This window comes from Salmo salar, chromosome ssa18 (genome assembly GCF_905237065.1).
Source record: "Salmo salar chromosome ssa18, Ssal_v3.1, whole genome shotgun sequence".
NCBI lineage: Eukaryota > Metazoa > Chordata > Actinopteri > Salmoniformes > Salmonidae > Salmo > Salmo salar.
In genome coordinates, this window is record NC_059459.1 from 8,086,111 (window position 1) to 8,157,945 (window position 71,835).

A 71,835-nucleotide genomic window follows, 5' to 3' on the forward strand; every position below is an offset into this window, starting at 1 on the left:
AACCCGGACAGGAAGATCACATCAGTGACTCAACCCACTCAAGTGATGCACCTCTCCTAGGGACGGCATAGAAGAGCACCAGTAAGCCAGTGACTCAGCCCCCATAATAGGGTTAGAGGCAGAGAATCCCAGTGGAGAGAGGGGAACCAGCCAGGCAGAGACAGCAAGGGCGGTTCGTCACTCCAGTGCCTTTCCATTCACCTTCACACCCCTGGGCCAGACTACACTCAATAGGACCTACTGAAGAGATGAGTCTTCAATAAAGAAATAATATCCTACCCCCCATTCCTCCACCAACAACTGAGGAACTTGTGCAATCACAAGTGAGAAGAGGTAAGTAAAAAACGGAAGGCAGGAATATCAGGTAGAATTGCATCAGACCTCAGAGTGAGTTACAACAAAGCCTGTAGGAGATGATACTTATGCAGTCAATGAATAGTTGTCTTTTTATAATTCCACAGTATAGGTACACTAAACCTCGACGTTCCTCATTCTTTCCCTCCCCCCTAGAGTTGGGTTTCCCTCCCCCCTAGGGGGGCTTCTAGGCAGAGTTGCAAAGAAAAAGCCATATCTCAGCCTGGCCAATAAAAAGAAAAGATTAAGATGGGCAAAAGAACACAGACAGTGGACAGAGGAACTCCCAGAGTCGCCTCCTCACTGTTGACGTTGAGACTGATGTTTTGTGGGTACTATTTAATGAAGCTGCCAGTTGAGGACTTGTGAGGTGTCTGTTTCTCAAACTAGACACTCTAATGTACTTGTCCTCTTGCTCAGTTGTGCACTGGGGCCTCCTACTCCTCTTTCTATTCTGGTTAGAGCCAGTTTGCGTTGTTCTGTGAAGAGCGTAGTACACAGCATTGTACGAGATCTTCAGTTTCTTGGCAATTTCTCGCATGGAATAGCCTTCATTTCTCAGAAGAATAGACTGACGAGTTTCAGAAGAAAAGTCTTTGTTTCTGGCCATTTTGAGCCTGTAATCGAACCAACAAATGCTGATGCTTCAGATACTCAACTAGTCTAAAGAAGGCTAGTTTTATTGCTTCTTTAATCAGCACAACAGTTTTCAGCTGTGCTAACATAATTGCAAATGGGTTTTCTAATGATAAATTAGCCTTTTAAAAGGATAAACTTGGATTAGCTAACACAACGTGCCATTGGAACACAGGAGTGATGGTTGTTGATAATGGCCTCTGTATGCCTATGTAGATATTACATAAAAAATCTGCCGTTTCCAGATACAATAGTCATTGACAACATTAACAATGTCTACACTGTATTTCTGATCAATTTGATGTTATTTTAATGGAATTTCTTTTTTAAAGTGCTTTTCTTTCAAAAACAAGGACATTTCTAAGTGACCACAAACTTTTGAACGGTAGTGTACATACAAACCCCTTTACACCAAGTACATTACAATGACAGAATTTGAAAGAAGCAGTTTCATTTAGTTTTTGCACTACAGAATTATTTGCCCCTCATAGTAACAATAATATTTTTTCTGACTTATCTGTTGGAATGCATCTCTAGATTAACAGTAAAGGCCCCGATGGACCAAGACCCTTGCTGCTGGACCTCTCTAAAGACCCCCCTAAAGGCTCCACTATCAAGCAACTAGGGAGAGACCTCCCTGTCTGCCTCACAGTCCCAACCCAAAAACTGATGCAGCACTTTCTCCATGTACCAGGCCACACACACACACACAACCTGATGACAGGAACATACACATGGACAGCTTAAGCTCTATGGCTGCCTGGCATAGGGAAGGAATTAGATGAAATTAGCATTGATATAATGCTGTACAGAGGGCCTACAGTGCCAGACCATTTTCATAGGTTTACTTTACTCTGTAAACATGGCCTGACTTTGGAGAGTACATTACTTCATTAAAGGCCCGCCGTCATCACATGATCACCCCAATCAATTTGCCAAGGAGCTCCTCCTAAAAGGCTCTTCGCAAAAAGTGACATCACAACTTGCAAACGAATCAGTTAGTTCAGATTAAATCTATAGAGGTCTTTACACAGCTAGATCCATTGAGCCACCTATGCTGCTACATCTTACCCAGATCACCTGTCACCCGTAGCTCTATTAAAATATACCCTCCTCTAATCTTCCCATCCCTGTGTTCATGGGGCTCTACCTGCCTCTAGGGGTGTGTATTATGTCTGGGCTGACACACACATTATTTCTTGTTAGGTGACAAGTGACACAAGATTCTGGATCAAAGGTGTTTTTGATCTGGTTATATTCTGAGTTTCTGTTTTAGCCATTTATCAGTTGACCATTGTTCTTGGTAGCTAAGGGTTAACTTGCGTTTTATCATGTTCACATTGCATCTCAACTCATTAAAGCTGGAATTAGTGAGTCGTCTGTGACCCCCCCAGGACACACCTCTTATTTCATTTGTAATGAAACTCAACACTGACCTCTTTTTCTCACTTCTCTTTTCGGGTCGAGTTGATACAGATCCAATACTAATGATGATGATACTTGTTCAGTAGGACATTTCTTAAAAACATTGTCCCTGCTACCAGACCTGTTTATCTACAACTAGCTAGCAGCTGACTACCCTGCTGTTTACATTCTACAGTAGCTCCCTCATGCCCAAGCGCTCTCTCACGCATCTTTGCGCTCTCCCACTCTCTCACAACCATACATAGTGTATATATAAACAACACAAGGAGCGGGGTGAGCCTGGGGTCATGGACGACTCACGGATTACCACTTTAAATATGCAATCGAGTTCATTTGTCCAGGGGTAGTTATGTGTTTTATATCCCAGTTGAAACTCCTCTGGAATATCGGTACCATAACCTACTCATTTCACGCCTCTGTCTCATTTCACCGGACATCCCATGTCTCCTTGAAAAGCAAGGCTCGGAGTAAATTCTCAATTACCTACATAGACCTGGCACAAGTCATTGGTGTTAACTGTTGTTTTGAGGGTGACATTTCACCCGTAGATTTATGTCAATGGTAAACAATTTTCAATATAGACAAATATTGTCTAAAATGTGTAAAAGTGGGATTTTTTGAAACTGTATATCCAGAAAAAAAAACAATATGCAAACGATCTAATGTAAAATGATTATTTCTTCAAGCACTCTTTCTGATGGATAAATAAAATCAGACATTTTCCCATTTAAACTTTGTTGTGCCGGGAGAAAGTGCAGTGATCACACTTTTGGGTGAGAAATAAACGAACCACCTTTAAAATCTTTGATATGACATGGTGTGCCCAGAAAGGTTGTTGATGTCCTGAAGATGCACCTGGCAGGTGTTTGTGTATGGAGAATGCATACTGAGGGAGAGGTTGTGTTCTGTTCACAGCAATTGGCATGATGCCATACTAATGTCATGCCAATAAGTGACTGGCAACGGACACGCTTTGGCATAACACTAGTACGTCATCATGCCAAACGCTTTGAGAATCCTAGTGCCCAGGGTGGAACCAAGTGTACTGTGAATGGGGATCAGGGAAAGTGTCCCATCATCACAAACTGTGTGTAGGCAGCATGCTGGTATTCCCAGGCATCATCTCCAGGCTCTGCTGCATTGGCCACTGCCAGCACGTCAACCCTATACCGTCTGTGCAAACGAAAATAGCCGTTGACTAGGCAGTAATGGGCGAAATGTGGCAGCTGGCTTACACAGAAGTTTGGTTTGACTGCAACACTTCCTCTCTCTGTCAATTTATTTATTTATTTGTATTTTACCTTTATTTAACTAGGCAAGTCAGTTAAGAACAAATTCGTCTATAGGCATCTCCCTGCAGTTGCCGGTAAATCTCTAGGACATAAACACCAACCCTGGCCCTCGCTGAAACATCAGCCTCACCACCTCCCTGTTGTCTGCATCATTCAGCTCCCTGATGAGGAATTCCTGTGTAACGGTCGTCGTATGGAGTAGACCAAGGCGCAGCAGGTTGAGTGCTCATATTTACTTTTATTGAACATTTACAAAACAAGAAAACCAACGAACGACAAACAGTCTTGCAGGCTACACACAGCAATGCAAAAACAACTTCCCACAAAAGACAGGTGAAAAAAGGGCTACCTAAGTATGACTCCCAATCAGCAACAACGATGTACAGCTGTTTCTGATTGAGAGCCATACCAGGCCAACAAAGAAATACACAACATAGAAAAACCATAGAAATACAAAACATAGAACAATACCCAAAAACCCCGGAACACATAAAAACACCCCTCTTACATAAGAACATATCCCAACAAACTCCGAACCACATAAAACAAACACCCCCTGCCACGTCCTGACCAAACTACAATAACAAATAACCCCTTTACTGGTCAGGACGTGACATCCTGACTGAACAGATGCACACATAGCCTATTATCACTAAGGCAGAATGTGATATTTCTCTCCACACCCAACTAAAGGTATTTTTCATGTGTATGGTCAAGGTCTACGATTCATTCAAAGCCAATTCAAACACTACTTTCTATTGCAAATTCATGAAATTAGATCAGGTTTCTAAAAAGGTAATATGTGTGGAGAAATACCAAAAACCAAAATGTATTCAGCCACCAATTATTTTGTTCATACATTAACTATTCAACTATTCAAGAAAAAAAACTATATTTTTGTTAAATATATAGGCATTTTCAACATAATACAAACCAGAGAAGCAGCTATTCTATCACGTTGGAGAGCAGAAAGCCATGCAAAGGGGGAGTGACTCTAGGCTTGTTGGGGGTGGGGGTGGGGAAGGGGGAGAGTTGTTTGAAAATAGCCTAACTGTTGATGTAATACGGGAAAAATAGGTATTTCTCCTTTAAATGTTTAACAAGTAAATAATGGAGCGCAATATGAAAACATGCAAACCAAATCACATGTGAAATGCTGTACGAGGAAGGACATTGTTTGCTATACACATTCTCATGGTTACAATTAACTTGCAGTGCTTTGTTTATTTACACCCACATACAAGTTGCAGTTTTTAAATTAAACTGAACCGGAACATGGACTCTGTCCTTTATCAATTTGTAATTAAAGGGATTCTCCGGTACTTGTGTATCAGGCTCCACTGAGGAAGAAGGAAGGGGAGGATTATCCTACTCAGTGAATTTAACAAATAAATAAATAGTGAAACATTAAAGGAATCATTTTTAGATAAAACTATACTACATATATTCCCATATCACCAAATAACTGATTCAAACTCATTGTTTCGCAATGAAGGTCTACAGTAGCCTCATGAGCACTTTCTAGGGTAGCACCATGGTGTAGCCAGGGGACAGCTATTTTCCATCCTATGCTGGGTACATTGACTTCAATAAAATCTAGGAGGCTCATGGTTCTCACCCCCTTCCATACTGTACACATACACAGTAATTATGATGACTTCCAGAGGATGTCCTCCAACCTATTAGAGCTCTCGCAGCATGAACTGACATGTTGTCCACCCAATCAAAGGATCAGAGAATGAATCTAGTACTGAAAGCACAAGCTACATCTAGCTAGCACTGCAGTGCATAAAATGTGGTGAGTAGTTGACTCAAAGAGAGAAAAAGACAATAGTTGAACAGTTTTGAACAAATTCATTTCCAAAAACATTAAGGAGAAGCAGCAGGGAGAGAGGGAGCTAGCTATATTTCATTGTATTTTTTTCCACTTTCACTTGCTTAGCTAGCTAGCTAATGCAGCTAGCTAATGTAGCCTACTCAAACACCCGGCTCAAACAGAAAGGAATGCTATCTATGTTAGCTAGCTGGCTAAGGCTATCCAACACTTGAACTCTTCCAAGTCAAGGTAAGCTTTCGGTTTTATAAATGTATTGCCACTGGGGCGGGCTGGTGTATCTGCTAAACTGCTTGCTGTACACTGTACTGCATGATTGTAGCGGTTTTACTAATGCATTAGTTCTAGTAGCTATGTTGACTATGACATTAGCTCATATGGTGACAATGGTGTAGGCTGTGTGTAGTGGTTCTGGTATCAAGGTTTGGCTTGGAAAGGTTTTTTCGCCTGCTCACAGAGCTGTTGTGAGAGGAGGAAGAGAGCGCGTAGATACGAGAAGGAATTATACAACGAGCAAAGGGATTATGTTGTTTGTATGTGGCTGCTATGAAAGTGAACTGTGTGTGCAGGTGATCAGGGGTGTATTATTTCTGCCGATTCTGTTAACGTTTCTTAGCAGGAAGCAAACAAAACAGGGATAAATCTACCTAGAAACTCTTGTTTGCAACTGTTGGACCTATGAGTACAGGCAAGAGTGTGCAAGGCTGTATTGAATGTGTCACTGTCTGTCACCTTGATTAATCCAATTTGTCTCTCGACCTGTGCACCTATGTTATAAACTTTCAATCGTAGGCTAGGTTGTAGTAACCTATTGAGGTAAGACAGTAAATCTGCTCATAGATTATGCATGTATGAACTACACATTATCACATCCAGCCCAAAGCAAGAGGTTGAAAAAAATACTTAGCAGTGGCCAAAGTTCTGGTGCATGTCTTTAATTATGATTGAATTCATCATCCCAGCGTATGAAGTAACAGGGCATATTCCATAAACTGCATCCTGTGGCCTTCAGAAGGTTGCTTCTCGTGTTGCCCAGTCAATGAAGTCACCCGGATTTGGTGCTCCTGCTCCCACATTGAAGTCCGCAGTACTTGTTCGCTGGTGCCTCAGAGCCCCCTGTGACAGCACTGCAATTGTCCTGGGCCTGATGATTCCAGTGTCCTTCAGTGTCTATCCACAGCTTAGAATGGTAAGACTTAGATACATTACATTAATACTGTATTTACTGTGCATTTTTCAAAACCCAGACTGCAACTCAACATTTATTCTTCTGCTTTACAGATCAAAAAAGGAAACTTGGAAAAAGAATTACCATGACAGAGGGTATCACGTCTGATGCAGGCGCAGTTGATGAGCTTATTTCTCGAGTCAGTTGTTCGAATGGAGCTAGCTAGTGTGTTCATGTTTCGAAGTTTCAAACATGTTCTCAAATGCCATTGAAATGGCAGCAGCGGTATGACAACCAGCACATTCATGAGCATGAAATACGACTTTCCTCAGTACGAAATCCTCAACGACCCACTGTGCTGTCAGACTCAGCATGCTCATGGGGCAGATATTGCTGGTCCAAATGTCAGTCGTGAAGCTAATAGCAGTGATGCTATTACTGTGTAACTCCGGTAGGGCAACAGCTGAAAAATAGCACACTTGGAAGTGTGTACCGGTGCTCAACCAGTCGGCAAAAGCCAACATCACCCACGATAAAGAATGGTTGATTGTCATGGGCAATGAATTCCATTATCTTGGCATTAATGGATTTCGCCTTCCGAGTTGTCTCGCTGAAATGTTCTTACTCTTTCAAATGCCTGCTCAACTTGTTGACTGCTCGATCCACACAGCAGACATTGTGGGCTAGGTTAGGAATGCTGTGTTGCATATGTAGCGCAACATTTTACGTGACGTCATTACGTCATGTACCTACGTTATTTAGGTATGCACGTCAGCTTTGACATCAGTTTTGCACATCTGCGTTAAACTAGACATTGGGCCGATGTCGATGTTGGCATTTTTAGCTAATATTGTCGATTCCGATATCTTCACCGATATATCGTGCATCCCTAGTTCATAACACACAGTCAGTTAATGTTAGGTTCTGAACAGAAATTGTAACGTTTAATCTAAAATTGCTATTTTGATCATTCTTTGTAACGGTACCCTGATGTCCCAGATCAGACTTACTTTATACAGTATTTCAAATCCTATGCACTTACCCGAGAAGAGAACTGGTAATACGGACCTGAAAATCATCTGGACAGCTGGGCTGCTCATGCTACAATACCAACACGCAAATAACCCAGAAAGTCCAAAACAAGAAATGCATCAGTAAACATATATCCAAAATTAAGTTGCTGGCGTCTTTACTAAAATTGCATTGGCCAATACAGTACTGTAATACTGTAATATGCCATTTACGTAGCAGACACTTTTATCCAAAGTGACAACAACCCACACATTTTGGTATGTGACCCCAGTGGTTATCGAACCCACAACTCTGGTGTTGCTAGTGCAATGCTCTTATGAACTGAGCCACGTGCAGGACCACTTACAATACATAAGTACAATACAATACATTATTATAATGCATGTGGAAGATGTATGATTGCCATCCCTATGAGCGTATCCAGGGCCGGTCCTTGCCGTTCTGCCGCCATAGGCGAAACCAAAACATATGCCCCTGCAAAACTAGAATAGTCCCAGACGTTGAAGCTAGGTTCAATTTAGGTTCTGAATAAAAGTTGAAAATACGTATTTTGCAGATGTTGACATTTTTTATTTTCAGGATGTTGAATTCAGGCTCATTTTTGATCCTGAATGAAAGCTGAAAATAAGTAATTTATAGACCCCTATGTTTGGGCCAAATCAAGGCTGGTCCAGACCGGACAAAATCTCAATCTAACATGGACGTCTATGATTGGTTCAGATTTGATCCGGACCGGACCAACAACCAATGTCGGTGAATGTGGAAATCAAGTCCAGAACTGCACCAAAAAAAGATGTCCAAAAGGCGTCGGTCTGTGCTTAATGAGGTGTAGTCTATAGTGTTGCATGAAATGGAATTTTATGAATGTCCATCTACGGTACCAGTCAAGAGTTTGGACACACCTACTCATTCAAGGGTTTTTCTTTATTTTTACTATTTTCTACATTGTAGAATAATAGTGACGACATCAAAATGATGAAATAACACATATAGAATCATGTAGTAACCAAAAAAGTGCTAAACAAATAAAAATATATGTTATATTTAATATTCTTCAAAGTAGCCAACCTTTGCACACTCTTGGCATTCTCTCAACCAGCTTTATGACGTAATCACCTGGAATGCATTTCAATTAACAGGTGTGCCTTGTTAAAAGTTAATTTGTGGAATTTCTTTCCTTCTTTATGTATTTGAGCCAATCAGTTGTGTTGTGACAATCCAGGGGTGGTATACAGAAGATACCCCTATTTGGTTAAAGACCAAGTCCATATTATGGCAACAACGGCTCAAATAAACAAAGAGAAATTACAGTCTATCATTACTTGAAGACATGAAGGTCAGTCAATCCAGGAAAATGTTAAGAATTTTGAAAGTTTCTTGAAGTGCAGTCGCAAAAACCACCAAGCGCTGATGAAACTGGCTCTCATGAGGACCGCCCAGAGTCAGTCGCGGTTCTAGCTTGGGGGAACCCCACGGAGCCATACATTTGTGTTGGAACAACACAAACAAATAACATTTAAAATTATATAAATATAAAAATATATACAAAAATAAGACTCATAAATATCAAAAATAAGTAACAAAGACAAATAGAAACAAATTGTAGTATATAAATAGAAATAAAAAAGAGAATCGAATTATTACACTATTACCCTATTGCTAAGAAAAAACACTAAACACATAAAACTAAATTGCACAAATTGTAACGGCTGTCATCGTAATGAGACCAAAATGCAAGCGGGATGTGGATACTCATCTTTTTAATGTAAAGAATGAAGCAAACACGGAAATACAATAAACAATAACGACTCACGACAGGCTAACAGGCTATACATACAAAAATAATAGCAGTGCTAGCGCAACAACCCACAAACCCAAGTGAAAAACACACACCTAATATATGACTCCCAATCTGGAACAACGATAACCAGCTGTCCCTGATCGGGAGCCACACAGACCAACATAGAAACATACAACCCAGAACAAACATACACAGACATCTTCTGCCACGTCCTGACCAAAATACTACACAACTACACCCTCTGCTGGTCAGGACGTGACACAAATCATATATCAAACAAATACACAAATAGAATAACACACTTATAAAGCAGAGAACCTGATTATTACACTATGCACTTCAAACAAGAAACACACAAACTAAATTGCACAACTGCCATCTAAACCCTGACCTTTCTTGCCTTCCTTGATGCAAAGTCATCAATTACATCATCATAAGAAATCTGCCCAGCAATTGCATGGTTAATACTGATGACAGCAAGGCCACTAAGGCGTTCCTGTGACATGGTGGACCTGAGGTAGGGTTTGATGAGCTTCAGCTTCGAAAAGCTCCTCTCTGCTTCAGCTACGGTCACTGAAAGAGTAAGACAAATTCTGAGAGCAGTCCACAAATTTGGATACATTTCTGAGAGCTCCCTTTCATGTATAAATATCAGCAGCTCAAGCAGGGTCATTGTCTTCGATGGCAAGTCAGGAAAGTTCTTCAGTTCCTGTGCAAGCTCTCTGCCATCCAAGTCTGAGTGTTCTTTATAGTGCAGTGTCATACTAAGGGCCTCACATTGTTCTGTCAGCTCCTCATTTGAGAGACTTTGGAAGGTTGACAGCACTCCAAACTTCTTTCCCACATGTTCCAATGGGGAAAATCTTTCCTGAAGGGCTGTTGTAGCATCAACAACGACATTGAAAAATGTCACCTCCAGCTTCTTCAGGGCATCACTCAAAGGCTCATCAAGTGATTCGTATGAAAGTGTTGCTTTGTGGACCTCAGACTTTTTTGTTGTAGAACGGCCGCTACATTCATACCCTCGCAAATATCCTTGGCTGACGTTTGTGCAGCCATAAAGCCCTGTAGTTGCTGAGACCTCTCTTTGTCTTTCTGAGAAGACTGACAGCAACATCCACATGCATACTGGGAGACTGCATCAGCTTGCTCACATGTTGGATCTGGCTCAAGATGTTATACCACACCACTGTACAGATGCTGAAGCGGTATGATCCCACCTCCTCTGACAAGGACTGAGCCTCAATCTTCATCACAGGGTCTTTGATTTGATCCCTCACCTCAATCAGCGACTCTCTCACCGCTGCTGCCTGATACCTCAGTGGCTCGACACTCTTAACTTTACTCTCCCACATCTTCAAAGTGATGTCCACATGTTTTTTCAGGATGGCCCATCGCTGTGTGGAGGCTGAGAACAAGATGTACAGTTTGTGTAAGATGCCAAAGTAACCTGTGGCATTGACAGAACTTTTAGCAGCATCAGCCACAACCAGGTTCAATGTGGATTCATTTGGATTCATTTACATTTTAGTCATTTAGCAGACACTCTTATCCAGAGCAACTTACAGTAGTGAATGCATACATTTCAATTCATTTCATAAATTTTTTATTTTTTTTGTATTTTTTTTATCCGTACTGGCCCCCCATGGGAATCAAACCCACAACCCTGGCGTTGCAAACACCATTGCAAACACCGTGCTCTACCAACTGAGCCACAGGGAGGCTCCAGGAGTCGTTTCCAGGAGTCTGGCTTGGACGCCTTTGTTTTTGCCTCTCATGTTGGCCCCATTATCACAAGACTGTCCTCTGCAGTCCTCAAAAGGAATTTTTAGCTCCTCTAATCTTTTGAGAATCAGCGATGCCAAATGTTGGCCCATCCTCTGACTCCAAAAGCCCCATACAATGTTCCTTTATGGGGGGCTTCTCCTTCAGTGACACAATTCTAATCACAACTGACAACTGTGGCTGACATCTAATTGTTTGTGTTTCTGCTGGTCAGAGGGAGCAGGTGCTCCGCGTTAAATGAATGACGCATCGATGACGAACCTTTGTGCATCACTGGGGCCAAGCTTCCTGCCATCCAGGACCTCTATATCAGGCGGTGTCAGAGGAAGGCCCTAAAAATTGTCAAAGACTCCAGCCACCCTAGTCATAGACTGTTCTCTCTGCTACCGCACGGCAAGTGGTACCGGAGCGCCAAGTCGAGGTCCAAGAGGCTTCTTAACAGCTTCTACCCCCAAGCTATAAGACTCCTGAAAAAGCTAATCAAAGGGCTACCCAGACCCCTCTTTTACGCTGCTGCTACTCTTTGTTTATAATCTATAGTCACATTAACATAGTCACATTAACTCTACCTACATGTACATATTACGTCAGCTACCTCTACTAACCGGTGCCCCCGCACATTGACTCTGTACCGGTACCCTCTGTATATAGCCTCACTGTTATTTTACTGCTGCTGTTGAATTATTTGTTACTTTTATTTTCTATTTTTTACTTAACACTTATTTATTTTTCTTAACTTCTTAAAGCATTGTTGGTTAAGGTCTTGTAAGTAAGCATTTCACTGTAAGGTCTACACCTGTTCTATTTGGCGCATGTGACAAATAAAATTTGATTTGAAGATATGTGAATTGTTTCGCTCTCAAGAAAAGGGCGCCATTGAAAGGAGTGATTACTGGGGTAGCGGTAAATGTGAACGTTGACTGAATGGGAAGATTCCCGGTGTTTGTGATTCTCATCGTTTGGTGCAACACAGACAGGGTGGTGTTAGAAACAGAAGAGTCGTTGCCTGTTCTTTTGAGTTTTGATGTTGAGTCTTTGCCCGACAAAGTGATGTTAGGATATATAAGTTATACATTGTTTTTACAGGTGTCAAGCGTATGGGCATGTGGCAGCAGTGTGGTTCCAAGGTGTGAGAATTGTGCAGAAGGGCACGAGACAAAGGAATGTGTAGCATTTTGGAAAGTAGTGGTATGTGTTAATTGTAGGGGTGCCCATGGAGCTGGAGATCAGAAATGTCCAGTGCGAGAGAGGCAGGTTGAGGTTTCCAGGGTTAGAGTAGTGCAGAAGTTGTCAAATGCTGAGGCAGTGAAGAAAGATGGGTCAAGGGATCCCAAGGGGAGTAATAGATCTGTACCAGTACAGAGGGAAAGGGAGATACCTAGTCAGTTGTACAACTGAATCCCTTCAACTGAAATGTGTCTTCAGCATTTAACCCAACTCCTCTGAATCAGAGTGGTGCAGGGGCTGCCTTAATCAACATCCACGTCTTCAGCACCCGGGGAACAGTGGGTTAACTGCCTTGCTCATGGCCAGAACGACAGATTTTTACCTTGAAGCTCAGGGACTCGATCCAGCAACCTTTCAGTTACTGGCCCAACACTCTAACCACTAGACTATAAGCCAACAGGTGCTATATGCTTCAGTAAGATTGGATTGTTTGCGTTTTATAGCAATGATTATCAACTGTGCTGCATGGATGGAATGTAAGTCGCAGAACATTTTGGTTGTGGCGGCAGCTGCAGAGGTATTTGGGTGTATGAAACTTGACGTCAGAAGAGTTACAGGGTGTGTTGAGTGGTGGTGTCCCGTCCTTTCACGCTGTTGGCATGAAGTAGGACTAGATAGATTTAAATAGTGGAGCAGGGTGGTGGGTTTTTAGTGAGTGTTGGGTTAGATGGTAGTGTATTTGTTGATTTATTTTAATTGTAAAACTTTTTTTAAGGCAAAGTATAAGGAAGTTATATTCCAGTCTGGTAGGTGGAAGTAATGCAACATTTATTGAATGCCAGCCACCGTTCAACCTAATCAAAGAAGAAGAAGAAGAAGAAGAAGAAGAAACAGCAGCAGCTCACATGGCAGGGGCGTGTTTGCCATGTTCATGACAGCCTGCGAGCTGAGCGCTGCGCAGATTGCCAAGCGTGATCAACAAAATCAAGACATTTGCAGAAACTGGCGAAAAAACCACAGCATACTATTTCTCTGCAATATGTTTATTTTTTTTTAAATATATATATATATATTCAAAAAGCCAATTTTACAAGGGATTGCAAATGTGTTTTACCTAGCTACATAAGTTAACTGCCATTACGCAGCCTACCTGCGCAAACCATTTGTATGACGCCCTAAAGCAACGTCATAATACAAGATGGCAGCCACCGTTGGGAGACTACTAAAGACCTCTGTAAGTTCATTTAAAAATATATGTTCATGTTACCAGTAGTAAATGCAAACTGTATAATGGCAATTTATAATTTCGTTGAGCAATATAAATTGGCAATGCGAATTGTAAGAAGAGTTGCAATGTGCCTCATCTGAGAGCTTGACCGCAACGTCACTGTGACTGCGTGACCGTCTTCAGAACAGATCCCTCTGCTCAAAGGCTTAGCAGCTAATGCCAAATTAAGTAAAAACTCTAAATATACAATCATTTGTTATACTAAGTGTCTAATGCTCTTCAGCGCCAATAACAGTTGTCACGATGTGCAATCTATCTCTCTTGCCCTCTTTAACGTCAGTGTTAATTTTGGCCCTCTTAAAACAAATGTTATTTAGTCTAGTCTTATTCGATTTGACCAATATATATATATATATATATCTCTCATTAAGTCTTAGGGCCATTTTTTGGCATTTGAATAATGATTTAATCTAGGTATTTTCAAAATCACAAACAGTGGGCCATTTTAGTCAACTAAATGCCCTTTAATATTTGTCACATTTTCACATCACATTTGTATTGCCTCGTTAACCTATAGTAAACACACAGTGCCTTCAGAAAGTATTCACATCCCTTCACTTTTTCCACATTTTGTTGTGTTATAGCATGAATTTAAAATGGATTAAATTCAGATTTTTTTTTGTCAATGCCCTTCACACAATACCTCATAATGTCAATGTGGAATTATGTTTATTAAATTTACAAATGAATAAAAATGAATCTTAAATGTCTTAAGTCAATAAGTATTCAACTAATTTGTTATGGCAAGCCTTAATAAATTCAGGAGTAAACATTTGCTTAACAAGTCACATAATAAGTTGCATGGACTCACTCTGTGTGCAATAATAGTGTTTAACATGATTTTTTAATGACTACTTAATCTCTGTACCCCACACATACAATTATCTGTAAGGTCCCTCAGTCGAGCAGTGAATTTCAAACACATATTTAACCACAAAGACAAGGGAGGTTTTCCAATGCCTCCCAATGAAGGGCACCTATTGGTAGATTGGTAAAATTTTAAAAGCAGACATTGAATATCCCTTTGAGCATGGTGAAGTTATTATAGTGAACAAAAATGCGACAATTTCAAAGATTTTACTGGGTTACAGTTCAAATAAGGAAATCAGTTAATTTAAATAAATTCATTAGGCCCTAGTCTATGTATTTCAAATAACTGAGAATACAGATATGCATCTGTTGGTTGCATCTTTATAAAAAAATAAGTAGGGAAGTGGATCAGAAAACCAGTCAGTATTTGGTGTGTCCACCATTTGCCTCATGCATAGCGACATATTTTTTGCATAGCGTTGATCAGGCTGTTGATTGTGGAATGTTGTCTGTTCGTCCACACGACACCATACACGTGGTCTGCGGTTGTGTGGCCGGTTGGACGTACTTCCAAATTCCCGAAAACAATGTTGAAGGCGGCTTATGTTAGAGAAATTAACATTACATTTCTGGCAACAGCTCTGGTGGACATTTCTACAGTCAGCATGCCATTGCATGCTTCCTCAACTTGAGACATCTGTGGCATTGTGTTGTGTGACACAACTGCACATTTTAGAGTGGCCTTTTATTGTCCCCAGCACAAGGTGCACCTGTGTAATGATCATGCAGTTTAATCAGCTTCTTGATATGCCAAACCTGTCAGGTGGATGGATTATCTTGTCAAAGGAGAAATGCTCACTAACAGGGATGTAAACCAATATGTTCCCAATTTCAGAGAAATACGTTTTTTTGTGTGTATTGAACATTTCTGGGATCTTTAATTTCAGCTCATGAAACATGGGACCAACACTTTACATGTTGTGTTAATATTTTAACTGTAATTAAACTTTGGATGGTGTATCAATACACCCAGTCACTACAAAGATACAGACTTCTTTCCTAAATCAGTTGCCGGAGAGGAAGGAAACTACTCAGGGATTTCACCATGAGGCCAATGGTGACTTTAAAACACGTACAGAGTTTAATGGCTGTGATAGGAGAAAACTGAGTATGGATCAACAACATTTTAGTTACTCCACAATACTAACCTAATTGACAGAGTGAAAAGAAAGAAGCTTGTACATAATAAAAATATTCCAAAACATGTATCCTGTTTGCAACAAGGCACTAAAGCAATACTGCAAAAAAATTGGCAAAGCAATTCACTTTTTGTCCTGAATAAACATTGTTATGTTTGGGGCAAATCCAATACAACACATTACTGAGTACAACTCTCCACATTTTCTCCGTACTTATATATATTGCAAGACCTGAAAATGGTTGTCTAGCAAAGATCAACAACAAATTTGACAGAACTTGAAAAATTTTGAAATAAAAATGGGCAAATGTTGCACAATCCAGGTGTGGAAAGCTCATAGAAATTTACCCAGTTTACAGCTGTAATCACTTCCAAAGGTGATTGTAATATGTATTGACTCGGGGGTTGAATACTTATGTAATAAAGATATAGTGTCTTACTTTTTATTCATGTTTTACAAATGTTCAAATTTTTCTGCCACTTTGACATTACAGTATTTTGTGTAAATCGTTAACAAAAAACGACAAATCCATTTTAATGCCACTTTGTAACACAACAAAAGGTGGAAAAAGTCAAGGGGTGTGAACTTTCTGAAGGCACTGTAATCACTGACTTCCATGTGCACAAACATACATCGCCTTGTCCTACCAACATATTTTTCTGCATAACATCCTATTCTCTTCCCAACAGCAGACATATGAAAATCATATTCAGTATAACAATTATCTGGCCATGTCAATTCCTAATTCAGCCTACATAGATATTACATACAAAACAAACAGACGTGTAGCACAATCACCAGATCCGTCACTCGGTCGCTTTGCCGTTGTTATCAACGGTCGACAGACACCGCAGCCACATTGATGTCCAAAAGTAGAACGGGAGTTAATGACTGTTCGCTCAGTGATACAGTCAAGTCACTAAATCTTGAGTCACGAGTACCAATGGCTGAAGTCCGAGTAACAGGGCTCGAGTCCTGGTCCAAGTGCTCAAGTCTGTGGACTGTCTATGTCACGGAGTCCACATTAACTCAAAATATAGTTATTTACCCAGTCAGATGTAGCGTAGTGGCAAGAAGAATTGTCAAATTGTTTGCTATCCCTTTTCTTTTCTTTATGTGCCACCAAGTATTTGCATATAGGCTACTGGTAATGTTACCAGGGCCATGCTCAGTTGCAAAACGTTCTCGAACGTTGCAGATAGAAATTCCATGAATAGAGCAGACGTTATTCCCTTTTCAACATGTCAGAGAGGCATGTTTGTTCTACGTAGCATTTTTCAATCTGAACGTTCCAAAACGTTGCGTCCTTCTGAACGCGCCCCCAGGTTATTAGCTATAGCTAACTAATGAGGTAACATGATTGAAAAAGGTGCAGCCTAAACAAATGGTTAACGGTTCTGTCCGCAAGTAGCCTAGTTTTAGAACGGCCCGCTATAGGCTTTATGAATGTAAAATGCTGCTGGCCAATGCACAATAGAAAAAAACATAGCGCAGGTATTATGAGTCATATCTTTTTATGGTAAGGGCTAGAATCAATACGTTTTCTCTGAGGAAAAGAGGGACAATTGGCTATATTGACACCAAATAACCTTGTAATAAAATGCAGTGGGGAAAGTGGGAGGTTTGAGCGAGACTACAAATTAAAAGACAGCCTACTTTTCTATACTCAAGTGAGAGAAAAATATATACGTAGCCTTGCTGTTTTACTATTAAACTCAATGCTGCTATTGTTTTTAATTTCGTAAAGAGACGTGTTTCTTAACTAGGAAAAGGGTATCTAACTAGAAGGCTCGTGGTGACTGGTTAGCTACGGGGAAGCAAGAGTCGCCTTATTACTTATTACAGAAAGTCTCTCCAAAAACTCATATCCAGTCCATTTAGTAGTCCGATTTTAGTCCCACAGATAATTTCATCTCGTTTTAGTCAACTGAAATGAAAAATAATTTGAGTTCATTTATATTTATTTTCTGGGTCTATTTTAGTCAGTCTCGTAAATTGCCACAGAAAAATACATGTTTGCCGGATATTTTAATCCATTTTTGTTGATGAAATGAACACTTCACATCAAGGTAAAAGTTGCATCTGGAGGACTGAAAGCAGCTTTGCCACATGGAACTTCAGTGAGCAAGGCCTCAAGAATTCTCACCTGTCCTGCACTGCAGAAAGCCTGTTTATCCACCAGTAGGTATTGACTGTAGACCTTCAGGACAGGGAATGAAGTTGATCAAAGTGAGAGAGAGATGCACTTCTTGTCATTGTGATGTAAATATAGAATCAACATTATTCATTTAATATCTTTCTCCCTATAGGTACTGCTAAGTGGGCTCCAGCTGTCACTCAACATGCACCACATTTTAAAGCAACAGCTGTCCACAATGGCGAGTTTAAGGAGATGGGTCTAGATGACTTTAAGGGCAAATACCTGGTTCTTTTCTTCTACCCACTCGATTTGTGAGTACCGCTATTCCTCTGGAAAGACAGGAATGAATTGCTTTGATTAGCTGCATGTGGTGTACACAGTAGACAATCTGTGACTTTATTCATCTTCAGAATTTAAGGAATTATTTAGCGGCCTATGCTCTTTGCACTACAGATACCTAAGCAAGAGATTGTGGATGTGACATTCAATATATGTTTTTGTAAACATTTCTTTGTCTCCTTACAGCACATTTGTTTGCCCGACAGAGATCATCTCGTTCAGTGACAAGGCCAGCGAGTTCCATGACATCAACTGTGAAGTGGTGGGCGTGTCAGTGGACTCTCACTTCACCCACCTGGCATGGATAAACACCCCACGCAAGGTACAGTGGATGTACATAGACTTACCATTATTCTATATACATACAGCCGCTAGTGAAAGTCAACACACCCCTTGCACAGTCTTCACATTTTTGCTACCTTAAAATTCAATCTAAAAAGGGAATATGTAGATTTTTTTGGGTTTCTAATTAATGAAACATTTAAAAACATAAGATGTCTTCACACCGTAGAGTTACTTGGTGGAAGCGCCTTTGCCAGCCATTACAGATGTGAATCATTTTGAATAAGATTCTGCCAACTTTGCACAAGTTCTGTAAATTTGATTGGGAATCATTAATGGACAGCAATATTCAAACCTTGTCTCTGATTTTCAAGCAAATTGAAGTCAAATCGGAGACTGGACCACTCAGGAACACTCGACACCTCTTGTAAAGCCATTCTGGTGTGTCTTTGAACTTAAAGGTCCAATGCAGCTGTTTCTTTCTCAATATCAAGTAATTTCTTGGTAACAATTAAGTACCTTACTGTGATTGTTTTCAATTAAAATGATCAAAAATAAACCAAAAGAGTTTCTTAGCAAAGAGCAATTTCTCAAGCAAGAATTTGGCGAGGACTGTCTGGGAGTGGTCTGGGTGGGGAGGGGAAAACTGAAAAACAGCTGTTATTGGCAGAGAGGATTGGAACTCTCTTGTCTATCAACTAATTTACTGCCGGAGGCAGGCCAAAACTCCATCCCAACAAAATAGGCTGAAATGGTGCTAATAGACAGGCACTGTACCAATAGATCCTACTGCTCACCTACAAAGCCCTCCATAACTTTCTGACCTGCTCCACACACACACACTCCCTCCCACTGTCTCTGCTCCTCTGACTCTGGACTACTCACCATCCCAAAGACAAGACCATGGGGGACTGGGCATTCAGCTCCACTGCCCTCAAACTCTGGAACTCTGCAACTCTGACTCCATCACCAGTTTCAAAACCAGCTTTCAGAACCCACCTGTTCAGTCTGGCTTTCCCCTCAACTTAGCTTGCCCCCTTACTCAGCCCTAGCTTAAGCTAAGTAGCTTCTATTTCAATTTGAATTGTTTTATCCCTGTTTTTCGTTTTTTACACTCTTTGCTCTACAGTGTCCTTGTTTTTTTTTTTTGAAAGGTGCTTTAAATCCCATATAGTATAATTATACAGACAGTGTTCCATAGAGACACAAACAGCAGTTGTGTGGCTACATGCTAATCATTTGTCATGGCGTCTTATTCTCAGGCTGGAGGTTTGGGTGAAATCCACATCCCCCTGCTGGCAGACCTCAACAAACAGGTGTCCAGAGACTATGGTGTACTTCTGGAGGGCCCTGGCATTGCACTGAGGTACAGTAACTATGGGTGCGTCCCAAACGGCAATATACAGTGCATTCGGAAAGTATTCTGACCCCGTCAATTTTTCCACATCTTGTTACGTTACAGCCTTAATCTAAAATGGATTAAATTGCTTTTTTCCCCCTCATCGATCTACTACACACAATACCCCATAATGACAAAGCAAAGACATTTTTTTCGAAAGTTTTGCAATTTTATTACAACAAAAAAAACATAAAAATATGACATTTACATAAGTATTCAGACCCTTTACTCAGTACTTTGTTGAAGCACCTTTGGCAGCGATTACAGACTTGAGTCTTCTTGGGTATGACGCTACAAGCTTTGCACACCTGCATTTGGGGATTTTCTCCCATTCTTCTCTGCAGATCCTCTCAAGCTCTGTCAGGTTGGATGGGGAGCGTCGCTGCACAGCTATTTTCAGGTTTTTCTAGAGATGTTCTATCGGGTTCAAGTCTGGGGTATGGCTGGGCCACTCAAGGACATTCAGAGACTTGTCCCGAAGCCACTCCTGCTTTGCCTTGGCTGTGTGCTTATGGTCATTGTCCTGTTGGAAGGTGAACCTTCACCCCAGACTGATGTCCTGAGCGCTCTGGAGCTTGTTTTCATTAAGGATCTCTATGTACTTTGCTCCGTTAATCTTTCCCTCGATCCTGACTAGTCTCGCAGTCCCTGCCGCTGAAAAACATCCCCAAAGCATGATGCCACCACCACCATGCTTCACCGTAGGCATGGTACCAGGTTTCCTCCAGATGTGACACTTGGCATTCAGGCCAAATAATTACATTTTGGTTTCATCAGACCAGAGAATCTTGTTTCTCATGGTCTGAGTCCTTTTAGGTGCCTTTTGTCAAACTCCAAATGGGTTGTCATGTGCCTTTTACTGAGAAGTGGTTTCCATCTGGCCAATCTACCATAAAGGCCTGATTGGTGGAGTGCTGCAGAGATGGTTGTCCTTCTGGAAGTTTCTCCCATCTCCACAGAGGAACTCTGGAGCTCTGTCAGAGTGACCATTGGGTTGTTGGTCACCTCCCTGACCAAGGCCCTTCTCCCCCGAATGGTCAGTTTGGTCGGGCAGCCAGCTCTAGGAAGAATCTTGGTGGTTCCAAACTTCTTCCATTTAATAATGATGGAGGCCACTGTGTCCTTGGGGACCTTCAACTGTGGGACCTTATATAGACAGGTGTGTGCCTTTTTCAAAATCATGTCCCATTCATTGAATTTACAACAGGTGGACTTCAATCAAGTTGTAGAAACATCTCAAGGATGATCAATGGAAACAGGATTCACCTGAGCTCAATTTCGAGGGTCATAGCAAAGGGTCTGAATACTTATGTAAATATGTTATTTGTTTTTTATTTTTAATACATTTACAAACATTTCTAAAAACCTGTTTTAGCTTTGTCATTATGGGGTATTGTGTGTAGATTAATGAGAAATCAGTTAATCAATTTTACAATAAGGCTGTAATGTAACAAAGTCACTTTCCAAATGTACTTTCCAAATGCACTGTAGTGTATAGGATGTGTTCATGTTACAGTTGAAGTCAAAGTTTACATACACCTTAGCCAAATACATTTCAACTCAGTTTTTCACATTTCCTGACATTTAATCCTAGTAAAATTTCCCTGTCTTAGGTCAGTTAGGATCACTACTTTTATTTTAAGAATGTGAAATGTCAGAATAATAGTAGAGAGAATGATTTCTTTCTTTCAGCTTTTATTTCTTTCATCACATTCCCAGTGGGTCAACAGTTTACATACACTCAATTAGTATTTGGTAGCATTGCCTTTCAATTGTTTAACTTGGATCAAACATTTTGGGTAGCCTACCACAAGCTTCCCACAAATAGCTGGGTGTATTTTGGCCCATTCCTCCTGACAGAGCTGGTGTAACTGAGTCAGGTTTGTAGGCCTCCTTGCTCGCACACACTTTTTCAGTTCTGCCCAAACATTTTCTATAGGATTGAGGTCAGGGCTTTGTGATGGCCACTCCAATACCTTGACTTTGTTGTCCTTACGCCATTTTGCCACAATTTGGGAAGTGTGCTTGGGGTCATTGTCCATTTGGAAGACCCATATGTGACAAAGCATTAACTTCCTGATTGATGTCTTGAGTTGTTGCTTCAATCTATCCACATAATTTTCTGTCCTCATGATGCCATCTATTTTGTGAAGTGCACCAGTCCCTCCTGCAGCAAAGCACCCCCACAACATGTTGCTGCCACCCCCGTGCTTCACGGTTGGGATGGTGTTCTTCAGCTTGCAAGCATCCCCCTTTTCCCTCCAAACACAACGATGGTCATTATGGCCAAACAGTTCTATTTTTGTTTCATCAGACCAGGGGATATTTCTCCAAAAAGTACAATCTTTGTCCCCATGTGCAGTTGCAAACCGTAGTCTGGCTTTTTTATGGCGGTTTTGGAGCAGTGGCTTCTTCCATGCTGACCGGCTTTTCAGGTTATGTCGATATAGGACTCGTTTTACTGTGGATATAGATACTTTTCCTCCAGCATCTTCGCAAGGGCCTTTGCTGTTGTTCTATGATTGATTTGCACTTTTCGCACCAAAGTACATTCATCTCTAGGAGACAGTATGCATCTCTTTCCTGAGCGTTATGACGGCTGCGTGGTCCCATGGTGTTTATACTTGCGTACTATTGTTTGTACAGATGAACGTGGTACCTTCAGTCGTTTGGAAATTGCTCCCAAGGATGAACCAGACTTGTGGAGGCTTTCAATTGTTTTCTGAGGTCTTGGCTGATTTCTTTTGCTTTTCCCATGATGTCAAGCAGAGGCACTGAGTTTGAAGGTAGGCCTTGAAATACATACACAGGTACATCTCCGATAGGCTAATTGACATCATTTGAGTTAATCAGAAGCTTCTGAAGCCATGATGGAATGTTCCAAGCTGTTTAAAGGCACAGTCAACTTAGTGTATGTAAACTTCTGGCCCACTGGAATTGTGACACTGAATTATAAGTGAAATAATCTGTCTGTAGACAATTGATGGAAAAATTACTTGTCATGCACAAAGATGTCCTAACCAACTTGCCAAAACTATAGTTTTAACAAGACGTTTGTGGAGTGATTGAAAAACGAGTTTAATTAACTCCAACCTAAAAGTGTTTGTAAATTTCCAACTTCAACTGTAAATACATATTCAGACCATAAACTGCCTCGAGTAAATCAACATCGAATTTTAGACGCTGTATATCATATGGATTTCTACTATGACATTTAATACTTTTCCATTGTCTGTTTGTCAATCAGGGGACTGTTTATCATTGATCCAAATGGGGTGGTGAAGCACATGAGTGTCAACGACCTGCCAGTGGGCCGCTGTGTGGACGAGACCCTGCGTCTGGTGAGGGCCTTCCAGTTTGTGGAGACTCACGGTGAAGTGTGCCCTGCTAGCTGGACCCCTGACTCTCCTACGGTGAGGCCACTCCCCTTCACGCCCTCCGACGTCAGAAATAAATACAAGCACCAAAGTCTTGGTCTCATCAGTTCTTCTTTTTCAGATCAAGCCAACTCCCGAAGGTTCAAAGGAGTACTTTGAGAAGGTCAACGACTAGAGGACACACTTCACAGCTTAATATTCAATAAATTATCCACAACTGGAAAATAAAATAGATTCACCAAATATTTTCTATTAGGTTTAGATTAAAAAAAAGGTGCATTTGTGTTCAAAGCAATCAGAAATAAAGACTAAGTTGTCAGAGTTGAAACATTTCATCCTGTTAGCTAGCTTCATGAACTTAATGTAATAAAGTTTCCCTTTCATCACATTGCAAATATTGAGCCTACATGTGTTTGCATGGTTCTAAAATTTAAAAGGTGAATGAATATTGTAAAGAGATTAGAGGTCTGACAGTGTCAAAATAAGGAACAAAAGCCACCACACCAGTTTTATTCTACTGATTTTAAAAAGTGTGATCATACAAAGACTGTATTTTCCCAAAACAGTGTTCAAAGAATGTTGCTTCTGGTCTTTGATAGTTGAAAAAAAGAAAGGAATCAGTTACAATGTATAAGCCAGACAATGTAACCATTTACAAACCATGCCTGTATAACCCCTGTACATAAAGATGTTTATTTCGTTCATTTTTTACAGCAAGTTAATTAATATGCAGGTTTAAAATGTCTTGACATATAGTACACAACATGAGGTGCCAAAAATCAACTTCAGTATTGGAAATGAGAAAGGTATTGCCACTTCTCATACATTAAGGTACATACTGTATTTACAGCAACAAAAAGTTTAAAACACTGCAGCACTGTATGTAGCTATGAACACATCTAGTTAAGTGTACATAAATGTCACTTCTGTGGAAACTAGCACAATTGCCTCTTTGTCTGACATTCACGTTTCAGGTTATGAAAACCAAAGATAACGTGAGGGACATGGCTGACCAAAGAATGGGGAGCCGTTTAAAGCATACAGCAAACCAAATAAACAGTCAGTTTGTCATCTCACTCTTTGGCAAGCAGCCAGCACATACTTCTTTGAATTTGAGACTGCTACATGAGATGTCCACAACCAGGGAAAGTGAAAGAAATGTAGATATATACCGAATGGCCAAACAAAATGAAATTTGATAAGCATATGTTTCAATGGAAACTTCATGCAATTTCAGGCAAGATAACAGCGCCACCCTCCCCATCCCAAGCACCAAAACAGAAAAAAACTAAATATATATTTTTGTTTATAACCAAATGATTTAAAAAAAAGCCCCCCAAAAAACCCTGTAGTAAATCTGTACAACCAAAATACATTTGAGATCTACATCTAAAGTTACATTATTAAGGTTATATACACTTTTTCCCCCTATCCATATATTATCTTTACAAGTAGACTTCATTCAAACCCAAACATTAAGAAAACATAAGCCTAAGTGGGAAATTGAATCACATCAAACATCCATTTAAAACAATCTGTCATTTATACTGTACTTCAAAACTAACTGTTGATCACTCGTTCCTTTCGCAAATGTTTTTTTCCCCCATCTATACAGCAAACTTCAGATCTAAAATATTTATCTTGGTTGGTTGATTTTAAACTACTGTATTTGGAAATTAGATCGAACCATTCCCATATTTTGACTAACTCGGATAAGTTAGTATAACATCCAGTATATGTTAAATGTCTAGTGTAGCTAGTAAAAATGAATGTGAAAGTCAGAATACAATAATATAATGGAATTCTGAGTGACAGTAATACAAAATAGAATCAAGTCAGAGCATGGACGCAAACCCAACTCTCCAATATTCTAATACAATAGAACAAAGGCTTTCGATATGGCCTCTTCACTGAAGAGAGCTAGACTAATCCATAATAAAGATCTTTATGTTCTCTGGTGGTGGGTGGGACTGGATTGGAAAGGAGAAGCCATGTTACGTTTTGAACAGCATGTGCTTCAGAACGTTGGTTGAATGCAATTGATAAAAACAGAACCGGTTAGAATTTTCTTTTTCCCGCAGTTTTGCTCTTGTACAATCTTTGTTTTGCAACATTCAAATTCATTCAGAAAAAGGAGAACTACATTTGTACAAAGTGAGATACCGCAAAAAAAAACGTAAAAAAAAAACTTAAAAAATGTATGTTGGGGAAAGCGTCAGCTGATCTGTGGATCCCTTGCTTGCATCTGTCCTAGTCAATTTTCACATTTGTGTAGATCTTCCTCACGAAGGCACTTGTTCCCACATACCCAACAGCTCCTACAAAAGATATTGTTGTAATGTGTCATTGCATCAATAACCATGTAGGTTTGCCACGCTGAGCTACATTTAAAGATTATTGCGTTTACGGAATAACCTCCAAAGCCTAAACTGTAATATCATAAGAATTCCAATACTCGGATCAAATCAGATGCTGTGAAAAGATAAGTAGAACTCACCACACATAATTCCCAGAGAAGAACTAAACACTGCCATGTAGCCAAAGTAAAAGGATGTCTGGAACAGACCATACATCCTGAAACAGATGGGACAAAACAATTGTCAGCGGAAGTAATACACAGGAAGACACTGCTGAAACATCTTTCATACACATACAGTACTGTATGTGGGGATGGGCATTTGAAAAAAAATGTCTATGTTCGAGCACTTTCATGAAAATATTGGAGTACTCGCATGTTAGCGTGAAATGAGGCTGAAGGCAAAAAGTTTGCTGCATACTATCCAATTACACAACTGAAAACAAAACTTATGGTCCAAATGCAGATCTCAATATCAAATCATTTCAGTGTAACAAGTATCTTATTGTAATTGTTTTCAATAAAAAAAAATATATCTTAAACGGGAAACGAAGATTCTTAGCAAAGAGTAATTTCTCAAGCAAGAATTTTGATAGGACTGTCTGGGAGTGGTACCTGAGTGGGTAGGGTAAAACTGAAAACTAGCTATTATTAGTAGAGAGGTTTGGAACTCTTTCTTATTAGTCTATTAACTTAATCACCAGGCAGCCCAAAACTCCATCGCACAGCAGGCTGAAATTTCAGGTGGTCTTTTCAAACAGCTCTTACACTAAATGGGCATGATCATAATTTTCACAATTTCACAGTATTATTCCAACCTCAGATGGGTTAGCTGACAACGTCACGAAAACGATTCACACGCTTCAATGGGACAGTGAAGTCCGTGAGTTGTGATTCTGGATGGCCAGATATCTACCAACAATGACAAGAAACTGCCTTGTGGGGAATCGTAAGTGACTTGTTTTAGCTAGTTTCATCTAGTTCTTGATACCATGTCTTGTTTTTAGGTGTTTTAACTATTTCATGTCAATGCTAATATGGCTAAAATTAGCTAGCTAGCTAACCAAACAACTAACAATGTATTTGAAAGACAAAAAAAAGTGCCCATTGTGCAAATATACTTATGATTTCAATAAAAATGTTCACTGTACCTGACATAGTACAAACAATAAACACATCTCAAGAGTGAAATTCTGTCAGTGATTATATATTTACCTGCTAAACAGTTTAATTTGTACATTGAGTATTTGAATTGAGTACTAGCACCCATCCCTAATCTATGACAGAATGCTTTAGGGTTACACAGTCTGTTTTCTACAGTCAACAGATGATTTACTTCAGTTGTGTACAATATGTATTTTATATAATAAAAATTATATTGGAACTCACTTTGTTTTGAAGAAATAGTAGTAAAAGGAGTACATGTAAACATAAACTGCAGTGGATGCAGCAGAGAGAAAGCTTGTCCATTGCCTGAGAGGAGAGAAAACATGGAGAACTTAAATTAAAAAGCACAGATACCATAGCCAGCCTGAGGATAGTGTGTTACAGTATATTTTGTGTTCAGGAAAATCCTCAATTCAGCTGTGTTGTAGTTCTTAAGCTAGACATGCAATTATACTTACGCCTAATCACACCAAGTGGTGTATAAGGACCCTCCATTTAATTAATGGAATTAATCAATTTAATTCATTAATGATTCATGTAATCATAGAGACAAGTACATTCATTGCTGGCTCTGTCTTTAACTCACCATCTGTAGTCCTCAGCATTGAGGAGGAAGTAAGTGCAGACAATTGTGACACACACGGTGACAATGCAGAGGATAACCAGGACCAGCATCATGAACCCGTATACGTAGTAGATCTTGTAGGCCCAAAATGAAGTGAAGATGAAGTACCTGGAAAATAAGAAGCAAACAATGCATTTCCACTTCCAGCCATGCACAGGTTTTATATGGTGAATTATCGATCTGCTAAATGCAGACGTACAGGTAACTGCCAAAACAAAGGAAACATCAACATAAAGTGTCTTAATAGGGCATTGGGCCACCAAAACAGCTTCAACGTGCCTAAGCATAGATTCTACAAGTGTCTGGAACTCTATTGGAGGGATGTGCCAGCATGCTTAAAAAAAAAAAAAAAATCCATAGAATTTGCTGTTTTGTTAATGGTGGTGGAAAATTCATAGACGCCGCTCCAGAATCTCCCATAAGTGTTCAATTGGGTTGAGATCTGGTGATCGAGACGGCCATGGCAGGGTTCACCAACTGGCGTCCGCGGGCGAATTTATTTGGCCCCCCGAAGTTCTTCGCAAAAACATTGTTGGACATAAAAGACTGAAAAAATTAAATCAAATCGGCTCCAGGTGATTTTAATCTAGGAAATCTGTTCCAAAGTATTTCCACGCATAATATAGATATATGTGTGACCGTCTACAAAATGTAAGCAAGGTGTGAAATGATTATGTTTTAGTCAAATATTATATCTGTTTGGGCTGCTTGCGGTCAATTTACAGTCTACAAATTGTTTGTAATTATGTTCCAGCCTCCTGACCATCCGCTCAATACAAAAATTGGCCCGCAGCTGAATCTAGTTGATCCCTGGCATATGGTTTACATCATGTCAAACTCATTCCACGGAGGGGCGAGAGTCTGCAGGTTTTTGTTTTACTGGATTGATGAATTAAGGTCGATGATTAGTTAGGAACTCCCCTCACCTGGTTGTCTAGTGCTTAATTGAAAGGAAAAAACTAAAACCAGCAGACACTAGGCCCTCCCGTGTAATGAGTTTGAAACCCCTGATTTACATTGTTTTCAGGCACATCAAATTATTCAGTGACCACTCGTGCCCTGTGGATGGGGGCGTTGTCATCCTGGAAGAGACCACTCATCAGGATAAACATGAGTCACCATAGGTTGAAGGTGATCACTCAGAATGGTTGTGTATTTATTTGCATTTACCTTTCCCTCTAAGGCAGGGTATCCTAACACTCCTCGTGCCCACCCCAGATGTTTCATATTTTTGTTTTAATCCTAAACTGGCACACCTGATTGAATTAATCACCTAATCATCAAGGATTTGACTATTTGAATCAGGTGTGCTAGTTTAGGGTTAAAACAAAGGTGTGAAATGTCTGGGGGGGGGGGCTATGAAAGGGTTGGGAAATTCACCAGAACCCTAATTTACTCATGTATTTCCTTTATTTAGGTAGTTACCTGTTTCTAGTATAGTGAGGCAGGACTTACATTTCAATGAAAATTGAACCAAATGGAAGGATTCCTCCCAGACAGACAATGACAGCTGGCTCCATGAACCTGGAAAATGTGATCATTTACAATCAACCCCCAACACTAACAGAGTGTCACCAATAGTCTACAATCAGAGATAGGAGATAAGGAGAAAACACAGTCCATATCAGCACCCAAATAAACAAACACTTGGGCCTCCAATAAATATTTTAAAAAAATGTCACACATACATAGCTATAATTCAGTAATGCTGTACAAAAAAGATCAGAGTCATAGATACCATTTCTTCTCAGGGATTGGCCGTGGCACGGCATTGACTCGACAAGGAAAGTTGGGCTGGCCAGAGAGGTTTCTTCCCAGAATGGTCCCCACAAGATTGAGTGGCAGGATAACAAACAAACAAATACAGCAAACAGCCACCTGATAACAAAATGCAATAGTAGAATCCATGAGAAAGGTTTCATAGTGAGAGCAAACAATTCCAAAAAGAAACTTTTTAGTTAATTTGATTTACACACTAATAGGAAGACGGAATAAATCGGCATTTCTAGGAGAGAACATTTGCTAGTTGTTTAGGCAGGTGTTGGCTAAGCGGAGGGAGTGGGCGTCTACACTCTAAACTCACCATGGTGCCAAAGGGGATGGCTCGGGAGGCATGATAGTACATGGCGATGAAGTTGATGAAGAAGGCTGTCCCACACACCATGGCAGGGATCAGGAAGGCCCCGATAAACATCTGTTTAATCCATCGTCTGCCTATAGGATCAAATATCATCAGTTATCATAAGGGTGCACATTATGGGTGAATTACAATAATCCACCATGTGTTATTTACACAATCACACTGACAATGTAGCCTAATTTGTCAATACCCATGTCAATAGGTTTCAAACAGTATTATTCTACACCAGGTATTACAAACAATGGTTTGACAACCCAAGCTGCATGTTCAGGTTAAGAAAATGTCATTGGTGACAATATTCTGTCGGCAAAACTGCCCTTGCAGAGTGCAGTAACAATAGAATTGTGCTGTGTAGGAACTGAGTTTCTATTTTTAAGAAAAACCCTTACATACCTCCTTGTTTTGCATACAAACTTCCGCCAAAATAGCCATTGACGGGAGAGGTGGCAGCATACACAAAGATGGCTGTGCTCAGCATGGATCCTCTCCTGTAGAGACAAAATGCGAAGCCGCAGTGTACACACACACACACACACACACACACACACACACACACACACACACACACACATTAGACAGCAGTGAAGAAACACACTATTAGGTTTCTATCTGTAGGTGGCGCTCATCACTTACTCGGTGTACAGATCCTCAATCATGGCCACGATGATGACGATGAAAGAGACCGAGAAGATCTGGCATCCAGAGCCAATAAGGGAGGAGAAGATCATGGGGTGACTGGACGGCCGGAACACGTCTCCATGGACCTGCTTCCACCCATACTCATCCCCCAGGTCCCTGTCCTGCAGCAGGAAGAAGCGGGAAAGGGCCAGGTGTACATTAAGACAAAAGGACATGCAGCTAGCCAAAATCAGACGAAGCACTGGAGCCTAAACTGTTACAGCAAAATATTAAAGTGCATGTTGTTCAATGTAAGTTCCTGTCATTAATGCTACCGAGGCCATGAAACGTTACCATGTCATCCATTTCCTCCTCTTTGCTGTATCTAGCATAGTCTTTTCTTAGCGTTCTCATCAGGATCATGGACACCAGGCCAACCAAGAAGATAACCATCATGAAGGAGTTGAAGATGGAAAACCAGTGAATCTAAAGAAGAAAAAAATTGTTTCATTACCACACCACGGGGAATATCAAAAATACACAAGCAGAACCCATCCCTAGATTCTTCTGCTTGATTATAGAACATGACACCCTTGAGAATTGTTCAAACAGGCTGACCACTTTTCCTGTATTGTGCAGTTCAGTGCAAAATTGCATTATTTTTCTGATAAGAAGAAACTTACTCGGTGTTGGAAAAAAGATGGATCAAGATACTTGTCAAATCTGTCTTCAAACTTCACATCTGACTTCTTCCACTTCACCTGTGGTAAAAAAAATAGTTTTACTCAATTGTTCCTTTGGCGAATGAGCCACGTATGGATGACGACGTAGGTGACCTTACTTTATGTAAAACAATATAAAGCTCTGTGTGGGAAATTTCACCACACTTCAAATACGTATTCAACCCTGTCTATAATAGAAAAATAGTCCCATTTCCCCATCTCTGACAAGAAAATGCAAATACTTACAGAGTATGACATTGCAATTCTTGTGTTGGGCACAAGCTTGACTTTGCCTTCACTTGTCAGGTTGACATCGACAATACGGTTGCCATTGAAGCCGATCTCCAATTTCTTGTAAGTCCACAGATAATGATCCTCTCCATTTTCATCTGCCTCACCGACAATTCCTAGAATATAGAGAGGTGTGGGATGAGTGCACTGCTACCAGAAATGTACTGGTAACTTGGCAAGTCTGGTGTGGAATGCAGTAAGCAGATCCAGGGCCAAAGTCTATATTTATTCATTCTCAGAATATTCTACACAAAACTCTGTCAAAGTAGAAAAAAAAAAAAAAAGATTTTTTTATATAAGTAAAATAGTCGTTGCATAAGTAGTGAGCCCATTTGTTTAAGCAAGCCTAAATTCAAGAGTCAAATTTGGCTTAACAAATCACATTTTAAGTTACATGGACTCACTGTGTGAAATAATAGGGGTTGACATGATTTTTGAATGACCCTTCCTCGGTCCCCCAAACAAATCAAATTTTATTGGTCACATACACACGGTAAGCAGATGTGTAGCGAAATGATTACGCTTCTAGATCCGACCGTGTAGCAGTATCTAACAGGTAATATCTGACAATTCCACAACAAAACCTATTACACACAATATAGTAAAGGAATGGGATAAGAATATATAAGTAGAAAATATATGGATGAGCAGTGACAGAGCGGCTAAGATGCAATAGATAGTGACGGATACAGTATACATGAGATGAGTAATGCGAGATATGTAAACATTATTAAAGAGGCATTATTAAAGTGACTAGTGATCCATTTATTAAAGTGGCCAGTGATATCAAGTCTGTAGGTAGGCAGCCGCCTCGCTGTGTTAAACAATCTGATGGCCTTGAGATTGAAAAACAGCTTCTATCTCTCTGTCCCAGCTTTGATGCACCTGTACTGACCACACCTTCTGGATGGAAGCGGGGTGAACAGGTAGTGGTGGTTATTGTCCTTGATGACATTTAACATAACATTTGTAAAGGTCCCTCAGTCAAGTATTGAATTTCAAGTCAACTACAAAAGACCAGGGAGCTCTTCCAATGCCTCATAAAGGAGGCCAGTGATTGGTACATGGGTAACAATAACAAAATCAGACATTGAATATTTCTTTAAGCATGGTCAGTTAATAATTATGCTGTGGATTATGTATGAAACCACCCAGACACATGAAAGATCGTCATCCTTCTGAACTGAGCAGCAGGACAGGAATGAAACTGCTCCAGTGATGTTATAATGAGGACATTGGTGATTTTAAACAGCTACAGAGTTAAATGGCTGTGATGGGAGAGGGTTGAGGACGGATCAACAACATTGTAGTGACTCCACAATAATGATCTAAATGACAGAGTGAAAAGAAATATACAAAATAAAAAAAATTATTCCAAAACATGTTATCTAGTATGCAACAAAGCACTAAAGTAATACTGCAAAAAGGAATACACCTTTCGGCCTAAATGCAAAGTCTTATGTTTGGGGCAAATCCAACACGTCACCGAGTAACTCCCACCTTATTTTCAAGCATGGTGGTGGCTGCATCATGGTATGGGTATGAAGAGGGCATGACAATGCCTCTCGCCTCTAGGGAGGTGGAAAAGTTTTAGGATGGGCCCTCAGATCCTCGAAAAGGTTATACAGCTGCACCATTGAGAGCATCTTGACTGGCTGCGTCACAACTTGGTATGGCAACCGCTTGACATCCGACCCCAAGGCGCTAGAGGGCAAAGTATGTCTGGTGAGTACGCAGGCCATGAAAGAACTGGGACATTTTCAGCTTCCAGGAATTGTGTACAGATCCCTGCGACATGGGGCCATGCATTATCATACTGAAACATGAGGTGATGGCGGCGGATGAATGGCATGACAATGGGACTCAGGATCTCGTTACGGTATCGCTGTGCATTCAAATTGCCACCGATAAAATGCAATCGTGTTCATTGTCCATAGCTTATGCCTGCCCATACCATAATCTCATCGCCACAATGGGGCACTGTTCACAACGTTGACGTCTGCCAACCGCTCGCCCACACAACGCCATACATGTGGTTTGCGATTGTGAGGCCGGTTGGACGTACTGCCAAAATCTCTAAAACGACATTGGAGGTGGCTTATGGTAGAGAAATTAACATTTAATTTTCTGGCAACAGCTCTGGTGGACATTCCTGCAGTCGGCATATCAATTGCACACTCCCTCAACACTTGAAGACATCTGTGACAAAAAACTGCACATTTTAGTGTGGCCTTCTGCCCCCAGAACAAGGTACACCTTTGTAATAATCAGCTTCTTGATATGCCACACCTGTCAGGTGAATGGATTATCTTGGCAAACGCTCACTAACAGGGATGTAAACATATTTGTGCACAACATTTGAGAGAAATAAGCTTTATGTGCATATGGAAGATTTCTGGGATCTTTTATTTCAGCTCATGAAACATGGGGCCAACACTTTACATGTTGCGTTTATATTTTTTGCTCAGTGTATCTGCATTTACCGTTTTTGCACTCATCACATACGTTGTTGCTACTGTTTATGATCGGTCACTTTATTTCTAGTTATATGCACATATCTACCTCAATTACCTTGTACCCCTGCACATTGACTCGGTACTGGTGCTCTGTGTCTATAGCCAAGACTCATTGTGTATTCATTATTGGGTGTTTAACTTTTCTATTTTTTCTCACTGCATTGTTGGGAAGGGCCCGTAAGTAAGCATTTCACTGTTAGTCTACACTGGTTGTTTTTAAGAAGCATGTGACAAATATAATTTGATTTGGATGCTTGACATTGGAAAATACTGGGGAGTTCCAGAATAAAAAGTATACGGGATAAAGCTAAGTACATGCAAAATCCTTGAGGAAGACCTGCTTTACACCAGCGACTGGGAGAAGAATTCATCTTTCAGCAGGACAATAACCTACAACACAAGGCCAAATCTACACGGGCTCTGCTTACAAAGAAGACGGTGAATGTTCCTGAGTGGCCATGTTACCGTTTTGACTTAAATCTGATTAATCTATGGCAAGACAAACTGCCATCTAGCCATGATCCCCAACATCTTGACAGAGCTTGAAGAATTTTGAAAAGAAAAATAACAGAGTGTTTTGTGTAGATGAAAATAGTTTAAAAAAGTGACAAATCATTCTCACTTTGTAACACAAAATGTGAAGGAATCCAAGGGGTCTGAATACCTTTGCAAGGCACGGTATATAATGGCAGCTGTTTAGCCAATGTATACTACAGGACCAAGAGTATATGGACACCTGCTCGTTGAACAGCTCATTCCAAAATCATGGGCATTAATATAGAGTTGGTCCCCTCCTTGCTGCTAGCCTCCACTCTTCTGGGAAGGCTTTCAACTAGATGCTGGAACATTGCTGCAGGGACTTGCTTCCATTCAGCCACAAGAACATTAGTGAGGTTGGCACTGATGTTGGGCGATTAGGCCTAGCTCGCAATTGGCGTTCCAATTCAATTGGCGTTCCAAAGGTGTTTGATGGGGCTCCGTGCAGGCCAGTCAAGTTCTTCCACACCGGGGCCTCCCGAGTGGCGTAGTGGTCTAAGGCACTACATCGCAGTGCTGAGGCACCACTACAGGCTCAGGTTCGATCCCAGGCTGTGTCACAGCCGGCCGTGACCCCCATGAGGTATCTTACAATTGGCCCAGAGTCATCCGGTTTAGGGGAGGGTTTGGCAGGGGGGGATTTCCTTGGCTCATCGTGCTCCAGAAACTCCATGTGGCGGGCTGGGTGCCTGCAAGCTAACTTTGGTCGTCAGTTAGATGGTGTTTGCTCCGACACATTGGTGCAGCTGGCTTCCGGGTTAAGCGAGCAGTGTTAAGAAACAGCGCGGCTTGGCAGGTCAAGGACGCATGACTCTCGACCTTTGCCTCTCCCGGGTCTGTTGGGGAGTTGCAGCGATGAAACAATTGGATATCACAAAACCGGGGAGAAAAGGGGGTAAAAAATAATAAATTGTTCTTCCACACCAATCTCGATAAACCATTTCTCCATGGACCTTGCTTATTTTGTAAGTCGCTCTGGATAAGAGCGTCTGCTAAATGACTTAAATGTAAATGTGCACGGGGGCACTGTCATGCTGAAACAGGAAAGGGCCTTCCCCAAAACTATTTCCACAAAGTTGGAAGTACAGAATCATCTAGAATGTCATGGTTTGCTGTAGCGTTAAGAATTCCCTTCACTGGAACTAAGGGGCCTAGCCCAAACCATGAAAAACAGCCCCAGACCATTATTCCTCCTCCACCAAACTTTACAGTTGGCACTATGCATTCGGGCTGGTAGCGTTCTCCTGGCATCCGACAAATCTAGATTCGTCCGTCGGACTGCCATATGGTGAAGCGTGATTCATCACTCCAGAGAACGTGTTTCCACTGCTCCAGAGTCCAATGACAGCAAGCTTTACACCAATCCAGGCGACGCTTGGCATTGCGCAGCCTTCCCTGTAGCTCAGTTGGTAGAGCATGGTGTTTGCAACGCCAGGGTTGTGGGTTCGATTCCCACGGGGGGCCAGCACAGAGAAAAAAATAAATAAATAAATAAATAATGTATGAAATTGTATGAAATGTATGCATTCACTACTGTAAGTCGCTCTGGATAAGAGCGTCTGCTAAATGACTAAAATGTAAAATTGCATGGTGATCTTAGGCTTGTGTACAGCTGCTCAGCCGTGGGAACTAATTTCTTGAAGCTCCCAACGAACAGTTATTGCACTGACGTTGCTTCCAGAGGCAGTTTAGTAGTGAGTGTTGCAAATGAATAGACAAAAACATTTTTTGGGCCTACCACTTCGCGGCTGAGACGTTTCTACTTCACAATAACAGCACTTACAGTTGACCAGGGCACCTCTAGCAGGGAAGACATTTGACCGATTTACTTTTTGGAAAGGTGGCATCCTATGACGGTGCCACGTTGAATGTCACAGAGCTCTTCAGTAAGGCATTCTACTGACAATGTTTCCCTATGGAGATTGCATGGCTATGTGCTAAATTTTATACACCTGTCACCAATGGGTGTGGCTGAAATATCTGAATCCACCAATTTGAAGGGGTGTCCACATAAATAGATACTTTTGTATATATAGTGTATGATTGTTTCCCTTTAAAAACAGGTCATAGACCATGATTGATGTCTTGGTTACCTGTACCAAGTTGAAAACATAATAAATCTGTAGTAAGGCTAGGCTGATTCACATTACAACTATAGGCCCAATGACAAGATCTGCTGTGAACCCAAATACAATGAAGTCCAGGAAAATGTGGTTTGTAGGCACCATTCAATGTAGAAGACCTCTATGTTTAAGACCTTCCTCAATACAGAACTGGGCCCTTCTCAGCCATGGTGAACTAGGCTTTTCCATAGATAACCTTTGTAATGGTCAAACTACTTGCTATAAAAACCAGTGTGAGGCAACAGATAAGCCCAGAAAAGTAGAATGTTCGAAATCAACATTTGGATGCTTTCTTTTCAACTGCCTCTGGAGCATGACTTTGAATCCTCGTAACTAAATTACAGGACAAGTCGCAACAGGCTGTGTAGCAAGATCACTCACCCCAGATGGGTAAGTCATCAATGTACATTTGGTACCAATAGTGATTCTTAATGGCATATACAAAGGCATCCCGTTTGGCTTTGTCCAGCTCGATTTCACAGTACGTTGTTTGCATGACTTCATCTGTGAGAACAAAACATAAAGTGTTGGTATTAGTATGGCATAACACACTACAAGAAGAAATGCAAGTGTAGGCTGCTTTTGGATCTAACCTCATGCTAGTTAAGAATATATTGACTACTCCAACTCAAACAATGCTGATCAAATAGTGACTAATAATATGACTCTTTATTAAAAAGGTACAGCTTCCTGTGGGTGTAGCTTTTTGGATACCTTTGAACTTGATGTCTAGGCCACTGAACTCCAGCTCGACTCCCTGCAGAGCCTCTCCTAGCGTTTCATGGTAGTGGCTAATGGTCTTTTTGGTGCCCACACAGAAGGGCAGGGAGAAGTACTTGTATGTTTCTTGTCTGTTGTGGTAAGGCCCCACCGTATTCATCCATAACACCACCTCTTCTTTATCTGTGTACTACAAAGGGGAAGAAAGACATTACACATTTCAAACATGCTATATTTGTTTTACTTGTCGTCAGATGGCACCATTCGGTATTCTATTCAGTCAACATGGTAGTCTATTCCAAGCAGCTTCCATCCATAAAGATAATCAGGTATCAGCTGTCTGTGACAAAAATACATAAAGTTACTATTTAATGACCCATGTCAAAACCAATGCACACATGACATACAAGCACGAGTCAACAGCAACGAACTGCATACAGGTCTTTTCAACCTGAGTGACAGCTATCAAGTTCAAGCACTGTCGTTAGTCGTTTTCATCTTGACAGTTATGGGCAGAGCACAATGTAGATACAACAACGTGCTTTATCAATGCAAAAACTCTACTGATCACATTTACACTGACAACATGGCATTGGTAACTAAGGATGTCTGCATGCAGCTAGCTGGTTGTGTAGTCAGTTAACGTTACCTAGCCAGATTTTCCTTCAGCGCTAAATGCGGATGCAAACTTATTAATAGATGGCTACGGTACTAGATCAGGTTGAAGCATGATCCAACCACAAATCAAGACGTGCAAAATAATGTCATTCCCAATTGTACCAGAAAACACGGAAGGCGGTTTGCGTTTGTCTTGACCATTGGATGTCCTACATAGAATGACAGGCCTGAATAGCCGGATATGCAGTCTTCGCACTGACATACTAGCTAGTTGGCTAGGGCATATTCCTAGCAGATATTTTTGAATATTTAGCTAACTAGCAAGTAAAGCAACTAAATAACCAAATGCTATGGATGGCTTGTTAAGCAAATGATTGCCCTCAATCAGATGTAGCTAGGCCTACTACTATGCACGGATGTCACTGGCTGGCTAACTACTGTTTGCTAGCTTCTTTACTTGCTAGTTAGCTTCTTTACTTGCTAGCTAGCTTCTTTACTTGCTAGCTAGCTTATTTTCTAGCTAGCTTATTTTCTAGCAAACGTTAGCTAGCTAATGTTACGTGGTCCCCTACGTTAACTTGTTCGCGAACGTTAGTTCTTGTATTAATTATTTATCAACCTTTAAAGTGTTTAACCTAAAATATTAACTGCATACATTATTCCTCGTATCTCAAATATAAGCTAATCGGTTGAATAATATAGCTAACGAGCCACAACGTCCATTATTTTCACCACCACACACAAGGCTTCTCATTTTCAATCGGCCTCAAATGATCTTACCGTGTGTTCGTGTTCATCTGCCTCGATCGGCATTAATAACTCGGCAAACGAAAAAAAGGCCACAACTGCAATCTTCCACCTGGAAGACCCCATCCTTTTCTGGGGGAAAGTTTACAGATTTGGGATGTTAGCTTTCTTAGGGCTATCCCACCTTCTTCCTGGTTGTATGACAGTGGCAGTTTTTTAGGATGCTCTTCAGACGCATATGGCGTAAATTGCATCACGAGCTCACATCGCATTCGCATGTGATTGATGCGAACATGTCACATGGCTTGTACTCGCCAATCAAAGTCGAAGACGATGAAGAAATCGTTGAATAATGTAACTCCGGTTGTTGGCTTACACGTTCCGCCACTTTCAGCCACGTCATCCGACTGCGAGAACCAGAATTGCCTCACCTTTGTGTGCATATAACCTGAAACCTGGTCCACTCAAGTGTGCAACTGCAGCCCGTAATTCGGGGCGTTCCTGCATGTGGCCATCCTTGGATCTGCAGGAACGCCCCCCCCCCCCCGAGAATCCCATTGGTTCCTTCATGAACCCCGCAAGCAGAAACCCCCCTTATGAATGTGGGTCAAAAGGGAAATAAAAGTATTATCTGAGTTTTTTTCACTCACGCATGGCAGGTCCGTTGTTAACAGAACTGCGAGAAAACATTGCCCGACGGGTGGGGCGAAGGACACTGTATACCGGTCGCCCCCCGCCTCCCGCTAGTACAGCAGGTGGGAGGCTGGAGCGACACAGTGTGCTAACTAGCTAGTTTAGTTATACACATTTTTGCTACTGGTGTTTAATAGCTATTGGTAGCTACTGTTGTCGCCTCGCCTCTTCTTCTGCAGGGTTAATCGGCAGTTGGCATCCAATGTTATGGTGCATTACCGCCATCTACTGTACTGGAGCGCCCCTGCCTCCCGCCTATGTACTGGAGTCATAGCTTAAAAATGGACCAATAGACGTATAAAGAGAGGTTCCTGCAGATGCAGGAATGCCCACATGCAGGAACGCCCCAAATTGCGGGCTGCAGTTGCACCCTTCTTGGGCCACTTCTCATGTATGATTATTGCAGCGTTGGAACTAGAAAACTCAGCAATTTTCGACAGAGTTTTCTAGTTCCGACTAGTACTTGAACGCGGCATACACTGGTGATATATAACTAATTTAACAGATTTGTCATCATCATCATCATATCTGCTTGGAATGCTAGGTACATCTCATTACATCATGTGACATAAAATATGTATAACTGTATCATGTTCCACTGTAGGGATTTGTGTCTCTTTTAGTCTTTATCTCAGACTTAGCCAGCCATGTAAAACATCCAACAAGGACTTTTTAATTTATTTGATTTAACCTTTATTTAACCATGCAAGTAAATTAAGAACAAATTCTTATTTACAATGTCGGCCCAGCAAGATAATAACACGGCAGCAGCGCAAACATTGTTAGGCACAGACAACAGCACAAAGACAAAAAATGGTAGAAACAAACACACATCAAGCGAAGCAGACACAAATTACAGTAAGAGTGTCCATGATTAAGTCTTTGAATGTAGAGATGGAGATAAAAGTGTCGAGTTTGTGTTTTTTTCCAGCTCGTTCCAGTCACTAGCTGCAGCGAACTGAAAAGAGGTGTAACCCAAGGATGTGTGTGCTTTGGTGACCTTTAACAGAATGTGACTGGCAGAACAGGTATAGCATGTTTGTTTTGTCATTTAGCAGACACTCTCATCCTCAGCGATTTACACAAGCAATTATGGTTAAGTGTCTTGCTCACGGGCACACCGACAGATTTTTCACCTAGTCGTCTGAGGGATTCAAACCAGCGACCTTTCGGTTACTGGCCCAACTCTCTTAACCGCTAGGCTACCTGCTGCCTATGTGGATGATGAGCGTTGTAGTAGGTATCTCAGATAGGAGGGGATTGAGGACTAAGAGGGTTTTATAAATAAGCATCAACCAATTATCTTGTGCCAGGTATGCAGAGATGGCCAGTTTATAGAGGAGTACAGGGTGCAATGATGTGTCTTATAAGGAGCATTGGTGACAAATCTGATGGCCGAATGGTAAAGAACATCTAGTTGCTCAAGAGCACCCTTACCTGCTAATCTATAAATTATGTCTCCGTAATCTCAAATCAAAAATATAATACCATTTTATTTTTATGCATTTTTTATTTAACCTTTATTTAACTAGGCTATTTGTCACATGCTTTGTAAACAACAGGTCTAGAGTAACAGTGAAATGCTTACTTACAAGTCCTTTTACAACAACGTAGAGTTAAAGATAAAGATACAAAATATAGTGAAATAGTGACATGAGGAATAAATACACAGTGAATAACGAATAACAATAACGAGTTAAAAATACCGTGGCAATATACAGGGAATATTAGTCAGTGCAAGAGAGTCAATGCAGGTAGTCTGGGTTGCCATTTGATTAGCTATTTAGCAGCTTTGTTTAGCAGTCTTATGGCTTGGGGGTAGAAGCTGTTCAGGATCCTGTTGGTTCCAGACTTGGTGCACTGATACCACTTGCAGTGCTGTAGCAGAGAGAACAGTCTATGGCTTTGGTGGCTGGCGTCTTTGACAATTTTTTGGGCCTTCCTCTGACACTGCCTGGTATAGAGGTCCTGGATGGCAGGGAGCTTGGCCTCAATGATGTACTGGGCCATGCTCACCACCCTCTGTATCGTCTCGCAGTCAGGTGCCTTGCAGTTGCCATACCAAGCGGTGATACAGCCAGTCAAAATGCTCTCAATGCTGCAACTTTTTGAGGATCTTAGGGAATGTGCCCTCTTCACAACTGTGTGGGTGTGTGTGGACCATGTTAATTCCTTAGTGATGGACACTGAGAAACTTGAAGCTCTCGACCCGCTCCAATACAGCCCCATCGATGTTGATGAGGGCGTGCTCGCCCCTCCGTTTTCTGTAGTCCACGATCAGCTACTTTGTCTTGCTGACGTTGAGGGAGAGGTTTTGTCCTGGCACCACACTGCCAGGTCTCTGACCTCATCCTTATAGGCTGCCTCATCATCATCGGTGATCAGTCCTATCACTGTCGTGTTGTCAGCAAACTTGATGATAGTGTTGAAGTCGTGCGCGGCGATGCAGTCGTGGGTGAACAGGATGTACAGGTGGGGACTAAGCACACACTCCTGAGGGACCCCCGTTTTCATGGTCAGCGCGGCAGATTTGCAGTTGCCTACCCTTACCGTCTGCGGACAGTCAACCAGGATGTCCAGGATCCAGTTGCAGATGGAGTTGTTCAGTCCCAGGGTCCTGAGCTTAGTGATGAGCTTGACGGGGACTATGCTATGGTGTTGAATGCTGAGCTGTAGTCAATGAACAGGATTCTTATATTCCTTTTGTCCAGATGGGTGAGGGCAGTGTGTAGTGCAGTAGAGATTGCATCATCTGTAGATCTATTGGGGAGGTAATCAAATTGGAGTGGGTCCAGTGTGTCTGGGATGATGGTGTTGATGTGAGCCATGACCAGCCTTTCAAAGCATTTCATGGCTGTAGATGTGTGCTACGGAGCTATAGTCATTTAGGCAGGTTACCCTAGCGTTCTTTGGTCTGCTTGAAATTAGTTGGTATTACAGACCGGGTCTGGGATAGGTTGAAAATGTCAGTGAAGACACTTGCCAGCTGGTCAGCGTATGCTCTGAGTACGTGTCCTGGTATTCCGTCTGGCCCCGCGACCTTGCGAATGTTAACCTATGTAGCCCTTTCCTGCAGTCAAATGACCTAGTGGCCTCTTAGGTGGAATGTTATTAATATTTTTCATAATTCAATAATTAATAAACTTTTCATTTTGTTAATGCTGACAATCCAGTGTTTCTATGTCAAACGGTTTTGTTCTATTTCAGTCTTCTGTGATGTATATAAAGTGTTATATAGTGATGCAAACTCAAAATTGAATACATTTCAACTCTATATCTGAAATGGTACAGGTACTAAAAAAAATAATACAACAAATTGTATATTTTCGTATCAAAGTAGATTTGTTTAAGACCACAAAGAAACACTCTGTGTGACCCTGATTTAGCCCACTGCAGTAAGAGGTCTTACTCACATTTAAAGGGCTTACTCACATCGGCTACAGAGAGTGAGATCATACAGTCATCCGGTACAGCTGGGGCTCTCATGCGTGGTTCAGTGTTGCCTTGGTGAGCATAGAAGACATTTAACTCGTCTGGTAGCCTTGCGTCACTGGGCAGCTCTCGGCTGGGTTTCCCTTTGTAATCCGTGATAGTTTGCAAGCCCTGCCACATCCGTCGAGCATCAGAGCCGGCGTAGTAGGATTCGATCTTAGTCCTGTATTGATGCTTTGCCTGTTTGATGGCTCGCTGGAGGTCGTAGCAGGATTTCCTTTAGGAGGCCGGATTAGTGTCCCACTCCTTGAGAGCGGCAGCTCTAGCCTTTAGCTCAGTGCGGATGTTGCCTGTAATCCATGGCTTCTGGTTGTGGTATGTACGTACGGTGACAGTGGGGATGACGTCGTCGATGCACTTATTAATGAAGCCGGTGACTGATGGGGTAAACTTCTCAATGTTGTTGGATGAATCCCGGAACATATTCAAATCTGTGCTAGCGAAACAGTCCTGTAGCTTAGCATCCACACCACTTCCGTATTGAGCACATCAGTGGTACATCCGAATTTGAGTTTTTGCTTGTGAGCAGAAAGCAGGAGGATAGAGTTATGGTCTGATTTGCCAAAGGTAGGGTGAGGGAGGGCCTTGTATGCGTTTCTGTGTGTGGAATAAAGGCAATCTAGATTTTTGTCACCTCTAGTTGCACGGGTGACACAGCAGATGTTCTGATTTTACACATTGCACTCTTTGAGAGAGGTAGTTAGCAAACCATGCCAAAGACCCTTCAGAGACACCACAAGAATGTAATGGTCTACTGTTTTGAAAACTTTGGCAAAGGCAATAAAGATAGCAGCACAACATTGCTTAGAGTCAAGGGCAGTGGTGACATCATTTAGGGCATTTAAGGTTGCAGTGAGACATCCTTAACTTCAGGATTGGTGGGTCCCTTGCGGGACGGTTGAGACAGGTTAAAAAGGTGAGAGATAGGCTTAGCGATAACAGAGGATGCAATCTTAAAGAAGAAAGGATCTAAACCATCTGACCTAGATGTTTTCTTAGGGTCAGGTTTAAGGAGCTCCTTTAGCACCTCAGACTCTGTGACCGCCTGCAGGGAGAAGCTTGGCATGGGAAACAGAGGGAGGAGCATCAGGGCTAGTCATATTAGAAGGGTTGGGAGATGAGGAAGTGTTGGACGGGCAAGGAGGTGTGGATGAGTCAAATAGAAATACTGACTTAATGAAGTGATTAAAGAGCTCAGCCATACGTTCCTTGTCAGTAACAACCACATCATCAACATTAAGGGACATAGGCAGCTGTGAGGAGGAGGGTTAATTATCCAGGTATCTCTGTCACGCTCTGACCTAGGAGAGCTGTGTTTTCTCTGTTTAGTTAGGTCAGGGTGTGATAGGTGGGTGGGCATTCTGTTTTGTTTTCTATGTTTTGGCTGGGTATGGTTTCCAATCAGAGGCAGCTGTCTATCGTTGTCTCTGATTGGAGGCCATACTTAGGCAGCCTGTTTTTCCCTTTGTTTTGTGGGATCTTTATTTTGTACTGCTTGTTATTAAGCCTACAAGACGTTACGGTCGTATTCATTGTTTGTTCCTTTTGTTTGTAGTTTTCTGAGGTAAATAAATACTACGATGAACACTTACCACGCTGCACTTTGGTGCACTCCGTTTGACGATCGTGACAATCTCACCATTTTCCAGAACTTCTTGTGGTTGGACCCAGAGAGAACAGCTCCTTAAAAGTAACTGACTTTGGCCTTTCAGATAGCCTGAGTGGGCGCTTATCCAAAAAAAAAAAAAAACTCCATTAATTTTCCCATAGGCTTTGTCCAATGAACCATGGTGGCGTTATAGTGCCTACAAAAAGACAGCATTACTATTGCTCTCTATTGGGGCTATCAGCAATAGACAGGCCAGGGTGTACATGCACATTTCCAGATATCATCAGCAGTAATACAATCAGGGCACAGCAGAAGACAGGGAGAGCTTTGCAGTGTAGATTTTTTATGACATTTGAATGTGCATCAGATGGCAACAAGATCATATTGTACAGCAATTTCATCAGGTAACATGAATACAAAGCCGGCGAGAGAGGGTTAGAATAGGATGGAAGGCCTTGTCTGCGTAACCAATAGAGTCAGAGTCGTGAGTTTGGAAACAAACATTCCCACTGGGCACAGGCGTCAGTTCAACATCTAGTATTGATTTGGTTGAGTTGTCAACTAACGTGAATTGAAATTGAAATCAACAAACAATTTCACCCCGTCATTAGATTTTGATGAACATTTTTGCTAATTTAACCAGTTTTCCATGTTGATTCAACATCCTCACATTGAATTATTTGGTTGAAATGACATGGAAACAATGTTGATTCAACCAGTTTTTGCCCAGTGGGTAGTCTTTCCCACGGTCGGGTAAACAAGCAAGTTCATAATCAACAAAGAAGCAGGAGTCATGGAGTAAGATTCATGAGCATCGATCAGGTTTTACTTGTACTTGCAAACATGATTTTGGAATCTGGGGATAATACTAGCCAAAAAGAAAAGTTTTCAGCAGTAACTTTTCTGTAATCAATACAAAGAATTCACCTAAGTTTGACACTTTAAACATTGATTAGTCATCATTCTTCACATGTGTCATTCATAAACCGACAGTCAACAAATTAATTGCTTCCATCTCAGACGTTTTGTAATTTGCATAGGCTATAGCTAGATAATAATGCATTGGATAATAATGCACCCCCCCCTTCGGCTAAGTAACTGCTTAACTTTACTAACAATGTAACTTTTATCTGATATTAGGTCAATGATTGGACCATGTGATTGAAGGTCACCCTACTGATTTGCCATAAGGTAAAGAGACACATTTATGTGCAAACTGTGCATCTAGGGTTTGCAGTCCTCTAGATATGTTGAAACACTCCAAAGGCTCTTCTGCACAGGTCACTGGATTAGGGGGCCAACGTATGTACAAATTCCCTGTAACAATATGGATAAAAACATTTTTACCTTTATTGTTAGAATTAAATTATTTAGAATCAGAATAAATTATTTAGAATAAATTATTTAGAATCAGCAATTTCTATTTTGCCAAATAGAAATTGCAACTGAATAGTTGACAAGATTTTCTAACCTGATGATGCCTGGCAGGTGAGGGTCTTTGTATAATCCATTGTGATGGTACCCAAGGGATCCGGCGAACGGTATCATCTTCACTTGATTTTCTGAGTTCTGGGCACTCTGTGCTATTTCATACAGCTTGATAGGAACACAACAAAGAATTAGGGGTGGAAACTTCCTTTATTGTAAATATCATGTTTCCAGGAACTCTTCTTGATATATACTCATTCAACCCATACAGATAATATCAGAAATGTTGCTTGGGATACTATGGACAGATGACAATAGAGGAATTATTGTCAGTTACAGTAAAAGTATCATGCCACACCTGCTGAGCCATGTGGATGGGCACTATGTGGTCATCCTCTGCATGAAGGATCAGAAGACGACTCCTCATCCTCTTCAAGCTGTGGAGAATTGATGAAGCATCACTTTACATGAACAGTCAACCTCAATCTCTCAGAACGATTCTCAAACACATTTGGTTGCAGTGCATTCAGAAAGTATTCATACCCCTTGACTTATTCCACATTTTGTTGTATTAAAGCCTGAACGTGATCAAGACTAAGTAGATGATTGTGGACTACAGGAAAAGGAGGACCATTCTCATCGACGGTGCTGTAGTGGAGCAGGTAGAGAGCTTCAGGTTCCTTGGTGTCCACATCACCAACAAACTAACATGGTCCAAGCACACCAAGACAGTCGTGAAGAGGGCACGGCAAAACCTATTCCCCCTCAGGAGACTGAAAAGATTTGGTATTGACTCTGTACCGGTACCCCCGGTATATAGTCTCGCTATTGGTATTTTACTGCTGCTCTTTAATTATTTTTTTTATGTATCTTTCTTAAAACTGCATTGTTGGTTAAGGGCTTATAAGTAAGCATTTCACTGTAAAGTCTACCTGTTGCATTCGGGCGCATGTGACAAATACAATTTGATTTTAATTGAATTCAACATTTCTTTCACCCATCTACCCCATAATGACAAAGTCAAAACATATTTTTAGGAATGTTACCAAATTTATTTAAAAATTAAATACAGAAATATCTAATTTACATAAGTATTCACACCCCTGAGTCAATACATGTTAGAATATATATATATATATATATATATATATATATTAGAATCCATATTCCTTGCCAATGACAAGCATACCCATAACATGATGCAGCCACCACCATGCTTGAAAATATGAAGAGTGGTACTTAGTGATGTGTTGGATTTGCCCCAAACATAATGCTTTGTAATCAGGACATGAAGTTAATTTCTTTGCCACATTTTTTGCAGTTTTACTTTAGTGCTTCATTGCAAACAGGGTGCATGTTTTGGAATATTTTTATTCTGTACAGGCTTCCTTCTTTTCACTCTGTTGTTTAGGTTAGTATTGTGGAGCAACTACAATGTTGTTGATTCATAGTCAGTTTTATTCTATCACAGCCATTAAACTCTGTAACTGTTTTAAAGTCACCATTGGCCTCATGGTGAAATCCCTGAGCAGTTTCCTTCCTCTATGGCAACTAGGTTCGGAAGGACCCCTGTATCTTTGTAGTGACTGGGTGTATTGATACACCATCCAAAGGGTAATTAATAACTTCACCATGCTCAAAGGGATATTCAATGTCTGCTTTCTTTTACCAATCTACCAATGGGTGCCCTTCTTTGCGAGAAATTAAAAAATCTGTGTTTGCAATTCACAGAAATGAGGTAGTCATTCAAAAATCACATTAAACACTGTTATTGCAACTTATTATGTGACTTGTTAAGCACATTTTTACTCCTGAACTTATTTAGGCTTGCCATAACAAAGGGGTTGAATACTTATTGACTCGAGACATTTAAGCTTTTCATTTGAATTAATTTGTTAATTAATTTAATTTCACATTATGGGGTATTGTGTGTAGGCCAGTGACATAAAATCTCAATTTAATCAATTTGAATTCAGGCTGTAAAACAAGGTGTGAATACTTTCTGAAGGCACTGTAACAGTTAGTTATTTTGATTTGATTTGTTATCGCATATTGCAAACCTGTATTAATAATCTCAAAATAAAGGATGATAAGTACACTGAAAAGTTGCATAAACCAAAATAAATTTACAACAAAATGTTTTGTTTTCATTTGAATCTAAATCGAGAAAATACGTACTTTTCATCATTAGGGAAGATGATATTGTTTTCTGCCATTGTGTCCAGGAAAAAGTACTCAAAACCTGGGAACTTCCAATAAAACTGAGGACACAAGGAAAATTAAAGAGGAAGAGAAGTGCAGTTTAGTACATTAATAAATTCTAAATCATGGCATTTTAAGATGTACTGTACCACCATGGAGAGGAGGGTATGTGAGTCTTACCCAGGCAAACGGATGATGGGCACCCCCCTGTCGAATGTTGGTGTATGCTCCCTCAATGATCACACCATCAACAACAATCCCTGATTAAAGCAAAATATTCTGAGTCTAAGTACATCAGGTCAACTTCCATGAACTGAGTCACACAAAAAACATTCATGAAATGTGTATTGTACTGTAACTAGAGGGTATAAAAAGTTGAATGGGTTCAGTAAAGCCTACCTTGTTCAATTAGTTTGACTGCAGTGTTAGTGGCCACTCTGTGAGGGGTAAAATGGTGTTTACTGATCATGTCTCGTACTTTGAGTCATTGTCAAAATGTTCTGTCATATTTCTAATTATTGATTGGAGTATTTCAATCATCACTGTTAGTGGTGGTAGATAAGTAGTAGTAGTAGTAGTAGTAGTGACAGATTCTCTAACTTAAACATCTCACAAATATATATATTGTGTATGAGGGGTGGAACAAGAACAAAATGAAACAAATAAGTGTTAATTAAAAAAATATGTTTTGTCACATACACCTGATAGGTGCAGGGAAATGTGTTGTTTTTTACAGGGTCAGTCATAGTAGTACGGCGCCCCTAGAACAAATTAGGGTTAAGTGCCTTGCTCAAGTGCACATCGACAGATTTCTCGCCTTGTCGGCTCGGGTATTTGAACCAGCAACCGTTCGGTTATAGCTAGGCGAACAGTCTCTTGTACGGACAATGTTACTTTTCAAATCAAACAAACAGTTAAATATGATATGATTTAAATCATGAAAAGCCTACCAGTGGAATGAAATACATATCTATTTGGAGTGTAAGGCAAAGGTAATAAAACGTACAGGTCAAGCTAATCAAGGTAAATGTAAAAATGCTAAAAGTAATCATAGGTAATATTGTGTTTGCTTACTTAGTAACAGACACAATATTACCTTTGATTACTGTAATGTAATTTTAATGTTTGGGCTTTTCTTATAACTAATTTCTGTGTTATATTCATGTGCTGTTCTATAGACCAATTTCTGTGTCCAAATCCTCACTATCAGTAGCTGCAATTTGGCAGTACGCCCAGACCTTGTTTTAAGAATGAAAGATATCTCAGTTTCAAGGTCTCAGATTAGAGAGGAGAAGCCTGGTCAGGTATTGGTCTGTCACATGTTATGAACCAGTATTGGTTTGTCACATGGATGAAACAAAAAAGGATAATGATTAATTAATTATGCTAAATCATGCAAATATAACTTGTCTGTGTATAGCCGTATATGAGACAACTGCTGGGTCTGCCCAGGTAGAGCTCGTGATTGACATGTGTACTATGGATCATTGAGTTGGTTGGAACCTTTCCAGTGCGCTGACAATAAAGAATGATTCATTTCAGATTGACTTTGAGTGTCCCTGTGTAAGAATTTCCGCGACATTACCTTTACAGATAAAGGATCGTCATTTGAGCCAGTTTGCTACATCAGGATAATAATCCTGCAGTAACAGGAAATGTGAATTATTATGTGGATTATAATTAATGGACATTTTCTAGCGGTTGATACATTTTTTGTTAGGTCAGATCAAGTCTGAAATTTCAAAGTGGAAATCACACTTTAGAAGTCTTTATAAAACTGAAATACACTACAAGTTTGCATTGCAGGAAAATTCTCAGCAACAAAACAGTGATCAAATTAAGAATCCTACATCTGTACCTTTGTACCTTTGCCTTACACCCCAATTTCCTTACATTGTGAGATGTGCATTTAATTTGAAGGTTTTTCATGATTCGAATCGTGGTTATATGATTTAACTGTTATTTGTTTGATTTGAAAGCTCACATTGCTCATTTAAGAGTCTCCAGTGTATAGTTTAAAGCTTGCTTGTTTCATTCGATTTTTTCCCACCCCTCATAATTGTGTGAAACTGTGCATCAGATCTGGGATAACTACAGTGCATTCGGAAAGTATTCAGACCCCTTGACTTTTTCCACATTTTGTTACGTTACAGCCTTATTCTAAAATTGATTCAATCTTTTTTTCCCCCTTATCAATCTACACACAATACCCCATAATGACAAAGCAAAAACAGGTTTTTAGAAATGTTTGCAAATTTATTTAAAAAAAATCAAACTGAAATATTACATATACATAAGCATTCAGACTGTTTACTCAGTACTTTGTTGAAGCACCTTCGGCAGCAATTACAGCCTCAAGTCTTCTTGGGTATGACGCTACAAACGTGGCACACATGTATTTGGGGAGTTTCTCCGATTATTCTCTGCAGATCCTCTCAAGCGCTGTCAGGTTGGATGGGGAGCATCGCTGCATAGATATTTTCAGGTCTCTCCAGAGATGTTCGATCGGGTTCAAGTCCGGACTCTGACTGGGCCACTCAAGGACATTCAAAGACTTGTCCCGAAGCCACTCCTGCATTGTCTTGGCAGTGTGCTTAGGGTCGTAGTCCTGTTGGAAGGTGAACCTTCACCCCAGTCTGAGGTCCTGAGTGCCCCGGAGCAGGTTTTTATCAAGGATCTCTGTACTTTACCTCGTTCATTTTCCCATCGATCCTGGCTGGTCTCCTAGTCCTTGCCACTGAAAAAAATGCTCCCAGCTCCATGCTTCACCGTAGGAATGGTGCCAGGTTTCCTCCAGATGTGACGCTTGGCATTCAAGCCAAAGAGTTCAATCTTGGTTTCATCAGACCAGAGAATCTTGTTTTAGGTGCCTTTTGGCAAACTCCAAGCAGGCTGTTATGTACCTTTTACTGAGGAGGGGCTTATGTCTGGCCACTCTACCATAAATGCCTGATTGGTGGAGTGCTGCAGAGATGGTGGTCCTTCTGGAAGTTTCTCCCATCTCCACAGAGGAACTCTGGAGCTCTGTCAGAGTGACCATCGGGTTCTTGGCCACCTCCCTGACTAAGGCCCTTCTCCCCCGATTGCTCACTTTGGCTGGGCGGCCAGCTTTAGGAAGAGTCTTGGTGGTTCCAAACTTCTTCCATTTAATAATGTTGGAGGCCACTGTGTTCTTGGGGACCTTCAATGCTGCAGACATTTTTTGGTACCCTTCCCCAGATCTGTGCCTCGACACAATCCTGTCTCGGAGCTCTACGGACGATTCCTTCGACCTTATGGCTTGGTTTTTGCTCTGACATGTCTGTCAACTGTGGGACCTTAAATAGACAGGTGTGTGCCTTTTCAAATCATGTCCAATCATTTGAATTTACCACAGGTGGACTCCAATCAAGTTGTAGAAACATCTCAAGGATGATCAATGGAAACAGGATGCACTTAAGCTTAATTTTTAGTCTCATAGCAAAGGGTCTGAATACTTATGTAAATAAGGTATTTCTGTTTTTATTTGTACATTTGTAAAAGTTTCTAAAAACCTGTTTTCATGCTGTCATAATGGGGTATTCTATGTAGATTGATGAAGAAAATGTTTTATTTAATCTATTTTAAAATAAGGCTGTAACGTAACAAAAGGTGGAAAAAGGGAAGGGGTCTAAATACTTTCTGAATGCACGGTATAGTTTTAACTATGCTTTGTGGAAAGTAACTAGTTTTGGGGGGAATAAATAGTTACTTTGACTACATCTATTTGAATAGAAATCACAAAAAAATCACTACTTTTTAAAACTATTTGAATACAGATATGAGAAAGTACCCACTTTTTAAAACTATTTGAATACATTTCTGAGAAAACAACTACTTAAAAAAACATTTGAATACTACTTTTCAGAAACTATTGGAATTGGCTGCCTTCAACTAATGGCACAGTTGTGTGGAATTGCATATAGAAAGAGAATGAATAGAACACAATCTCCTATGCTATTCCAATCTGACAGTCATATTTGATCTACACAATACATTTATATATGAACATTCTGTAAATGTAAATTCTCCTGAATGTCCACTGCCTCAGGTGTATATAATCAAGTCAAACCAATTAACCAATTATATTTAGTAAATATGTATAAATAAGTTGTGAGTGACTCTTTCAACATGCCACTGAAAAGGTTGAAAGCAGCAATTCATTTTATGATACCTGATAATCCTGAAGAGAAATTCAAAGTTTAAATTCAAGTTGGATGCTTAGCAAAAACAACTTTGAACTTCTTTGTCCATCTGAGGGGAACGGTTCTTATTTCAAACACACACTATACCATCTTTAAAGGGATACTTTACTCTGAATTTTACTCGAAATACAAACTAACATGATTTTCCACCTACCTTGGCTGTAGTTAATTCAAGAAGGCCGTTTTGGGATATGTTTTATACTTAATGGAGCAACATTTATTAGCATGTTGTTACATGATACTTTGGTAATTGCATTGTAATTACATAGCAATGAGCTGAGCATTTTTGAAAGTACTGTACACAGGAAAAGTGACTGTTCCTTATTCCACTTATGTAATCACACCATTATTATTCAATTATAAAGCAATTTCCAAAGTTCTATGTAACAACTATGTTGCTATTGTAATAATCACAAAGGTACTAGTACTATACATGTATAAGAACTTGATGTTTAGTGTTACTGTATTACTTGTCTCACTCACTGTGAAAATACATTTGTTAGTCATTTTGAAGCTGCAAAAGTGGTATGCTCAAATGTTGAGGTGATTGATTCCATGTCCCTCATGTATTTAATTCTAGGCTATAAATGATATTAAGATTCATATCTATATCGGAGAGCCCTCCAAACCATGTGCTAATGATGATATATTTAGACTAATTCAACTAACTGTTCTTCATCAAATACTTGGCAGCCATCAAATGCATCATTTTTTTCAAATACCTTCAAATATTATTTGGTTTTCTGAGAGGTATTCAAAATACTTGAAAATATTATGTTTTTTTTGAGACATGTATTTGAATATTAAAGAAAATAGTTGCCATTTAGTTGATACTCTACATAAACTATATTAGACTACCTTGAGTATTTGAAAAGTTAGTATTTTAAAATAAACTTCCAAAAACAACTATGGTTTGCCCAGGTCTGCTGCGCATTGACATAAAAAATCATTTCTACTCGCTTATCTCATCTCTACAAACTGAACCATCCACCTGAAGGCACACATTGGGTCACTCACCCAGTGCCAAGGGAGTGTCCCCATAATACCACCAGACTGCTCCCACTGTGGGCTTTTACCCACTGGTACAAGTAGAGGGTGTCAGTGGTTAGACCAACTTCAGTGGGCTCTCCGGTGGAGTCCCCAAAACCTGTTAGAGTTTCTTATATCAATGGTTGTTCACTATGCAAACATACTAGACTATGTATAAGCCTATCATGTCATGTCTGTCTGCCTGAGGTAAACTTGATGCAGATTTGTGCAATGATTTGTATATGACCACAAGGGGGAAGTCACAGCGAACCCACGCCAGAGGCTGAGCTCTACTGCAGAGTAAGGAATTGAGACTTGGTTATCGGACTCTCTTCACAGCAAGCAAGGTAAAATAACACTGTCACAATACAAAATGTAGACTAATGCTAGGTTATCAAGGATGTGTATAATGATTATAAACATTTATTCAGACTAAATAAATAAAGCAAATATGTTTCAACAGTCTAGTCAAATGTAAGTTTAACCAACCTCTGTAGTCCAAAGCCAAAACATGGCAACCTATTGCACTCAGCACCTGTGGACACAAAGGCCAATCACCAATTTATCAATCACCAATGTCATTTTTCTGCCATGATGAAGTAACTTTTGATGTAGTCGACAGTCACTTACATGTATTAATCCCACACGGTGACTTGCTGCCCTGTTTGAAAGAATGTGTACTTTTAGATTCAAAGTGAGAACAATATCATTGTATAGGAATCCATTGTTCTTCCTACCTTGTGCCTCCATTGCCATGGAGATAAATGATAATCGGAATTCCAGCTCCCAAAGAATCTTGGTACCATTCCAAGTCCTTTCCCTGTGCCTCCTTCCACTGACTTTCAGGGATGGTGTGCCTTGAAGGTATTGTACAGTGACAACACTTGTAAGTGACAACATTAGGAAGTGACAACACGTGGAAGGGACAATGTATAGATTTTGATGTTTAAAGTTCAATGCTGTCTTTATAAAAGCTATACTGTCCAATGGCAGTGAGTGTACTTCCGAAGTAAGGTAGGTCGGCTACATTACCCTGCTCACAAAGTAACCTGGAGAAAGCCTACTCACCAAACACCCAATGAGATCCCTTGCTCAGATTTAAGGTACATGTTCACAGTGTGGTTAAGATACAGGTCAGCTGGCTGGCTAAGGTTGACAAAGAATGGGACGCTGACTAAAAAAAACAAGGAGAGAAGCAGACGATATGTTATACGATTTGTTATTCCTGATTTGTCCAGTATTTTGGAAAATGATCATGATTAGCTTACACTCACCTCTGTGAGAATACACCAGGTGTTTTATGATGTCAGGGAACAGTCGCATCATGAAAGGCACAGAAACATAAATGACACATACGGCCAGGAGACCTCTTTTGACCCACCACAACAAACGGGAGCGAGGTCTGAGAGATAGAGAGAGAGAGACAAAAAGCGTCAACATTGCAATGACAAAAGGTCCATGCTGTGTCAGCAGACCTTACTGGATATTGGCATTGAAGCACATTTTAGGCCAATAATAGGGCGCAATAGTTATGGAGTCTTTTTGTAGGCGCTAATGGAGACTAACTCCGCTATGGCTCGTTGGCCATAGCCTATGGAGAAATAAATGGGATTTTGGATAAACACAGAAAATAAGGTCTGTGGCAAACATAAGCTTAGAAGATCTTATAAGTTTTGTTCTATGAGATAATATTCAACAACTAACATCACTTTTTGAATTTTGAAGCTTACGTAATTAAAATAAGCACATAAAGGCTTCATAATTAATAAAGGTCATGTTAACTGGCTGATATTATCTGATAGAACAAACCGAATAAGATCTCCTAAAGGCCTCTACGAAGCCGACGGAGTATCGCAGTGTCATTTTACGTCACAAAATTGGCTGCTCCTTGTATGCACAAGTGCGCCCCAAGAAATTTGGAACGCAGCGTATAGCTCCTTGCGAAGACTTGAGGGGCAGTATTGAGGAAGTCTTGCAACGGAAGTCCTGTCCCTGTGTCTACATCACAACCCGTATGGTATTTATAAACACGGAAGCAATGCTTGCTTTTATTTTCGACTGTCGCTACACTCAATTACAGTGCGTTCTGAAAGTCCTCAGACCCCTTGACCTTTTCCGCGTTTTCTGACGTTACAGCCTTATTTTAAAATGGATTCAATTATGTTTTTTTTCCCTCATCAATTTACACAAAATACCCCACAATGACAAAGCAAAAACTGGTTTAGAAATGTTTGCTAATTAAAAAAAAAAAAAACTGAAATACCTTATTTACATAATTATTCAGACACTTCACTATGAAACACAAAATTGAGCTCAGGTGCATCCTGTTTCCATTGATCATCCTTGAGATGTTTCTACAAGTTGGAATTCAATTGATTGGCCATGATTTGGAAAGGGGTACAACTGTCTATATAAGATCCCACAGTTGACAGTGCATGTCAGAGCAAGAAATAAGCCATGAGGTCGAAGGAATGGTCCGTGGAGATCCGAGACAGGATTGTGTCGAGGCATAGATCTGGGGAAGGGTACCAAAGAATGTCTGCAGCATTGAAGGTCCCCAAGAACACAGCGGCCTCCACCATTCTTAAATGGAAGAAGTTGGAACCACCAAGGCTCTTCCTAGAGCTGGCCGCCCAGCCAAACTGACCATTCGGGGAAGAAGGGCCTTGGTCAGGGAGGTGACCAAGAGCCCAATGGTCACTCTGACAGAGCTCCAGAGTTCCTCTGTAGAGATGGGAGAAACTTCCAGAAGGACAACCGTCTCTGCAACACTCCACCAATCAGGCCTTTATGGTAGAGTGGCCAGACGGAAGCCACTCCTCAGTAAAATGCACATGACAGCCTGTTTGGAGTTTGAAAAAAGGCACCTAAAGACTCTAAGATCATGAGAAACAAGATTCTCTAGTCTGATGAAACCAAGATTGAACTCTTTGGCCTTAATGCCAAGTGTCACATCTGGAAACCTGACACCATCCCTACGTTGAAGCATGGTGGTGGCAGCATCATGCTGTGGGGATGTTTTTCAGTGACTGGGACTGGGAGACTAGTCAGGGTTGAGGGAAAGATGAACGAAACAAAGTACAGAGAGATCCTTGATGAAAACCTGCTCCAGAGCACTCAGGACCTCAGACGACCCTAAGAACACTGCCAAGACAACGCAGGAGTGGCTTCGGGACAAGTCTCTGAATGTCCTTGAGTGGCCCAGCCAGAGCCCGGACTTGAACCCGATCGAACATCTCTGGAGAGACCTGAGAATAGCTGTGCAGCGATGCTCCCCATCCAACCTGACAGAGCTTGAGAGGATCTGCAGAGAAGAATGGGAGAAACTCTCCAAATACAGATGTGCCAAGCTTGTAGCGTCATACCCAAGAAGACTCGAGACTGTAATGGCTGCCAAAGGTGCTTCAACAAAGTACTGAGTAAAGGGTCTGAATACTTATGTAAATGTATATTTGCAAAAATGTATACAAACCTGTTTTTGCTTTCTCATTTTGGGGTATTGTGTGTAGATTGTTGAGGATCTTTAAAAAAAAAAATTTTTAGAGTAAGGCTGTAACGTATCAAAATGTGGAAAAAGTCAAGGGGTCTGAATACTTTCTGAATGCACTGTATGGCGTTGTGGACAGCCAAGAGACCGAGCAGAGGCCAAATGGCCCATCAACAGGTGGTTCATCATCTCCCCGACCTGACTCATCACTTCCCTGGCCCTTCTCACCAACGCACCTTCCAGATGCGCCATCGCTCTCTGACCTCAGCCCCATCTGCCCGACCCAGCTCCAGTGGCCGAAGAAGAAGACAGTTGAGAGTCCTTTGGAAGCTGAAATAATGCAACGGCAACAGAGTCCAGCAAGTGCCCTCTGACGCCATTGAACCATGGATGGCGCATCTTCCTCCTGACAACCATATTGCATTTGTCAGGGACATGACATTGAACTTTTTCAGGATCATCTAACAGTACCTTGAGTCCGCGCCGTCCGGTTCCGAGTGCGACAGCCTAAGTCTCAACCCAAAAACTGAACTGAGGTCTCCCCAAAAACAGATGTTGGGTGCTCAAGACATTTGTGTAGATGTTGGTGGTGAACACGTTTTTCTGTATTATATATTTTTTCTTATTCACAAGTTATGTTGGTGGGTAATTTACATGTTAAGGTGGTGGGTAATTTACTAGTTTGCCTTTGCAAATTTCCTCTCTTGTGATATTTTGTTCATCGAAAGAAATAAATTTCTAGCAAAAGGTCAGCAAATCTCTTTATCTGGTTATTTATACATACGGCAGAAAATATTGCTGTATTCTGAAGCAGTCACTCAGTAAGCTTGTAGCGCTTCGTAGCGCTTTGTACATGGGCTATGTAGGGGTCTGTTCTTATTGTCTACAGTTGGACAGCCCTTCTCACCCATGTGCCATAGCAGGGAGGTCCTCATTGAAATGGTTGAAAGGCCACTACACAGCTTGTACATAGCCATGTAGATGAGGTTATTGTTTACAGCTGGACGGGCATTCTAACCAACGTACCATAGCAGGAAGATCCTCATTTGAAATGGTTAAAAGGCAATTGAAAATTCAAGCCCCTTGGGTGTTGCCATAGAGTTACATTAGAAGTGCCCATCTAAGAAGGCTCAAGGTCATTGGCCACAGATAAAAAGACGTCAATTCACGTTACATCTACCATAGCTTTGATTGGACTGACGATGTCAACATCATACTTCAAAACCTTAGTTAGCAAGCTATAAGTCATCATCATGAACCAAGTTGACAATCTATTGGCAAATCCTTTTCAATCCTTGTCATATGAAGAGAAGTTATGAAGAGAAATTATAGATAAAATTAATTGGTGCTCATCGGTCATTAAACAAACTTTACACAAGTAGGAAATCGCAAATTCAACGAGTGGTTTGGAAGGAATCAGTGGCTAACTGCAAGCATTGCAAAGCAATCACTAGCCTACTATTCAGTGGTGTGGATGTGTGAGCCAAGTCTGGGATTAAGGGTCACTTTTCCAAGCTTAAAAAGGATAAACATTCAACCTTGGCCATGCTGTCAATCCAGCATGACTTCTGCCGCGTTCAAAACTACTGGAAACTCGGAAATCTCAGACTTCAGTGAGTTCAAGACAACTGGGAACTCAGACTAGAAAAATAAGTTTTGAATGGTCATCCAACTCGGAATTCCAAGTCGGGAACTCTGGCCTCTTTCAAGAGCTCCGACCTGAAGATCACTGACATCATGATTAGACCTTGTTTTATTCCGAGTTCCCAGTCTTGAAAGCACCATAAATCCAGAAAATGCTAGACTTTGACGACAAAGATTGATGACAAATTTGCCCACGAAGGACAGCCGTGCCACCTTCCTGTTCAAGTGAGCACAGCACAACAAGGTGAGTCCAAAAATGTATTGTATGCTGCTGCATAAATTATGTAATATGCCAGGGAGACATGTATACCATAGCTAAGAAAGTAATGCTGAGTGTATGTTTCTTATTTTTATTTATCCATTATTTAACTAGGCAAGTCAGTTAAGAACAAATTATTATTTACAATGAGAGCCTACTGGGGAACAGTGTGTTAACTGCCTTGTTCAGGGGCATTATGACAGATGTTTACCTTGTCAGCTCTGGGATTTGATCCAGCAACTTTTGGTTACTGGCCTAATGCTCTAACCACTAGGCTACCTGTTATGTAGTAAGCTGTAAGTAACCCATGATCCTCACCCTAATAATTTAGTCCCTTTCCTCCTCATAACTTAGCCTATTGTTCTGACTTGGTGGTGCACATGTAGCCTATAGCCTGTTTTAGAGAAATGTCATCAATGAATATTGTAAGAGCTTTCATTGTCTGCTTATATGCCCTCTTTATTTATCGTACAGTTCTGACTTGGTGTACAGGGAGAATACTGTAAGAACGGCCCATGTTCTGAATTCTGTCGCTGTACATTTCAAAAGTGCTGAACAAATACCTATTTTGACTGTCCATCCTAGCTCGCTCATTAATGTCTTCATCTAAATTACGGATTGCCTCTCATCCACTCGTCGTCCCCTTATGCCATAGTTTGTACATCTCAATTTTCAGTAGAAACAACATTTGTTTAAGCAAGTCAGTCATATCAGCAATGTTTTTTTTAAGGCAGTAAATGAGGCTGAATGAATTGTTTCGCTGCCAGTGTAGCTGTGGTAACGTGTTTGGGCTGCTGTTGGGACGCTGCTGTTGGGACAGCTTTATGTAGGCCCTAACCGTTTGAGGGCACCGTTTGTCACCGTTATAGTTCAATTAATGTATTGTTTAGTGTTGTGTTGTATAGTGTAGTGGCTTTGCTGGCATGCATCAACAAAAAAATTGTGCGTTTGCTCCACAGAGATTTACATTATAAATCGCCACTGCTCAGACCTTATTTTCATTCGGCCTTTATCCCAAAACCTCATTCATTTCCCGCATAGGAATGGCTGAACGAACCCGAGGTTTCATTTCTGTTTTTTAGGACTACAAACTGGCGTACTCCTAACAGGCTTATTTATTTACTATACTCTAGTCGAGAGCATAACTTTACGCAATTTTACCTCGGCTGCGCACTCGATGACACACAAGCTTCGCCTCCGGCAGTCTTCTGCTTCTTGGAGTCACGGTCGCCAGTCCTCTTCCTCATCCTGAGACGTTTACTAAACTGTTTACTATAATGAGCCTCCAGTCCTCTGCATAATCAATGCAGCCGGTAAAAACACGGTCGTGAAACAATATGGTCTGATCTAGATGGACATCTAGGCTTTGTGACTAACTACTGTACTTTGTCTTTGTCGCCTACTGTATGTCTGTTCTTTTGTCGAATGCTGCGTTCGTAACCAAGTGGGAAGTTAGCACTATAGTGTTAGATAGAGAACTCTAGATGATAAAACCTGTTTGTCATTGAGGGCTTCCACCATTTCCCACTAGCAATTTCCAGTTAGAGGGCCATACAAATAGATGTTTTCCCCCAGGCCTATGTTGTAAACAGCGAACCAAAGAGATATAATCTTTATATATGTCCTATGATGGCATTTGTGAGCACACAAGCAGCACCATTGAGGTTATCTCCATTTCAAAGTAGTCCGGTTTCTTCTTTTACTGCTTCTATGAGTTGGTAAACAAACTGAAAGGTTGAATACTGCCACCTAGAGTGTGTTATTTGAACAGTTATGAAGCCAAGGATCGCGATTTACTACCACCCACAATTATGGAATATTTGCTCACAAGTGTAATTCATTGGCTGATCCCTTATGATGACCCGGATGGAATAATGGGATCATTCCTTCCAACATAGGGTTGTCCCACCCAGTTGACTACTTTACAATGGTTTAAGCCCTCAATGGCAATGTCCATGTGAAAACATGTTTAATCTATCTAGTCTACTCAGACTCTAAGGTGGCACATTCCCACTTCCCAATTGGTTATGAATGCAGCATAACTCATAGGCTCTATAATATGTGGTCAAAGAGGGCGGATAAAGTCAGTTCCTGTCTGCTTAAGGGGGTGGTTCTCCCATAGGCACCAATGCAATAGCAGCTGGGTCTGGTCTTTTTAGTTCATTGACCTCCTTTGTAACAGAAAAAAATGAGGGAGTGGGATGTCTCGCTTCCTCTTCCGTCTCTGATGTGGGTGAAAGTACTGTACAGTAATCCCACATTGTTGATAAAGAAATGAGGGAGGAGTAAAGGTTTAAGGTGACCCAGAGTAACCTATGTACAAGCCACACAAGAACAACTCCGGTCAACCTTATGAATTTATAAATTAGAAATATGTGTGGCAATCATTGAGAGTAAGGAAAACAGTCTTTCATAGAACACAATCCCAAAGCCAAAGGCATATTGCATACTTCAGTTTGTACACTAGATGGGGATTTAAAATCATTTTGTTAGAGGGATCTTTTCACATGGCACATATACAATTCAGTCGTATAGCTACAGTGTAGGCCTATACTACTACTACTACTACTACTACTACTACTACCACCACCACCACCAAGTCAGAAAACTATTTCTTGACCATCATTTTTAGGCACTGGCTCAAACCACACTATTTCTGTGTGAAAGCGCATAACTTGCTAAATGTAAATTCTGCCAGCCAGGGGCTTTTTACAATAAAGGCTACTCCCTTGCATGTTGTTATGCAATGAATGATGATGAGTATTTAAATAACACATGCCCTAAGCTACATCTCACAAAACCTACAAGGTAGGCAACATATCATAACATGAACATATTTAAAGCATTATATTGTGTCATATACAGTGCATTTCCTCAACCTACACACGATACCCCATAATGAAAAAACAAAACAGTTTGAAATATCACATTTACATAAGTATTCAGACCCTTTACAAGGTACTTTGTTGAAGCACCTTTGGCAGCAATTGTAGCCTCAAGTCTTCTTGGGTATGACGCTACAAGCTTGGCACACCTGTATTTGGAGAGTTTCTCCCATTATTCTCTGCAGATTGTCTCAAGCTCTGTCAGGTTGGATGGGGAGCGTTGCTGTACAGGTATTTTCAGGTCTCTCCAGAGATGTTCGATAGGGTTAGAATCCGAGCTCTGGCTGGGCCACTCAGAGACTTCCTGCGTTGTCTTGGCTGTGTTCTTAGGGTTGTTGTACTGTTGGAAGGTAAACCGTCGCCCCAGTGTGAGGTCCAGAGCGCTCTGGAGCAGGTTTTCATCAAGGATCTCTCTGTACTTTGCTCCGTTGATCTTTCCCTCGATCCTGACTCGTCTCCCATCACTGCCGCTGAAAAACATACCCACAACATGATGCTGCCACCACCATGCTTCACCGTAGGGATGGTGCCAGGTTTCCTCCAGACGTGACACTTGGCATTCAGGCCAAAGAGTTCAATCTTGGTTTCATCAGACCAGAGAATCTTGTTTCTCATGGTCTGAGAGCCCTTTAGGTGCCTTTTGGCAAACTCCAAGCAGGCTGTCATGTGCCTTTTACTGAGGAGTGGCTTCCGTCTGGCCACTCTACCATAAAGGCCTGATTGGTGGAGTGCTGCAGAGATGGTTGTCCTTCTGGAAGTTTCTCCTATCTCCACAGAGGAACTCTGGAGCTCTGTCAGAGTGACCATTGGGTTGTTGGTCACCTCCCTGACCAAGGCCCTTCTCCCCCGAATGGTCAGTTTGGTCGGGCAGCCAGCTCTAGGAATAATCTTGGTGGTTCCAAACTTCTTCCATTAAAAAATGATGGAGGCCAATGTGTTCTTGGTGACCTAAATTGCTGCAGAAATGTTTTAGTACACTTCCCCAGATCTGTGCCTTGACACAATCATGTCTCAGAGCTCTACGGTCAATTCCTTCAACCTGATAGCTTGGTTTTTTCTCTGACATGCACTGTCAACCTTGGGGCCTTATATAGACAGGTGTGTGCCTTTCCAAATCATGTCCAATCAATTGAATTTACCACAGGTGGACTCCGATCAAGTTGTAGAAACATCTCAAGGAAGATTAATGGAAACAGGATGCTACTGATCTAAATTTCGAGTCTCAACAAAGGGTCTGAATACTTACAGTACCAGTCAGAAGTTTGGACACACCTAGTCATTCAAGGGTTTTTCTTGGTTTTTACCATTTTCTACATTGTAGAATAACAGTGAAGTCATCAAAACTATTAAATAACACATATGGAATCATGTAGTAACCAAAGAAGTAGCCAACTTTTGCCTTGATGACAGCTTTGCACACTCTTGGCATTCTCTCAACCAGCTTCATGAGGTAGTCACCTGGAATGCATTTCAATTAACAGGTGTACCTTGTTAAAAGTTAATTTGTGGAATTTATTTCCTTCTTAATGCGTTTTAGTCAATCTGTTGTGTTGTGACAAGGTAAGGGTGGTATACAGAAGATAGCCCTTGATTAAAAGACCAAGTTCATATTATGGCAAGAACCGGTCAAATAAGCAAAGAGAAACGACAGTCCATCATTACTTTAAGAAATGAAGGTCAGTCAATTTGGAAAATGTCAAGAACTTTGAACATTTCTTCAAGTACAGTTGCAAAAACTGTACTTGAACAAAAGTGCTATGATGAAACTGGCTCTCATGAGGACCGCCACAGGAAAGGAAGACCCAGAGTTACCTCTGCTGCAGACGATAAGTTAATTGGAGTTACCAGCCTCAGAAATTGCAGCCGAAATAAATGCTTCACAGAGTTCAAGTAACATACACATCTCAACATCAACATCAGCTATTTAGAATTCAAGGCACACTTAACCAACATGGCTACCGCAGTATTCTGCAGCAATACGCCATCCCATCTGGTTTGGGCTTAGTGGTACTATCACTTAACAAGCATCCAAGATGGCATAGCAGTCGGACGTGTGTTTGTCTTGTCCCGTGTAAATAAAATCGGTTTCATCGTTTTTTTTTGGTATATATTTTAATCTCACCTATGATCTAAATATACTTCCTGCAACCCGCCTCACCCAATGTAGTACGGATCTGCTATTTTTGTACGTTATAACTGAAACCTCCATCAGAAGCTAGCCAACTAACTAGCTACCTGCTAGTAGTCACTGTTAGCCATGGCTAGCGGTCTTCACCTTTAGCTTGGACACCAGCCAGCTTTAACTCGGTCAAAACCTGCCAGTCTGCATAGCGCGATATCAACCCTGAGCATATCGGACTGCTTTTCTCCACCACATCACCGGATTCCTGCCGCAAGCTCTGGGCCGTTACACCAGATCATCGCAGCTAGCTAGCTGCAACCAAGTGGCTACCGCTGGCTAACACCTCTGTCCTGAAGCAAGCACCAGTTAGCCTTGAGCTAGCCCCATCTCCCGGCTAGCCGAAGAGGTATACCTGCTAATTCGTGGGCTACAATACCTCTTTTGCCAATTGGCCTGGACCCTTCATTGCCGACACGGAGCCCCGCCGATCCATCATGACTGGTCTGCCGATGTAATCGTCCGATGTGGTTTCAACAGGCTTTTCCATTGCGATGTCGCCAAAGACCCATCTGCTAGCCCCGGCCCGCTAGCTTTCTGAACGCCGTGCCTCCCGCTCGCCTAGCATAGTAACAACTACCGAATGGCTCCCGGACTCACCTATTGCTGCTCATTGGACCATATGATCAATCAGCTACACGTGCCTCCCTCTAATGTCAATATGCCTTGTCTTCTGCGGTTTTGGTTAGTTATTGTTTTATTTCACTGTAGAGCCCCTAGTCCAGGTCAACATGCCTTAGATAGCTCTTTTGTCACACACCCCACACATGGGGAGACCTCACCTGGCTTAGCTGGTTTCTCCAGAAATGCAAGCTCTCTCATCGTCACTCAATGCCTAGGTTTACCCCCACATCCTACCATACCCTTGTCTGTACATTATGCCCTGAATCTATTCTACCACGCCCAGAAATCTGCCCCTTTTATTCTCTGTTCCCAACGCAGTAGACGACCAGTTCTTATAGCCATTAGCAGTACCCTTATCCTACTCCTCCTCTGTTCCTCTGGTGATGTAGAGGTTAACTCAGGCCCTGTAGCCCCCAGCATCACACATATTCCCCAGGCGCTCTCATTTGTTGACTTCTGTAACCGTAAAAGCCTTGGTTTCATGCATGTTAACATCAGAAGCCTCCTCCCTAAATGTGTTTTATTCACTGCTTTAGCACACTCCGCCAACCCTGATGACCTAGGCATGTCTGAATCCTGGCTTAGGAAGACCACCAAAATTTCAGAAATGTCCATCCCCAACTACAACATTTTCGTCAAGATAGAACTGCCAAAGGGGGCGGAGTTGCAATCTACTGCAGAGAAAGCCTGCAGAGTTCTGTCATACTATCCAGGTCGATGCCCAAACAGGTTGAGGATCTACTTTTAAAAATCTACCTTTCCAGAAATAAGTCTCTCACCGTTGTCGCTTGTTATAGACCCCCTTCAGCCCCCAGCTGTGCCCTAGACACCATATGTGAATTGATTTGCCCCCCATCTATCTTCAGAGTTCGTACTGCTAGGTGACCTAAACTGGGATATGCTTAGCACCCCGGCCATCCTACAATCTAAGCTAGATGCCCTCAATCTCACACAAATGATCAAGGAACCTACCAGGTACAACCCTAAATCCGTAAACAAAGGAACCCTCTTAGATATCATCCTGACCAACTTGCCCTCTAAATACACCTCAGCTGTCTTCAACCAGGATCTCAGCGATCACTGCCTCATTGCCTGTGTCCGTAATGGGCCAACGGTCAAACGACCACCCCTCATCACTGTCAAACGCTCTCTAAAACACTTCTGTGAGCAGGCCTTTCTAATCAACCTGACCCGGGTATCCTGGAAGGATAATGACCTCATCCCGTCAGTAGAGGATGCCTGGTTATTCTTTAAAAGTGCTTTCCTCACCATCTTAAATAAGCATGCCCCATTCAAGAAATGTAGAACTAAGAACAGATATAGCCCTTGGTTCACTCCAGACTTGACTGCCCTTGACCAGCACAAAAACATCCTGTGGCGTACTGCACTAGCTTCGAATAGCCCCCGCGATATGCAACTTTTCAGGGAAGTCAGGAACCAATATACACGGTCAGTTAGGAAAGCTAAGGCTAGCTTTTTCAAACAGAAATTTGCATCCTGTAGCACTAATTCCAAAAGGTTTTGGGACACTAAAGTCCATGGAGAATAAGAGCACCTCCTCCCAGCTGCCCACTGCACTGAGGCTAGGAAACATTGTCACCACTGATAAATCTACGATAATCGAGAATTTCACAAGCATTTTTCTACAGCTGGCCATGCTTTCCACCTGGTTACCCCTACTCAGGCCAACAGCTCTGCACCCCCCGCAGCAACTTGCCCAAGCCCCCCCCATCAGAGCAACTTACCGATCACTGAACCTGTACACAGCCCATCTGTAAATAGCACACCCAACTACCTCATCCCCATATTATGCATTTTTTTGCTCTTTTGCACCCCAGTATCTCTACTTGCATATCATCATCATCTGCACATCTATCACGCCAGTGTTAATGCTAAATTGTAATTATTTCGCGACTATGGCCTATTTATTGCCTCACCTTCCTAACCTTACTACACACTGTAAATATTTTTTCTATAGTGTTATTGACTGTATGTTTGTTTTTCCCATGTGAAACTCTGTATTTTTGTCGCACTGCTTTGCTTTATCATGGCCAGGTCGCAGTTGTAAATTAGAACTTGTTCTCAACTGGCCTACGTAGTTAAATAACCCCCCCCCAAAAAAAATTTTCAACAGGACAATGATCCAACACATCTCCCGAGTTACCTCTGCTGCAGAGGACAAGTTCATTAGAATTGCCAGCCTTAGAAATTACAGGCCAAATAAATGCTTAAATAAGTTCAAGTAACACACACACACACAACACACACACACACACATCTCAACATCAACTGTTCAGAGGAGACTGAGTGAATCAGTCCTTCATGGTCGAATTGCTGCAAAGAAACCACTACTAAAGGACACCAATAAGTGGAAAAGAATTGCTTGGACACAAGCAATGGACATTAGACCAGTGGAAATCTGTCCTTTTGTATGATGAGTCCAAATTTGAGATTTCTGGTTCCTACCGCCGTGTCTTTGTGAGACGCAGAGTAGGTTAACGGATTATCTCCCCATGTGTGGTTCCCACCGTGAATTAGGAGGAGGATGTGATGGTGTGGGGGTGCTTTGCTGGTGACACTGTGATTTATTTAGAATTCAAGGCACACTTAACCAGCATGTCTACCACAGCATTCTGCAGCGATATGTCATCCGATCTGGTTTGCGCTAAGTGGGACTATCATTTGTTTTTCAACAGGACAATGACACACCTACAGGCTGTGTAAGGGCTGAATCAGATGACGAGACCTCCACATTCACCTGACCTCAACCCAATTGAGATGGTTTGGTATGAGTTGGACTTGAAAGTGAAGGAAAAGCTGCCAACAAGTTCTCAGCATATGTGGGAACTCCTTAAAGACTGTTGGAAAAGCATTCCAGGTGGAGCTGGTTGAGAGAATGCCAAGAGTGTGCAAAGCTGTCATCAAGGCAAAGGGTGGCTACTTTGAATAATCTCAAATATATTTTGATTTGTTTAACACTTTTTTGGTTACTACATGATTCCATATGTGTTATTTCATAGTTTTGATGTCGTCACTATTACTCTACAATGTAGAAAATAGTAAAAACCCTTGAATGAGTAGGTGTGTCGAAACTTTTGACTGGTACTGTATGTAAATAACGTGTTCTGTTTCTTATTTATAAGACCTTTTTTGTATAAATACCTGCTTTCGCTTTGTCATTATGGGGTATTATGTGTAGATTGATGAGGAAAAACATTTATTTAACAAATTTTAGAATAAGGCTGTAATGTAACAAAACGTGGAAAAAGGGGTCTGAATACTTTCCGAATGCACTGTATATGTGTACAGATGTGTTCATGTAATGTATAGTTTGTATTCTGTAATGTAATTTTCTATTAAGAAAAAATAAAATGTACTTCAATTTCATGTCCTGTTTACAATGTGCCCTAAAGTTTGTCATCTGACATGTACAGTTGGAAGTTTACATACACTTAGGTTGGAGTCATTAAATCTCATTTTTCAACCACTCCACAAATTTCTTGATAACAAACTATAGTTTTGGCAAGTCGGTTAGGGCATCTACTTTGTGCATGACAGAATACATTTTTCCAACAATTGTTTAGACAGATTATTTCACTTATAATTCACTGTATCACAATTCCAGTGGGTCAGAAGATTACATACACTAAGTTGACTGTGCCTTTAAAAAGCTTGGAAAATTCCAGAAAATTGTGTCATGGCTTTAGAAGCTTCAGATAAGCAAACTGACATCATTTGAGTCAATTGGAGGTGTACCTGTGGATGTATTTCAAGGCATACCTTCAAACTCTGTTCCTCTTTGCTTGACATCTTGGGAAAATCAAAAGAAATCAGCCAAGACCTCAGAAAAAAAATTGTAGACCTCCACAAGTCTGGTTCATCCTTGGGAGCAATTTCCAAATGCCTGAAGGTACCACGTTCATCTGTGCAAACAACAGTACACAAGTATAAACACCATGGGACCACGCAGCAGTCATAACGCTCAGGAAGGAGTCGCGTTCTGTCTCCTAGAGATTAACATACTTTGGTGCAAAAAGTGCAAATCAATCCCAGAACAGCAAAGGACCTTGTGAAGATGCTGGAGGAAACAGGTACAAAAGTTTCTATAGCCACAGTAAAATGCATCCTAAATCGACATAACCTGAAAGGCTGCTCAGCAAGGAAGAAGCCACTGCTCCAAAACCGCCATAAAAAAGCCAGACTACGGTTTGCAACTGCACATGGAGACAAAGATCGTACTTTTTGGAGAAAATAGAACTGTTTGGCCATATTGACCATCGTTATGTTTGGAGGAAAATGGGGGAGGCTTGCAAGCCGAAGAACACCACCCCAACCGTGAAGCACGGCTGTGGCAGCATCATGTTCTGGGGGTGCTTTGCTGCAGGAGGGACTGGTGCACTTCACAAAATAGATGGCATCATGAGGGCAGAAAATTATGTGGATATATTGAAGCAACATCTTAAGACATCAGTCAGGAAGTTAAAGCTTGGTCACAAATGGGTGTTCCAAATGGACAATGACCCCAAGCATACTTCCAAAGTTGTGGCAAAATGGTTTAAGGACAACAAAGTCAAGGTATTGGAGTGGCCATCACAAAGCCCTGACCTCAACCCTACAGAAAATTTGTGGGCAGAACTGAAAAAGTGTGTGCGAGCAAGGAGGCCTACAAACCTGACTCATTTACACCAGCTCTGTCAGGAGCGGAATGGGCCAAAATTCACCCAACTTATTGTGGGAAGCTTGTGGAAGGCTACCCAAAACGTTTGACCCAAGTTAAACAATTCAAAGACAATGCTACCAAATACTAATTAAGTGTATGTAAACTTCTGACCCACTGGGAATGTGATGAAAGAAATAAAAGCTGAAATAAATCATTCTCTACTATTATTCTGACATTTCACATTTTTAAAATAAAGTGGTGATCCTAACTGACCTAAGGCATGACATTTTTACTAGGATGAAATGTCAGGATTTGTGAAAAACTGAGTTTAAAATGTATTTGGCTAAGGTGTATGTAAACTTCCGACTTCAACTGTATATTGTCTATGTATTCTATTTCTTTATGTATGTATCCTTTTTGCTAATACGGAAAGTAGATGCCAAAGTATCCAAAAGCTCTTGAGAAAACAGGTTAGAAATGAAGACAATAAATGCAAAGATGAATAATGAAAATAATTAATTAAAATGAATACATTCTCTCAAAAGGTGTTGGTGCCTGACACCACTCTCTCCACATGGCAAATATGATAATTATTCAGAAGTCAATGGCCTACAGGATGGATACATTTATATCAGAGAATATATTGTACTGTAAATATTTGGTTAATTGTACAGAGGCTACCAGTATTTACCATGTCCTCTCTGTCAGGTAAAATGTTCACTTTTCCAAAGGAGTCTGACATTGATCATGTGAGGCTACTGACAAAAAGGGAGAAAACTATTCTTCTGTGACAGTATGTCTAAGGTAATTAATGTGATATTCCATACTTCCATATGTGTTTGTATTTCACATTAAAAAAGCTTTGCAATGCATATTGGCAAATACCATGGTGTGAGCAGCAGTCAAAAACCGTTGAAATTATTATTTTCTTTATCAGTGGTAGTGCTTGGTAAATAAGGTGTTAATAATATGTATATTTAGCATTTAGTTAATTTCAGCTGCATAATGTAATTCCAAGGTCTAGCTAATGTTTGTATTATGAGCCTCTTAAATGTATTTCACAGATGTCAAGTGGGTGTTCTCTCTTCTCCATGGCAACTCCAACAAGCACCAATGACTTTCTATTGTTCAAAAGAGTCCAATGGTGCCATGCAGCTACCTGTCAGATATGTGGGAAGTGCATTCACAGGGCTGCCAGGCAAGCAGAACATGTGGATGTCTCTGTGTGGGAGCTGGGACTCCGCCACCGGACTCAGTCAGGTTTGGATCAATGGGAAGCAAAGTGCAAGGAAGCTGGGATACACTGCTGGGAGTGTGGTGAATGGAAAACCCATCATAATCCTAGGTCAGGAGTAGGATGCTTATGGTGGAAAAAAAAGGGAAAGCATTACTTTCCTAAAGTAACGTCCTCCAATGAATTTAATGAAATTATTTTAAGGCAAGTCCCCAGTCTTTCTAACTGGGTTCAGGAACAGAGGGGATGGCAACATGATTGAGAACGGTGTGATTGCTTTTTAAGTTGGCACCCTGGTAAAGATAAAAAACGTTCTTTGGGAAGGCAAACACACTCAATTTATTTAAAAAAAGAAGTCAACCAAATCAGTTATTCAAAGACAACTGAAACTGTTTTTTTGTTGGTTAATTTACAAAAACATTAAAATCATGTAAACTAAAAGGTACAGTAATTGATGTACACTGGTCTGTATGAGCTCTGTGATTACCTGGGTTGTCTTCCTACAATATGCAAACACTTAAGTTAAAACGGTAACCTAACCATGTTTGCTTAAAATCATTTTGAGTTCAGATAAATAAAAACATCTGGAAATGGTAACCTTATCCTGACCATTGAGACATTACAGGAGCGCCAACAGATAGGGTTGCATTAGAGCCATCCAGTGATTGGTGGACAAGGTACACACCAAAGGTCACCTAAAAAACAAAAATCACAACAACACATTTACAGCATACTCACTGAATGGCCAAAATGGTAATGAGAACAACAGACAACAAGCCTAAAAATGTATCCAAAATGGGGTCCTTCGGGGATAAGGGATACTGTATATTGAATACTCTGCTGTGTGCTTTCCTTGTCAGTTAATGCTCTTGTTTTTTTATGTACTCTACCTACCTTTAGTCTAAGGTCAATGACACGGACCGTTGCAAATGCAGTCGACCCAGTAGTAAGTCAGATAACGTGTCATGGGATAGGGACTATCTGACACACCAACCCTGGAACATATTGTCACACTTTGAAATGAAACGCAACCCCCCCCACTGACCTTCCCCTTGCGATAGGCAGAGAGAGACAGAAGAGGCTCTTTGGTCTTGACTCCTGTGTTCTGATCAACCCCGATCATCTGGCATCTGCCACACCGACCTGCCACCTTCACGTCATATCACAAAGAGTTGATGCAGTTAAAGATTTTTGTTACCATTTCAGTAATACCCGTCACCATATATGAAAACCAAACTGCATCCTCACCTGGAAATGGGTGTTTCCAATAATCAAGTGTGACCAATCATCTTCCTCAAATGGGTCCAACCCAGAGATGACTAAATTGGCACGAAACCGACTAATAAGCTCATGGATGTCAAGAGGCTGATGGTCAGAGGATTCCTGTCTGTCCCATAGTGGTTAGATAAACCACAAGGAACAAGAAAAAAGGATGGCTCACATTAATCAATAACAAAAAGGTTTACCTATGACGATCTTTGTACATGTAATTCACTAGGCCTACATACTGTATAATTTAGTATGTCACAAATTCCAAATGTGCTCCACCAGGAATGTGTGAGGCCCGTAGGCATAATAACATGTTATACTATACCTGCTGGTGATGTGTCTCTGAAGCAAATCAACACTGGCATGGTTGATCATTAAGTACTGGGCTTCATTCACCAAGGAGAGGGCAG

General features: G+C 41.0%; 4 protein-coding genes across 5 annotated transcripts in view; 1 reads left to right on the forward strand and 3 right to left on the reverse strand.

Moving 5' to 3' along the window:
• Positions 1–13,445: 13,445 nt before the first annotated feature.
• Positions 13,446–23,723, forward strand: LOC100194723 (thioredoxin-dependent peroxide reductase, mitochondrial). Its single transcript, XM_014154251.2, has 7 exons — positions 13,446–13,728; positions 17,861–17,972; positions 18,101–18,242; positions 18,457–18,592; positions 19,815–19,918; positions 23,199–23,364; positions 23,450–23,723. Exons 1-7 carry the CDS (start codon positions 13,693–13,695, stop codon positions 23,501–23,503), a joined length of 750 nt encoding a protein of 249 aa, XP_014009726.1. The 5' UTR covers positions 13,446–13,692; the 3' UTR covers positions 23,504–23,723.
• Positions 23,724–23,810: 87 nt separating this feature from the next.
• Positions 23,811–38,843, reverse strand: LOC106576812 (transmembrane 9 superfamily member 3). Its single transcript, XM_014154250.2, has 15 exons — positions 38,542–38,843; positions 37,138–37,333; positions 36,805–36,927; positions 31,203–31,363; positions 30,918–30,995; positions 30,589–30,720; positions 30,250–30,416; positions 30,010–30,104; positions 29,560–29,690; positions 29,215–29,354; positions 28,932–29,000; positions 27,438–27,584; positions 27,074–27,157; positions 25,826–25,902; positions 23,811–25,646 (listed from the first exon to the last, which is right to left on the reverse strand). The coding sequence occupies exons 1-15, from the start codon at positions 38,632–38,634 to the stop codon at positions 25,579–25,581; spliced, it is 1,761 nt and encodes a 586-aa protein (XP_014009725.1). The 5' UTR covers positions 38,635–38,843; the 3' UTR covers positions 23,811–25,578.
• Positions 38,844–44,624: 5,781 nt separating this feature from the next.
• LOC106576811 (lysophosphatidylserine lipase ABHD12) lies at positions 44,625–60,030 on the reverse strand. 2 transcript variants are annotated; one of them, XM_014154247.2, is made up of 14 exons: positions 59,736–60,021; positions 56,908–57,077; positions 54,459–54,586; positions 54,253–54,358; positions 53,922–54,041; positions 53,815–53,845; positions 53,674–53,719; positions 53,173–53,302; positions 48,332–48,369; positions 48,113–48,192; positions 47,909–47,991; positions 46,089–46,167; positions 45,774–45,898; positions 44,625–45,619 (listed from the first exon to the last, which is right to left on the reverse strand). In XM_014154247.2, the coding sequence occupies exons 2-14, from the start codon at positions 57,057–57,059 to the stop codon at positions 45,592–45,594; spliced, it is 1,146 nt and encodes a 381-aa protein (XP_014009722.1). In that variant the 5' UTR covers positions 57,060–57,077; positions 59,736–60,021; the 3' UTR covers positions 44,625–45,591. The 2 variants fall into 2 exon arrangements, with proteins under 2 accessions (XP_014009722.1, XP_014009723.1); XM_014154248.2 differs by lacking the exon at positions 56,908–57,077 and having other exon boundaries at positions 59,736–60,030.
• A 9,393-nt stretch (positions 60,031–69,423) lies between these two features.
• The window catches only part of LOC106576810 (molybdenum cofactor sulfurase-like), an 11,707-nt gene continuing 9,295 nt past the window's right edge, over positions 69,424–71,835 (reverse strand). Inside the window, 5 exon segments of the mRNA XM_014154245.2 lie at positions 69,424–70,282; positions 70,766–70,851; positions 71,202–71,306; positions 71,405–71,543; positions 71,751–71,835. The exon segment at positions 71,751–71,835 is cut by the window's right edge and continues 12 nt beyond it. Of these exon segments, the coding sequence (XP_014009720.2) occupies positions 70,264–70,282; positions 70,766–70,851; positions 71,202–71,306; positions 71,405–71,543; positions 71,751–71,835 (434 nt within the window). The 3' untranslated portion in view covers positions 69,424–70,263.

Bases quoted from the DNA above. Each gene is read 5' to 3' on its own strand.
- LOC100194723 (XM_014154251.2), top strand. From the start codon at position 13,693: ATGGCAGCCACCGTTGGGAGACTACTAAAGACCTCT. The intron at 17,973-18,100 runs GTAGGTATTGAC...TTCTCCCTATAG, and splicing joins GAAAGCCTGTTTATCCACCA to GTACTGCTAAGTGGGCTCCA. The intron at 19,919-23,198 runs GTACAGTAACTA...TTTGTCAATCAG, and splicing joins GGCCCTGGCATTGCACTGAG to GGGACTGTTTATCATTGATC.
- LOC106576812 (XM_014154250.2), bottom strand. From the start codon at position 38,634: ATGGGGTCTTCCAGGTGGAAGATTGCAGTTGTGGCCTTTTTTTCGTTT. The intron at 30,105-30,249 runs GTAAGTGATGAG...TTGTCTCTACAG, and splicing joins ATTGAGGATCTGTACACCGA to GAGAGGATCCATGCTGAGCA. The intron at 27,158-27,437 runs GTGAGTTAAAGA...CTCTCCTCTCAG, and splicing joins AATGCTGAGGACTACAGATG to GCAATGGACAAGCTTTCTCT.
- LOC106576811 (XM_014154247.2), bottom strand. From the start codon at position 57,059: ATGGTTCAATGGCGTCAGAGGGCACTTGCTGGACTCTGTTGCCGTTGC. The intron at 53,846-53,921 runs GTAGGAAGAACA...TCTTTCAAACAG, and splicing joins CATGGCAATGGAGGCACAAG to GGCAGCAAGTCACCGTGTGG. The intron at 48,370-53,172 runs GTGAGTGACCCA...TACCCCTCACAG, and splicing joins GGACACTCCCTTGGCACTGG to AGTGGCCACTAACACTGCAG.